The sequence below is a fragment of the Mustela lutreola genome, chromosome 2 (assembly GCF_030435805.1).
Source record: "Mustela lutreola isolate mMusLut2 chromosome 2, mMusLut2.pri, whole genome shotgun sequence".
Taxonomy (NCBI): domain Eukaryota; kingdom Metazoa; phylum Chordata; class Mammalia; order Carnivora; family Mustelidae; genus Mustela; species Mustela lutreola.
The window spans coordinates 11,059,384-11,131,472 of record NC_081291.1 but is presented as its reverse complement, the minus strand read 5'-3'; the positions used below and the strand labels follow the sequence as shown (position 1 = coordinate 11,131,472).

At 38.8% G+C, this 72,089-nt stretch overlaps 2 protein-coding genes and 1 non-coding gene across 3 annotated transcripts; 2 read left to right on the top strand and 1 right to left on the bottom strand.

The window, feature by feature from the left end:
* Positions 1 to 26,391: 26,391 nt before the first annotated feature.
* Positions 26,392 to 27,324, top strand: LOC131823664 (olfactory receptor-like protein OLF4). The gene has a single exon (XM_059160272.1). The coding sequence runs from the start codon at positions 26,392 to 26,394 to the stop codon at positions 27,322 to 27,324; it is 933 nt and encodes a 310-aa protein (XP_059016255.1).
* Positions 27,325 to 31,724: 4,400 nt separating this feature from the next.
* LOC131826139 (U6 spliceosomal RNA) lies at positions 31,725 to 31,830 on the top strand. The gene has a single exon (XR_009351435.1). It is a non-coding gene; the product is annotated as a U6 spliceosomal RNA (small nuclear RNA).
* A 24,889-nt stretch (positions 31,831 to 56,719) lies between these two features.
* LOC131825721 (olfactory receptor-like protein OLF4) lies at positions 56,720 to 59,072 on the bottom strand. Its single transcript, XM_059165124.1, has 2 exons — positions 59,023 to 59,072; positions 56,720 to 57,662 (listed from the first exon to the last, which is right to left on the bottom strand). The coding sequence occupies exons 1-2, from the start codon at positions 59,070 to 59,072 to the stop codon at positions 56,720 to 56,722; spliced, it is 993 nt and encodes a 330-aa protein (XP_059021107.1).
* Positions 59,073 to 72,089: the final 13,017 nt, after the last annotated feature.

Below are 72,089 nucleotides of genomic sequence, written 5' to 3'. Positions count from 1 at the left end.
ACAGAGAACAAACTGAGGGGTTTTAGAGAAAGGAGTGTGGTGGGATGGGCAGAGTGGATGAAGGAGACACGGAAGTACAGACTTCCGCTTATGGAAGGAATAACTCATGAGACTAAAAGGCACAGCATAAGGAAAGCAGTCAATGATACTGTAACAGTTCCGTACAGATGGTAGCTACACTTGGGGTGAACATAACATAGTGTATAAACTTGTCAAATCCCTCCCTTGTATATTCGAAGCTAATGTGACAATGTGTGTCAGCTATACTCAAATATACACAACAAGAACAAGAAAACACAGGAATTACTCTTTCCCATTAGAAAGGAATGTTCTGAATAACCTACCTGGGTATATAGTCAGAAAAAAAAAAAATCCCTATGTGTGTTTAAAGATGTGAATGTTTTTATCCCGGATAAAAAACCTGAATAACTGGATCTGCGGAACATATATGAAGAAAACTCTACCTCTGTAGCCAAAATATTTACCATCCATCAAATGTAAGGATCTGTCCATTTTCTTCAGAATCTGTCTGAAGTGTTCTAAATAGAAATCAGGGCGACGGTCCTGGGAGGGTCCTAGTTCGGATGGATGTGGTCAGGAGACATAGGTATATCTCTGAGTCATACACTGGAGAATGTCACTCCTAATGTTGCAGCAGCTCAGAGGCTCACAGGGTGGTCTTTTTCAAGTGCCTACAAGAGAGGTTAGATACATTGAAAAGATGTCCATTCCAGGGGAGATGGAGTCATTGGGAGAAACAGAATATGCAACTGGCTCCCAAGTGGAGACACAGGGACTGAAGTAGCAGAAAACTTTCCTGTATTTATCATCCCTTGGCTTAAGGAGAGCTGAATTGCTTAGAGAATTGAGTAACAGGAAGGGAGTTTATTTAATAAGGAGCTCTGACAATTCAGCCTGTGAATCCCCCTCTGGGGAGGGGCAACTCACCTGCTCCTCATCAGCTGCAGGCTAACAGCATCTTCTCCATGCCTCCCTGAGATGTCCACCCACAACAAAGAACAAGCACCTGACCCTGACTTCTTGTCCTTTCTATATCAATTGTCCTTGAAAGGAGGCCCATAGATACAAATCCATTGAGTAAGGGATTGGGGGAAGGCAGAGCAGTCCAGTAAGTACTCTGGGAAAATGGTATGGAGTGAAGTAAAGCTTTTATTAACCATGTCTTCTGGGGTAACTGTCAGGTTGATGAAATACTGAAATGGGATCAGTTCAGAATTTTGCAAATTTCGTGTCTGAAGAGGATTCCTGCTCCTCACTACATCTCAGTTTTCTTGTTTCTCTCCTCAGAGCATCGTTGCAAGGACCCTCTCCTCCTGCAGCAGGAATCCACCACCCCTTATGTCTGCTCACCTCTCTGGTTCTGCTTCAGTTCAACGTTAGCCTTTCCTCTTATTTGTGAAGCACATCCTGAGGCAGCCCTGCACAGTGAGAAGAGCCTTGACTTGGAGTCATAAAATGTGCAGGATTTGGAATCCTAAACTTAAAAAAAGTTATAAAAAGTTAAAAAAATAAAAGTTAAAAAAGTTATAAAAGTAAAATATAACATCAGTGTAATATGTTTATTTATTTACTTTTAAAAATGATGCTTAAACATATTCTACTCAAAGATAAAAGAAGGAATAATGGCAGGCTTTCCAATGACATAGAATAGAGAGTCACAAAATGAACATGCAAAATAATATAATCTGGTCATGTAAGCAATACAGATCATTGTGAAAGTCATAGATATTTGCTCTGAAAAACTAAAGGTAGGATTCATACACAGTGTTTGGAATAATGAAAACCAAAGTATGCAAATTGTTGCCTCCACACAGATGGCAGAAAACAGCCCTAATTATCGAGTCCTGTTTTTGCCTACATATGAAGTAAGTTTGTTTGAGGGAAGGTGTAGAGGGAAATAAAAGTGAGGAGATAAAAGGTGAAGTACTGAAAGTCAGTACTTGCCTAAACCAGTACTATTCAGTCATGAATGAGCAGGGGGATGCCTGGAATCTTGTCACAATGTCGATTCAGATTCAGCAAGTCTGAATGTGGCCAGGAACTCTGCATTCAAAGAAGCTCTGGGCCATGCTGCTTTCTCTGGTTCATGGACCATACTGAGCAGCTGAGCTACAATGAGCACAACCTCTTTGGAACCAAGACTACATATCCAGATAGTAATGGCAGCACAGGGAAGGATGGAAGCATTTCAAATACTCCAACTGAGGCAGTTACAACAGGATTCATAATACATTATGAATCCATTTTCTGAAAATTAAAGGCAATTACATTTCTGTGCTGTCAGTGTGATGGTCATTGAATGTTGATTTTTTCCTGGCTCCTTCCAGTTATTCCACCCACAAGGAATCAGGAAATCAAACCCATGCTTCAGCATTTCTCCTTCTGGAGTTTTCAGTGACATTGGAGGTTCAGGTCATGCTCTTTGGGCTGTTCCTGTTCATATACTTGGTCATGTTCACTGGGAACCTACTCATCATCCTGGCCATCTGCTCAGACTACCACCTCACACACCCATGTACTTCTTCCTCTCCAACTTGTCCTCTGCTGACATCTGTTTCACCTCTACCACTGTCCCTAAGATGCTGCTTACATTTTGCTCACAGCAAAGCCATAACATATGAAGGATGACTCAGCCAGACTTTTTTTTTTTTTTTTTTTGCATATGAGTTTGGATGCCTGGACAATTTGCTCCTGATCATGATGACTTATGACCATCATGTGGCCATCTGTCCCCTCCAGGTCATTATGAACCCCTAGCTCTGTGGGCTGCTGGTCTTACAGTACTGGTGTCACAGGCTCCCTGCTGAAGACCTTGAGCATTTTGAGGCTGTCCTTCTGCACAATCATGGAAATCTGACACTTTTTTTTTGATCTTCCTGAAATCCTGAAGCTTGCCTCTTCTGACACCCTCATCAGTAACATAGTGTTGTATTCTGCAACTGGTCTTCTGGCCATGATTCCTTTCCAAGGAATACTTTTTTTTTTTAACTATCAAATTATTTCTTCCATACCCAGTACTTCCTCAGCTGCAGGCAAATACAAAGCCATTTCTACATTGAGGTCCCACTTTTCAGTGTTCTCCTTGTTCTATGGCACTGGCCTTGGGGTGGATCTCAGTTCTACAGAAACTTTATCCATGAGAATGGGTCTGGTGATCTCGGTAATGTGCACCCCCATAGAGAACCCTTTCATCTACAGCATGAGGAACAGGAACATGAAGGGGGCCTTGAATAGGCTCCTTGATAGGATGTTTCCTCTCGGTATCAGAACTGTTATAGGACTCTCCTCAGTAACTGGACTTCCAGAGATCCTGGCTTTCTTCATCCAATATTTTTATTTTTTTTCTCCAGGTGTACACAGTGTAAAGCAGTTCTTGTCAAGGAAGGCAAGGGTCTTCCTTGTCTTCTCTATTTTTCTTCAGGTTATAACCTGGTTTCTGTTTTCACTTTATAACCAGTTATTTTCACTTGGTATGAATACAAGCTGTTATTTTCTCAGTAATCTTTGGTAATGGCTTGGATTTCTTAAAACAATAAATCAAATCTCGTGTATTTAATATATATACTGAGTGATGGATATGTGCCTGTTTTGGAAATGTCCTAAAAACTCATTTAAAGAGATGTTTTCTCCAAACATGTGAATCAACTAAAAAATTTGCTTCCCTCCTTCTATTTTTTCCTGATTTGATTCACTTTCCTTCGAGTGACATCAACTTTACTAAATTTCTCAACTGTTCACAATATAGATTCTTTGAATTTCAGAACCGTGTCTACCTATCTTTGAAAGTGCAGTGCCCAATAAAGTTCTCAGTATGGAGTTTATGTTCAGTGAGAATTTGTTGAGTGAAAAATGGATAGGTGGGTGGTTAAATACAGTGAGGACCAGAAAAAAATGCACATATTTAATGAAAGCTTTTGAACTAGAAAATAAATTTGTTGGGGTTATGTGTTTTTTTGTTTTGTTTTAAGATTTTATGTATTTATTTGAGAGAGAGACTGCACATGGTGGAGGAGAGGGAGAGGGAGGAGCAGACTACCTGCTAAGCAGGCACCTCCACATGTCCTTAGCTGAATGCAGAGGCTTAACTGACTGAGCCACTAGGATGCCCAAGAAATTTGGTTATTGATATGGATCTTGATAACAGAAAATAATAATAGCAGTCTTCCAGCACTGTTTAATGTGTTTATACACACTATCTCATGTAAGTTTTAAAAAAATACTCATGTGATTAGTATCATTCCCTGCTTATTATGGAGGGGGAGGTATAGCTTATGGTATGTAACTGACTCACTCAAGGTCAAGGCTGTAGTGAAAAAGCTCACACCTTCTGAGTTCTATGAAGGGCTGCCTGATTCTGAGGCTTTCTCAGGCATCAGGTTATGTTGCCTCCAGTCAAATCTTATTATAACAGTTTAATGCCTAAAATATAAACGCCCACTTTGAGAAGTCAGCACTCCAGCTAAGAAGTGTTCTGTCTCTGGGGGCCTGCAGCCTTAGAAATAAATCACAGCCTACAGTGAGACTGACTAAGGTTTCCTTAGTATTAAATTTTCACTTCATTAGATTGTTACAAAGTTTAGTACATTAGCATGTATTCTTCCCATGTTTTTGGTTTCCATACTCAGATCTTTTCACATAGTAGGTATTTTTATTCTAATTGCTTTAAAATATCTTTTTTCATGTCTACATTTTATTTTTTGTAATATCAAATCTGCTGTATATATTCTCTATACATTTACACTTCTTTTTAAATTTTCTTAGAATTTACATCATCTGTATTCTAGCCTGAGTAACTAGAAAAATACAGAAATAATGTCCTAGAATCCATTAATTATATTCTCAGTTCTTTATTTTTTCCATTATGTAGTTAGTCACCATACAGTATATCATTAGATTTTGATGTAGTGTCCCATGATTCATTGTTTGTGTATAACACCCAATTCTCCATGCAATCCTCATGCCCTCCTTAATATCTGTCACTAAGCTCATCTATCCCCCCACCCATCTCCCTTCCAAAACCCTCAGTTTGATTCCCAGAGTCCATAGTTTCTCATGGTTTATCTCCTCCTCTGATTTCTTCCCCTTCATTTTTCTCTTCCTTCTTTTAATGTTCTCCATGCTATTCTTTATGTTCCACCAGTAAGTAAAACCATATGATATTGACCTTCTCTGCTTGACTATTTAACTCAATATAATCTCCTCCACTCCCATCCATGTCTATTCAAAAGCTGGGTATTCAGGACACCTGTGTGGCTCAGTGGGTTAAAGCCTCTGCCTTCGGCTCAGGTCATGATCTCAGGGTCCTGGGATTGAGCCCCACATCAGGCTCTCTGCTCAGCAGGGAGCCTGCTTCCTCCTCTCTCTCTGCCTGCCTCTCTGCCTACTTGTAATCTCTGTCTGTCAAACAAATAAATAAAATATTTTAAAAAAAGCAATGGCCAAAATTAACAAGACAGAAAACAACATGTGTTGGAGGGGATGTGGAAAAAGGGGAACCCTCCTCCACTGTTGGTGGGAATGCAAGTTGGTGCAGCCACTTTGGAGAACAGGGTGGAGATTCCTCAAGAAATTAAAAATAGAACTTCCCTATGACCCTGCCATTGCACTACTGGGTATTTACCCCAAAGATACAGAAGGAGTGAAAAGAAGGGCCACCTGTACCCCAATGTTTATAGCAGCAATGACCACGGTCGCCAAACTGTGGAAAGAACCAAGATGCCCTTCAATGGGCGAATGGATAAGGAAGATATGGTCCATATACACTATGGAGTATTATGCCTTCATTAGAAATGATGAATACCCAATTTTTGTAACAACATGGATGGGACTAGAAGAGATTATGTATGCTGAGTGAATAAGTCAAGCAGAGAGAGTCAATTATCATATGGTTTCACTTATTTGTGGAGCATAACAGCATGGAGGACATGGGGAGTTAGAGAAGAGAAGGGAGTTGGGGGAAATTGGAAGGGGAGGTGAGTCCATGTGAGACTATGGACTCTAAAAAACAATCTGAGGGGTTTGAAGTGGCGGGAGGGGTGGGAGGTTGGGGTACCAGGTGGTGGGTATTATAGAGGGCATGGATTCCTTGGAGCCCTGGGTGTGGTGCAAAAATAATGAATACTGTTAGGCTGAAAATAAATAAAAAATAAATTTTTAAAAAAGCTGGGTATTCATACTTTCTGATGGCTGAGTAATATTCCATTGCATATATGGGTCACATCTTCTTTATCCATTCATCTGTCGAGGGTCATCTTGGCTCTTTCTACAGTTTGGTTGTTACAGACATTGCTGTTATGAACATTGTGGTGCATATGGCCCTTCTTTCACTGTATCTGTATCTTTGGGATAAATACCCAAGAGTGCAATTGCCAGGTAATAGGGTAGTTCTATTTTTAATTTTTTGAGGAAACCCCACACTGTTTTCCAAAGTGGCTACACCAATTTGCACTCCCACCAACAGTATAGGAGAGTTTGTCTTTCTCCACAGCCTCTCCAACACTTGTCCTTTCTTGCCTTATTAATTTTTGCCATTCTAACTGGTGTAAGGTGGTATCTCACTTAATTTGCATTTGAATTTCCCTGATGACTAATGATGATAAACATAGTTTCATGTTAGCCATTTAGACAAAGAAGCCATGTCTTCTTTGGAGAAGTGTTTGTTCATGTCTTCTGCCAATTTTTTGACTTGATTATTTTTGGGGTGTTGAGTTTGAGAAGTTCCTTCTAGATCTTGACTACCAGCCCTTTGTCTGTAGTGTCATTTGCAAATATCTTCTTCCATTCTGTCCATTGCCTCTTTGTTTTGTTGACTGTTTCCTTTGTTGTGCAGCAGCTTTTATCTGATGAAGTCCAAAAAGTTCATTTTGCTTTTGTTTTCCTTGCCTTTGGGGATGTGTCTTGAAAGAAGTTGCTGTTGTCAAGTTTAAAGAGGTTACTGTCTATGTTCTCCTCTAGATTTTTGATGTCTTCCTGTCTCACATTGAGGTCTCATCCATTTTGAGTTTATTTTTGTGTATAGTGTAAGGGAATGGTCTACCTTCATTCTTCTATATATACTAGTCCAATTTTCCCAGCAACATTAACTGAAGAGACTGTCTTTTTCCCATTAGGTATTTTATCCTACATTGTTGAAGATTATTTGACAATATAGCTGAGCGTCCATATCTGAGCTCTCTATTCTGATCATTGGTCTATGTGTCTGTTTTTGTGCCAGTAACATGCTATCTTGGTGATCACAGCTTTGTAATATAGCTTGAAATCAAGCAATGTGATGCCTCCCAGCTTTGTTTTTCTTTTTCAATAATTCCTGGGTTATTCAGGGTCTTTTCTGTTTCCATACAAATTCTGGAGTACACATGGAACTTTCTCCAGAATAGACCACATACTGGGTCACAAATCAGGTCTCAACTGATACTAAAAGATTGAGATTATTCCTTGTCTATTCTCATAACACAATGCTTTGAAACTGAAACTCAATCACAAGAAAAAGTTTGGAAGAAATTCAAGCACTTGGAAGATAAAGACTGTCTTGTTGAAAGCTATTTGGGTAAACCAGGAAATCAAAGAACTTAAAGAATTCATGGAAATAAATAAGAATAAAGACAAATCAGTCCAAAACCTATGGGATATGGCAAAGGTGGTCCTAAGGAAGAAATATATAGCTATCCAATCCTCATTTCAAAACAGTAGAAAAATCCTGAATACACAAACTGTCACTCTACCTTAAAGATCTGTAGTATCAACAACAAATTAAGACTACCCCACACACAAGAAGGGAAATAATTAAGATTAGAGGAAAGATCAATGAATTAGAAACCAGAAATATAGTAGAATACATCAATGCATTCCCCTGCATCCCTGTTCTTGTGGACATTCCCACAGATACTTCCCTGTCCAAAGTCTCTGCTGTGGCTGTACCAGCCCTTGGATTCTTATTGTGATTGCAGTACCCACCTCAGTGATGCCCATCAGAGAACTCTAACAAAACCAGGATTATTACTTATTACTGGGGGGGTAGAGTAAGAACAGTCTGAGGGGTGGTATAGAGATTCAGCGCACATGAGAGAAAACCCATAACTAAGGGTTCTGCCTTTATTGGGGCCCATGAGCAGAGTGGCTATGGGTTTGCAGGTTCAGTCTCTATTGACAAGTTTAAAACATAAGAGTGAAATTATGACATGGAGGGAAAACATTGTCACTCACATATCATATTGAGGTTATCCAGATCTTTCTGAAGAGTACTTACATCTAGTGTAGCCTGAGTGCTTCTCTGGTAATTGTGTCCTACACCTGACAATATGTTCATTCAGCATGGTTGTCCTTGAAATGCATACGTTAGAAATCAAAAGCTTCAAGTCAGGTGCTTTCCCTGAAAACATGCTACTGTGTTTTAAAATCATGTTCACTCATATGTGGAATATAAGAAGTAGCACAGAGGATCATAGGGAAAGGGAGGAAAAGCTGAATGGGAAGCAATCAGAGAGGGAGCCAAACCAAGAGAGACTCTTGACTCCAGGAAACAAACTGAAGGTTGTGGAAACTGGCAAGAGTAGGAGGATGGATGGGCATTAAGGAGGGCATGTGATATGAGGAGCACCGGGAGTTACACAAAATCAATGAATAATTGAATACTACACCAAAAACTAATGATGTACTCTATGATGGCTAATCATTTTTATTTATTATTATTATCATCTATTTATTATCATTTATATAATATATAATGTATTATATTTATATATTATTTTATTATTTCTTATATATGAGATATTTTATTATTTATCATTTTTATTATGTTCAGTTAGCGAATGTGTGTTTGTGTGTGTGTGTGTGTGTGTGTGTGTGGTGTGTGTGTGTGTGTGTGTGTGTTTGTGTATGGATTTCCTTGCTTTCCCATATGATCCTCTGTGCTATATTGCTTATGTTCTACATATGAGTGAAACCATATGATAATTATCTTTCTTGGCTTGACTTAATTTACTTAGCATAAGCCCCTCCAGTTCCATCAATGTTGACGCAAATGGTGGGGATTCATCATTTCTGATGGCTGAGTATTATTCCCTTGTGTATAGGTAACACATCTTCTTTATCAATTCATCTATTGAAGGGCACTGCTGCTCTTTCCACAGTTTGGTTATTATGGACATTGCTGCTATGAACATTGGAGAACATGTACACCTCCTTTTCACTATATCTGTATATTTGGGATAAATACCTAGTAGTGTTATTGCTGGGTCATAGGGTAGCTCTATTCTTTTTTATTTAATTTTTTTATTTCTATTCAGTGTAACAGTATTCACTGTTTTTTCACCACAACCAGTGCTTCATGCAATACGTGCCCTCTTCAATACCCAACAACTGGTTCCCCAAACCTCCCACCCCCGCCTCTTCAAAACCCTCAGATTGTTTTTCAGAGTCCATAGTCTCTCATGGTTCACATCCCCTTCCAATTTTCCTCAACTCCCTTCTCCTTTCCATCTCCCCTTGTCCTTCAGGCTATTTAATATACTCTGCTAATAAGTGAAACCATATGATAATTGAGTCTTTCTGCTTGACTTATTCACTCAGCATAATATCTTCCAGTCCTGTCATTGTCGCTACAAAAGTTGGGTATTCATCCTTTCTGATGAAAGCATAATACACCATAGTGTATACAGACCACATCTTCCTTATCCATTCATCCATTGAAGGGCATCTTGGTTCTTTCCACAGTTTGGCGACCGTGGCCATTGCTGCTATAAACATTGGGGTACAGATGGCCCTTCTTTTCACTCCATCTGTATCTTTGGGGTAAATACCCAGTAGTGCAATTGCCAGGTCATAGGGAAGCTCTATTTTTAATTTCTTTTTTTTTTTTTTTAATTTCGTTTCAGGGTAACAGTATTCATTGTTTTTGCAACACACCCAGTGCTCCATGCAATCCGTGCCCTCTCCAATACCCACCACCTGGTTCCCCACACCTCCCACTCCCTACCTCTTCAAAACCTCAGATTGTTTTTCAGAGTCCATAGTCTCTCATGGTTCAACTCCCCTTCCAATTTCCCTCAACTCCCTTCTTCTCTCCATCTCCCATTGTCATCCATGCTATTTGTTATGCTACACAAATAAGTGAAACTATATGATAATTGACTCTCTCTGCTTGACTTATTTCACTCAGCATAATCTCTTCCAGTCCCGTCCATGTTGCTACAAAAGTTAAGTATTCATTCTTTCTGATGGAGGCATAATACTCCACAGTGTAGATGGACCACATCTTCCTTATAAATTCGTACATTGAAGGGCATCTTGGTTCTTTCCACTGTTTGGTGACCATGACCATTGCTGCTATAAACATTGGGGTACACATGGCCCTTCTTTTCACTCCATCTGTATCTTTGGGGTAAATGCTCAGTAGTGCAATGGCAGGATCAAAGGGAAGCTCTATTTTTAATTTCTTGAGGAATCTCCACACTGTTCTCCAAAGTGGCTGCACCAACTTGCATTTCCACCAACAGTGGAAGAGGGTTCCCCTTCCTCCACATCCTCTCCAACACATGTTGTTTCCTGTCTTGCTAATTTTGGGCATTCTAACTGGTGTAAGGTGGTATCTCAATGTGGTTTTAATTTGAATCTCCCTGATGGCTAGGGATGATGAACATTTTTCCATGTGTCTGATAGCCATTTGTATGTCTTTATGGGAGAAGTGTCTGTCCATATCTTCTGCCCATTTTTTGATGTGATTGTCTGTTTTGTGTGTGTTGAGTTTCAGGAGTTCATTATAGATCCTGGATATCAACATTTTGTCTGTACTGCCATTTGCAAATATCTTTTCCCATTCCGTGGGTTGCCTCTTTGTTTTCTTGATTGTTTCCTTTGCTGTGCAGAAGCTTTTGATCATTCTTAAAGGGACTATCCACCAAGATGATCTGACAATTGATCCAAGCATTCTTAAGCAAGGTGGCCTTTAGCTTCCAGGTGTTTGAGTTCCATCCGTACTTTTCGTTGTGATTGAGCTCCAGCTTCAAAGCCTTGTGATCTGAGAATATGCGCGGAATAATCTCAGTCTTTTGGTATTGGTTTGGTCTTGATTGTGACCCAGTACGTGGTCTATTCCGTAGAAGGTTCCATGTGCACTTGAGAAGAATAAGTATTTTATTGTTTTAGGGTAGAATGTTCTGTATATATCTATGAGGTCCATCTGGTCCAATGTGTCATTCAATACCTTTGTTTCTTTATTGATTTTCTGCTTTGATGATCTGTCTATTTCTGAGACAGGCATGTTAAGATCTCTTACTATTAATGTATTCATATCAATATGACTCTTTATCTTGATTAACAGTTTTCTTATGTATTTGGCTGCTCCCATATTGGGGGCATAGGTATTTACACTTGTTAGATCATCTTGGTGGATTGTCCCTTTAAGAATGATGTAGTGTATATGTTCCACATCTTCCTTATCCATTCGTCCATTGAAGGGCATCTTGGTTCTTTCCACAGTTTGGCGACCGTGGCCATTGCTGCTATAAACATTGGGGTACAGATGACCCTTCTTTTCACTACATCTGTATCTTTGGGGTAAATACCCAGGAATGCAATGGCAGAGTCATAGGTAAGTTCTATTTTTAATTTCTTAAGGAATCTCCACACTACACTATGTAGTATTATGCCTCCATCAGAAAGGACGAATACCCAACTTTTGTAGCAACATGGACGGGACTGGAAGAGATTATGCTGAGTGAAATCAGTCAAGCAGAGAGAGTCAGTTATCATAAGGTTTCACTTATTTGTGGAGCATAACAAAAAGCATGGAGGACATGGGGAGTTAGAGAGAAGGGGGTTGGGGTAAATTGGAAGGGGAGGTGAATCATGAGAGACTATGGACTCTGAAAAACAATCTGAGGTTTTTGAAGTGGCAGGGGGGGTGGGCTGTTGGGGTACCAGGTGGTGGGTATTATAGAGGGCACAGATTGCATGGAGCACTGGGTGTGGTGAAAAAATAATGATACTGTTATGCTGAAAATAAATAAATAAATAAAAAGAAAATGAAAATAAAAAAGGAATAAACTAGGTTAAACTAAACTAAAATAAAACAATTAGAAATGCAAAAGAAAAATACAGGTGTATGAATCAAAAAGTTCTAGTTAGAAGGTTTTTTTTTTTTTTATTTTTTTAACTGGACATCTCACTGTGATGGTAAATAGGTTAAAAGACTATCCATATTTAAAAAAATGAACCAGAATAGTGATAACGAGTTAAAAATAAGACTTATCCTATGAAGTAGTGCTGGTTGTTCTCTTTTCTTTCTTTCCCCCACCCCTGTTGGTTTTCTGGGGGAGGGGCCTGCCACATGGGTTTTCAGTCAATGATGTTCCCTGAGATAAGTCCTCCTGCCCCCCTCAAGGAGGTGGGCTCTGAGGAAACTGGTTTTTTCAGGCTTTTGTTCTCTGGAGGTTTTTATGTTTGTTCACTTTTTTTTTTTTTTCTTTGCATTGACCACTTTTGATGCTTTTTGTAGGTTTAGAGGAAAGCAAACTGCACCCTGACCTCCCTCTGAGAGAGAAACCTCAGTCTGGCTGCAGAGTCCAAGTAAATTCCCCCTTGGCCACTGGCAGAGAAGGTTCCGATTCGAGATCCCTGGGGACACAGGGTCTTCTGTTTGTACCCAAGACCATGGCAGCAGAGGCTGTCTGGGCAGCTCCAGACTGTCAGAGATGTTCCAAGCAGCTATCACATACTGAGATTTTCCTGCTGGTCCGGGCTGGGAGTGCCTGGTCTTTCTGGGTCTAAGAGCACCGGGCTTGGGAGCACCTCTCTCAGGGGAGTGTGTGGGGTGCGCGTGCACCCGTCTCAGGCTCTGGTGGAATGGTGCGGGTCCAAGAGCATGGGAGAGGGTGCATCTCAGGCTCTGCAGCACCTGCCCTCAGGCTCTGGAGACTCCACCTTCAAGTGAAGCCCTCAGCCCCTCAAGGGAGCCAGACCCCACGTGATCTGGGGCACGCTGGCAGCTCAGGACCAAGACCTGGTTTCTCTGCTGCACTCTCTCTGGCTCAGCACCAGGGGAGACTGTCCTGGGACAGGGGACTTAAGCCCCTGTCCCTAGGCGCCCCAATTGCCGCAAATTCCCCCCCCCCCCCGCGATCCTTTGCTCTCTTTGAGTGCTTTCAACCAGACTCCAAGTTAATGCTGGTCCCCAGACGCAGGGCACTCCTGGATTGGGGTATTACTTTCCAATCGCTTGCCTCTGGTGGCTCCCTCCCCCTTTTGTTTCTCTTCTCTTCCAATATCAGTCCGAAGCTCTCACTCTGCTTTACCTGCCCACTGGCATCTTCTGCCCCTGTAGAGATCCAGACATGTATAATTCTGATCTCAGGCTGTTTTCATGGGTGATCGGAATTCTTTGGTAGGTAATCAGCTCACTTTAGGGTAGAGATTGAAAAGGGGCCTCCTCCTACTTCCCGCCATCTTGTCAAGCTGAATGGCTGTTTTTGAAATGTATGCTTCAGAAATCAAAAGCTTAATGTCAGGCACTCACTCTACAAACATGCATCTATGTTTCCTAACTGATGTCCTGGTTTTATTCTGTGATTCAGCTCAGGGTCCAGAAAACCTACCATAGCCCCCCCAAAACTGCTTTGCATTTATATTTCTCCCAGTGGAGTCTACAAAGAAAGATAAATTTGGATAAATTGATCTAATACTTTCCTGGGTCAGAGACAACCATAAATATGAGGAAGCAAAATTTCATTAAACTCATTTTCTCACTGTGCAAAATATTTCTTTTTCATGTTGTGAATGTATTTGTAGAAATATTGAGCACTTGTCTCCATAACTGAGGGTGTTACTTCCTTAAGATGAAATGTCAGTTAATTTCATATACATTTATTAACAAATTATCTTCTGTTCTTTACTTGAAATTTTCCAATGCTACCTGCTAATAAGCCCTATGTCCTAACATTTGTCACAAGTGCTAAGGGGCAGTGAAAAAAACAATACTAGCATCATGCACTTTGTGCCTCTTTCCTGTTCAGAAAGTTCTTTCACCTGCTTAATCAGAGGACGCTTCACAGGAGAGCTGGATGTCCTGCCGGTCATGTGGTTCAGGGTCACCAGTTTTCTGCACAAATGTGTACATCCTTCAAACTCTCCTAGTAACCCAGAATGGAGCCCACATACATGACCTGGTCATAAAATCACTGGAAGCAACCTTGAATTACAGAATGATCATGAGCAGTCTCTTCATTTGTCAGATCGTATGCCACAAATAGAAAGCAGCACATGTTCTAACTGCCTCAGATCTATTAACTTAGATTATTGTGTCAGTCAGCTCTTGTTGTGTAACAGGCTGTCCTTGACAAATGGGATATCAGAGTACCTTTATAGTCAAATGAAATTATATGCTATGGAACATTTATGATCTCTGCTGGGCCCTCATGTGTCTAGAGTCAGGTGTGAATTTCTATGCTGTGTTTCTAAGGCTCATTCACAGTGCTGTGTGTACCTGTAGTGCTCTTCTCTCTCATCCAATTCATAATCCCTTGTTACGAGCTTAATTTTCTATTTATAGATAAAGTTTAGTTTATCATGTGAATTAGATATCATTGTTCATACATCCATATTAACACTTGTCTTTCTTCCCCATTGAAGTGCTATCTCCCACTCCCCTTATGGGAGAGTCAGTTACCTGTGCTCTAGATCTTACCTGTATCCATGCAGCATTAGATTTATTCCACTGAATAAATCATTGGGTTGTAATTATCCATACTAGTCTGCATATATAAGGTGTACACTTTGGTGAACTAAAGGGTCTACGCAAAAATGAAGAGTATATAGTGAAGTGTCTATTTGTGTATAATTAAGACTGTCACATAAGTTTGAAATTTTTTTTTAGGTATTTTTTTTAATAGGCTCTACACTCAGTATAACACCCAATGTGGGACTTGAACTCACAGCACTAATATCACTACCTGAGCTAAGATCAAGAGTTAGACACTTAACTGACTGAGCCAGCCAGGTACCCTATTGCATGACTAGGTAATCTCTAAAAATTTAAGCCTCCTCAGCTTTGGTTTCCCAATTTCTAAAGGCAGTGTTGCATATTTAACATAACTTCATGTGGATATTGTGAGGATGAATAACATGTGTGGGATTTCCTTTTTTATCTCAAAGAAAACACTTCAGGGTAAAAGTTGTGTATTGTGTATGTGTTGTTTTTGTACATTTTCTTTCCCATAAGCTCACTCACATAGGTACATACACATTTATGATTTTGTCACTGATGTTGAAAGAAAACAAGAAGCTGGAAAGGGTACCATGAAGAGAAAGGACATTTGAATCAAGGTGAAATGAAAGGATGCAGAAATATAGACAAAGATGTAAATTACAATGGGCGACCTTCATTTTTATGTTGAGCTCCTTTCTTATGTCACTGCCTCAAAGGTATCAGAGTCAGACCACACTCACATTTATGCCACAAGGAATTCACTGAACCAGCTGATGGAGCAGAAGGTCTCCAAATCAAATTAAAATTTCCTTTCTACCTACTGTGGGTTTTATCTTAAAATGCCCATTCCTAAGAGAAGCTGAGAATAACTTGAAAAGATTACACTAATTTTTCCCAAATAATTTTATGACCATGTCCATATGAGATTCCTCCTACAGATGCATATTGTCCCCCTACTAGTTACTTAAAATAAACACATACATGTTCTTACAGTTCTAGAACTAGAAGATTAGAAGGAGTCTCAACTGGTAATAGTAGGATGTCTGCAGGGTTGAGTTCCCTCTAGAAGGTCAGGGGAGAATCTGTTTTTGTTCTAATTCCAGTCTCTCTTGCTGGCAGCCTGCATTCCTGGGCTCCTGTCTCTTCCTCCACCTTCAGAGCCAGCAGAGCAGCATTTTCCAAGTCTCTCTGACACCAACTCTTATGGCTCCCTTGTCAACATTTGGAGGACTGTTGTTACCACCTTTGTCCCATGTGGACAATCATAGTTAATCTCTTTATCTTAATGGAAGCTGATTAGCAACCCTGTTCAATCTGTTCCTGAATTTCCTTGTGCTCTAGAAAAATAACATTTTCGTAAGTACTGATTAGGATGTGGACATATTTAGGAGGCCCTTATTCAGTCTTCTAAAACACTTACACAACTAATGAATTGTTGAACATTACAATAAAAACTGCAATGCACTATATGTTGACCAACTTAACCTATTAATAAAAAATAAATTAATTAACCCATAAAAAAGTCTTTTTAATATTTTATTTAATTTCAATTAACATATAATGCATTATTGGTTTCAGTGGTAGAAGTCAGTGATTTATAAATATTACATAATACACAGTGCTTATTACATCACGTGCACTCCTTAATGCCCATCACCCAATCACCCCATCTCCCTACTCTTCTACCCTCCAGCAACCCCCAGCTTGTTTCCCAGCTTTAGTCTCTTACAATTTTCCCCCTCTATGATTTCACCTTGTTTAATTTTTCCTCCTTTCTTCTATGATTCTCTGTTTTGTTTCTTATATTCCACATATTAGTGAGATCATATGATTGTCTTAGTTCACTTAGCATGAGAGACTTTAGTTCCATCATTGGAAATGGCAAGATCCATATATATATATATATCTATCTCTATCTAGATATATCTAGATATATACCAAATCCTTATCCATTCATTTGCAATGGACATCCCAGCTCTTTCCACAGTTTGGCTATTGTGGACATTGCTGCTATAAACCATGGCATGCAGGTGCCCCTTTGAATCACTACATTTGTTTATTTGGGATATATACCCAGTAGTGAAATTGCTGGGTCAGAAGGTAGCTCCACTTTTAACTTCTTTTTTTTTTAAATTAAATTAATTTATTTATTTTCAGAAAAACAGTATTCATTATTTTTTCACCACACCCAGTGCTCCATGCAATCCGTGCCCTCAATAATACCCACCACCTGGTACCCCAACCTCCCACCCCCCACCACTTCAAACCCTCAGATTGTTTTTCAGAGTCCATAGTCTCTCATGATACTCCTCCCCTTCCAATTTACCCCAACTCCCTTCTCCTCTCTAACACCCCTTGTCCTCCATAATATTTGTCATGCTCCACAGATAAGTGAAACCATATGATAGTTGACTCTCTCTGCTTGACTTATTTCACTCAGCATAATCTCTTCCAGTCCGGTCCATGTTGCTACAAAAGTTGGGGATTCATCCTTTCTGATGGAGGCATGATACTCCATAGTGTATATGGACCACATCTTCCTTATCCATTCGTCTGTTGAAGGGCATCTTGGTTCTTTCCATAGTTTGACCACTGTGGCCATTGCTACTATAAACATTGGGGTACAGATGGCCCTTCTTGAGGAAACTTTATGCTGTTTTTCAGAGTGCCTGTACCAGATTGCATTCCCATCAACAGTGTAAGAGGATTCCCTTTGCTCTGCATCCTTGCCAACATAGGTTGTTTCCTGACTCGTTAATTTTAGCCGTTCAGACTGGTTTGACATGGTATCTCATTGTCGTTTTGATTTGTATTTCCCTGATGCCAGGTGATGTAGAGCACTTTTTCATGTGTCTGTTGGCCATTTGGATGTCTTCTTCTTCTTTTATTTTTTCTGATTCTTATATTACACTCTTTTTAAAAATTATGTTCAGTTATTCAGCATATAGTCCGTCATTAGGTCTGTTCATGTTTTCTGCACATTTCTTGACTGGATTATTTAGTCTTTGGGTGTTAAGTTTGATAAGTTCTTTATACATTTCGGATATCCTTAATCTTTTCAAAAGTGTGTTATTTCAGGAGTGCAACATAGTGATTTGACAAATTTATATATTACGTTCTGCTCACTATAAGTATAGATACCATCTATCCCATATAGAGCTGTCACAACATATTGACTGTAGTCTATATGTTGTGACTTTTATTCCTATGACTTATTCATTCCATAACTGGAAACCTGTATATCTCACTGTTGTGCTCCAGAAATTAATGAAAGCTTGCGTATCAAATCTACCAGAAGCTAAAATATAAATATATTTTAAAAAAGTGTATTATTTCGTGTCACTCAAGATCCTATATATAAAAGAAACATCAAATTTACATAGCCTATGGAATGAGTGAGCACCCTGTTCTTTCAAAATTACATACAGTGATAATTTTTGTTGTGAAAGACCTAAAACTACTTACACTGAACTCTAACACACAATCACAGCCTTGCTAATCAAAGGGTGGTCCACAGAACAGAATCCTAACATCAGCATCACCTGGGAGCTTGCTAGAAATGCAGAATATGGACCACACAGGACCACGATCAGATTCAGCATTTGTAATGGTATCCATGTGCATTCATGGATACCTTGTAGACAATTGGAAGTTGAAGACTTCTGGACCATCTTTTCTGGTCCAGAAAAGATTTTCTTACTTATTCCCTTTAACATTTGGGGCAGCATAATTCTATTTTTGGAGGCTTCTTTCTTATGGATGTAGGTGTTCAGAGCATTTGACATTACTAGGCATCCTCAGGAGAAAATTCATTCCTGGTTGATAACCACTGCCTCAGAGCTTGAGAACTAGAAGTATTCTGAGAGGATGACACTCAAGGGCCACCACATACTTCAACATGAAGTTGGGGAAGATCATTGGATGCCACCAAGCACCATTCCTGCATGTGGAATGGAGCTGAGAAATGTATTTGCTCGTGCTAAAATAAAATCAAACAATCCCTCTAAGATGCTCAGTACAGGTGATATCATATACAAAAGACCTAGGTATAGCACCCATAATTAACAAATGTTTTATAATGAGGGACTAAATGAGAGCTCTAAACGTGTGATAAAGTAAGAAATTCTATTTGCAATGACAGAAGTACTTTCTTCCTTTTTATTTATTTATTTATTTATTTATTTTTTAGTAGGCTCCCCACCCAGCTTGTAGCCCATTGTAGGGCTTGAATTCAGGACCCTGACATTAAAGGTTGGATGTTTAACCCATTGAGCCACCCAGTCATCCCCTGTAGTGACAAAACTGTCTTGATGTCAGTGTGTTTAGTGCCCAATGTTTATTTTCAAGTCTGAAACCAATGAAAAGCAAAAAGCTGAGCAAAAATCCAAATGGCTGTACTAATGCTTCCACAAAGCTCAATTTTAAAGTAACATTTTTCTTCTCTTCCACAAAGGTCATCTCCTCCCCTCTCAGCCTTTTCAGTACCAGACTGAAGATGTGACAAAGGAGGCTGGCAGCAAATAGGCAATTCCCATCAAAACCAGCTAGATCTTTCCTCCCAGCTGGGCTTGCATTTTTTTTCTTGTTGTTGTTGTTTGTTAGTTTAAAAATTTTATTTATTATTTGATAGAGAAAGACACAGTGAGAGAGGGAACACAAGCAGCGGAAGTGGGAGAGGGTGAAGCAGGCTTCCCACCGAGCAGGGAGCAATCAGAGGACCCTGGGATCATGACCAGAGCTGAAGGCAGATACTTAATGACTGAGCCACCCAAGCTCTCAATTGGGTGTGATTTTGTCCCCAGGTGGCCCATCGACTTGCATAGTTTTGAAGGGTCTAGCCTGCTTCAGCCTCCTCTGCCTGGCAAAGCAATAAAGTTAGTGCTCTTTATCCCAAACCCTGTCTTCCCACTACAGTTTGACTCTGAAACTAGTGGGTCAGTTTTTGACAAGTTGTCAGTTTCTCCACCTTAATGAAATAAATAACTAGTAAATAAATAAATAAATAAATAAATAAATGCTTTTTTGTCAGGAGATTGCAGGGCTGGGTTCCTACCACTTGAAAATGCTTTGAAGATAAAGAGACCTAAACCAGTCAGGTAACTTGAGCTTAGACTTAGAGAAAATTATAACTTTGAGCTGAGGTATGATGCCATGGAGAACTGGGTGTGAGACATAAACAGTGAATCTTGGAACACTGAACAAATAAAGTAAAGTTTTAAATAAATGATGCTAGGAGTTTCAACATCAGGAAGGAGGCAAGTTTAGAGAAAGAGTGAAATAAAAATGACTGGAATTTAAATAAAAAATGTAAAAATTAAAAACCGTGGATTTACTACTTCTAAACATGTCCCTGGGGAACAGAGATTCATTACAAAAATTTTGTGTGTGTGAAAAACAGTTTTCCACTTGGGAATCAGACTGGAATCACAAGAGGGAAATATGCTTAATGATCAGATGCAGGGAGCTGTAAATACCTCCTTGTCCCCAGTCCATCAGCCAATGCAACCTTTGGACAGGAAGGGCCATGGTTCTTGTCTGTTTGTTCAGAGTCCTCATTCTGGCTGGGGACCAATGCTTCACTTATCCCTGCTGTCTCAGCTGAAGACAGAGATTTAATCCCTATCATCTATTGTCCAGGGAGGAATTCAGACTTCCACAAGGAAACCTTCCTGCCAGACACCCCAGCCAGGTGAGTCCAACATTTAAATGGAACGTTAATTAGAAGGTCAGAGAGAATGGAAGCCAGAACATTGGCTCTTACAAAAACCTCTGGTTTTTGTAAGAGCCATCACCACCTGAGAGCCAATTCAACATAGCCTAGAGCAAGAGATCACCGAGCTTGCTTGGTTAAGTAATTAACTCAGTGCTAATGTCAATTTCACAGAGTGACTGCTACTCACACATTTGATGGCTTTTCATATTCTTTTTCATTAAGTTGCTATTATATCAATGCTAGAAAAAGTATGGTGAGATTGTTAAACTCAATGTGTGGTTCTAATTGGGTGTGATTTTGTCCCCTGGGAGTCACTGATTAGCTGGATCCAGCTTTGCCTGTCACAATGGAGAGGGGTATGTAGAGGCCAAGGGATGACCTAAACACCCCCCAGTGCCCAGGATATCCCCTATGCCAGGCAGGCTCTGGCCAGAATGTCCATGTGCAGAGACAAAGAAACCCTGGGGTAAAGAATAACAGTATTGAATCATACCTGCCTTCAGGTTCTGCCTTCAATCTTGTAACACTTAACTTTCCTACCAGAAAATTCAGAGTACCCTTGGCCACCAGTTTAAAAGTTCCAGCTACAATGTAACAACTCTGTAAGTTTGTTGGCCAAGCTGCTGGGTGATAGAAAATGTTTCTTGTTTTCTTAAACTATATTTCAGTTTCAGCAAACTTCAGATATTTAATGAACATTCTGATTGGCCTTTATTATCATGCCCATATATTGTTCTCTTTTTCTCTAAAACATTATCAGAATTTCAAATGATATCCTCAGATCATTGTTTCTCAAGTAGTGTTTGAGGCATATTTTGACCAGAAAAGTTTTAAACTTTATTTAAATATATCAACCCTTTTTCTTCTGAGTTTTTTGGCTTCTTTAAGTGGTGTTGCCCACCTGTACATTTTTTTAATTTTATTTATTTATTTGACAGATCACAAGTAGGCAGAGAGGCAGGCAGAGAGAGAGAGAGAGAGAAGCAGACTCCCTGCTGAGCAGAGAGCCCAATGCAGGACTCAATCCCAGGACCCTGAGATCATGACCTGAGCCGAAGGCAGCGGCTTAACCCACTGAGCCACCCAGGTGCCCCCCACCTGTACATTTTATATGTAGTTTTCTTTTTTCTATGATTCTATTTATTTGAGAGAGAGGGTGTGTGTGTTTGTGTGAGCAGGGGGAAGGGCAGGCAGAGGGAGAGAGAGAAGCAGACTTCAGGCTGAGCAGGCAGCCAGATGCAGGATTCCATCCTAGGACCCTAAGATCATTACTTGAGCTGAAGGCAAACACTTAGCTGACTTCCCCACCCAGGAACCCTATGTGTAGGTTTTTGTTTTGTTTTGTTTTGTTCTTTTATGTTCTAGTATACTGTATGGTTACACTTACACTGAGGTCAAAATCCCTCTGGTTTTTGTAAGATCCGAGGGAGGGGATCAATTTTATATTATTCCAGATATATATTCCTTTAAGCCAGCATTTATTTAGCAATTTGGACTTTCCCACCAAAATGAAATACAACCTTGCCATGTGGTAACTATCCTTACACACTGAGATCTAGTTCCTGACTCATTTAACAGAAAACAAAACAAAAAACCTGACCATTCTAGGAACATTACATATTATATTCATCTGTGTGTAGGCCTTTGACAATTTAATGATTAACCCATGTTGATATCATTAATGATTACTATTTCATATCCTATTTCATTTAGCTTTTAGCTTTCATATAATTTTGCCTACGACAGTCATTTTGAAGTTACTCATCTTAAACTGGTTTCATTATACCTTTATTTTTGTATTCTATAACATTTCATCTTCTTAGATTAAAAAAAAAAATTCTATTTATTTATTTGACAGACAGAGATCACAAGTAGACAGAGAGGCAGGTGGGAGGGGGGAGGGAAGCAGGATCCCCGTTGAGCAGAGAGCCCAATGGCGGGATCGATCCCAGGAACCTGAGATCATGACCTGAGCCAAAGGCAGAGGCTTAACCCACTGACCTACCCAGTCAGTCTTTAGATTTTGTTATGCTAAACAGATATAGTCACATAACTTGTGAGAAAAACAAAAATAAAGAAGGTAAAGTCCCTTTTCTTTTACATGTTGCAGTATAGCATTGGAGACAGAGTACAAAAATAAAAATGAATATATGGATGACACAATGCTCTCAAACATAACCATATGAATCAAGCTATTTGGTATAAAAAGATAGACTGTCATTAAGCAGCAGGATTTATAGAGCATGATCTGGCTGTAGCTTTGCACATTGGATGGAATCCAGAATGAGGATTTGAATGTGCCCATTGGGTTTGTCAAAGGAGAGATCAATACCCAAAACCCAATTACATCAAGGAAAGGATGCCACATAAGAAAGGGAGAAAGGGTATAACCTCATCCCCTATTAGATCACATAGAAATGAATTTGCCAGTTATAGAGAAGGTACATGAAAAATAAGTCTTCTATGCTTGATATTTCAAATGACCACCTTTTGTTGTGTTGTGTATACTTCCTCTGAGAAGTGTTGGTTTTCCCTTTGCTCATTTTTTGGGGAGATCTATCATATATGTAAGATTTCTGATTTTATAAATATATCACTACTTTTGTCTTTGGGATGAGTTTAATTTGTTCAAATACTATTATTGTTGGGCATCAGAGGATGTACTCAAGGGTGCAAAAGAGGAGGTCATTCTTCCTCACAGTCTCTCAGGGATAACCGGCTTATTCTTCTCTTTCATTCATTTTGTGCTTCCTTCTCTTTCATCATTTGTCATTCCACTTATGAAACAGATTCCTTTTTTTTTAATGTTGATGAAATATACAGAAAACTCCCATCCCAATATGGAGCCCCAAATCTATTTGTCTATGGGAGGAGTAGGAATTGACATTATTAGTAGCCATTTCTGCATTTGCAGGGGAAAGACCACTGGCCTGGCCTAGTTGGGTTGGATCCATTCCTGGCATAACTAGGATGGCAGGGGCTGAGAAAGACAGGGGAATAACACAACCCATGAGACCATGCTGTCCTGTGTGTATATGACTTGAGGAGTGTGAGCAGTCCCCACAAGAAGATGCCAGGACTCATAAATCTCACAGTGACACAACATGGGGACCAGAACTTGATCGAGAGAGGCCACTAAGGGGATTTGGTTCAATTTATGGAATATCTTTGCAACAGGATGAATACAGTGGGAGAGGCAGTGGGTACAAGGAAGTGCCTGTGCCTTGAGGGTTTAGATGCAGCACTGAGGCCACTTTCCTCCTCAGCATGTCTGACAGGGTATGTCCTCAAACTCCCTCCTGCTCATTGCCCTTGCAGCACCACCTTTGCTTCTCTTACTTGAACATTAGAAACAAGTACATTCATTTAAAGTAGAAACAAGAATATAATACAATGATAAAACATATAAAACATATAAGACAAGAAAACAAAGAGGCAACCCACGGAATGGGAGAAGATATTTGCAAATGGCAGTACAGACAAAAGGTTGATATCCAGGATCTATAATGAACTCCTCAAACTCAACACACACAAAACAGACAATCATATCAAAAAAATGGGCAGAAGATATGGACAGACACTTCTCCAATAAAGACATACAAATGGCTATAAGACACATGAAAAAATGTTCATCATCACTAGCCATCAGGGAGATTCAAATTAAAACTACTTTGAGATATCACCTTACACCAGTTAGAATGGCCAAAATTAGCAAGACAGGAAACAACATGTGTTGGAGAGGATATGGAGAAAGGGGAACCCTCTTCCACTGTTGGTGGGAATGCAAGTTGGTCCAGCCACTTTGGAGAACAGTGTGGAGATTCCTCAAGAAATTAAAAATAGAATTTCCCTATGACCCTGACATTGCACTCCTGTGTATTTACCCCAAAGATACAGATGTTGTGAAAAGAAGGGCCATCTGTATCCCAATGTTTATAGCAGCAATGGCCATGGTCGCCAAACTGTGGAAAGAACCAAGATGCCCTTCAACGGACAAATGGATAAGGAAGATGTAGTCCATATACACTATGGAGTATTATGCCTCCATCAGAAAGGATGAATACCCAAATTTTGTAGCAACATGAACAGGACTGGAAGAGATTATGCTGAGTGAAATCAGTCAAGCAGAGAGAGTCAATTATCATATGGTTTCATTTATTTGTGGAGCCTAACAAAAATAAGCATGGAGGACATTGTGAGTTAGAGAAAAGGGAGTTGGGGTAAATAGGAAGGGGAGGTGAATCATGAGAGGCTATGGACTCTGAAAAACAATCTGAGGGGTTTGAAGTGGCGGGAGAGTGGGAGGTCGGGGTACCAGGTGGTGGGTATTATAGAGGGCACGGATTGCATGGAGCACTGGATGTGGTGAAAAAAAATAATGATACTGTTATGCTGAAAATAAATAAATGAAGAAAAAATAAATTAAAAAAAATAAAAATACAACATATAAGACACTAACCAAAGCGCATTTGCACTGGTCATTCCTTCTGCCAAGCATACACTTCTACCCAACAATGAAAATAGAAGGTTCTATTCAATCTCAGATTTATCCGTTTATTTTTGTTTGTTTGTTTTGTTTCTGTTTTGTTCTGTTATATATATAACAAAACAAAACAAAAAAAAATATATATATATAATTTAATTTCTTTTCAGTGGAACAGAATTCATTGTCTATGCACCACACCCAGTGCTCCATGCAATACATGGAATTCATGCTCTCCATAATACCCACCACCAGGATCCCACAGCTTCCCACCCCCTGCCCCTTCAAAACCCTCAGATTGTTTTTTCAGAGTCCATAGTCTCTCATGGTTCATCTCCGCCTCCAATTTCCCTCAACTCCCTTCTCCTCTCCATCTCCCCATGTCCTCTGTGTTATTTGTTATGCTCCACAAATAAGTGAAACCATATGATAACTGACTCTCTCTACTTGACTTGTTTTATTTTTTATTCCTAGCACCACTCACCATCTGCAAAGGTATGGAATTCTCTTATTTGATTTACATTCTTTCATCATCTCTGAAGGGACTCTTGTTCTTAAATAGCCTATGCTCATTGCTTAGATAGTGCCTGAAATGCCAGCATCAGTCAATTTATACACCTGAAATATTTGAAGAATTTCTTAGGAAACTATAAAATACATGATTTCTTAGAAAAGAAGCTAATTAAAAAATATATACCAGATGTGGTAGAGGAGTTCCTCTAAAGGGGACCATATCCAAATACAACTTTTTAAAACTTTTTTCAGAGGATATATGTTTGGTTAGATCCAATAAGCATCTGACTCTTGATCTTAACTCGTTTTTTTTTTGTTGTTGTTGTTCTGTTTTGTTTTTTTGTTTGTTTGTTTGTGTGTTTTTTGTTTTGTTTTTAAGATTTTATTTATTTAGTTGAGAGAGAGAGAGAGTACGATCCAAGGGTGTGGATGAGAGAAGCAGATTCCCCGCTGAGCAGGGAGCCCAAAGCAGGGCTTGGTCCAGAACACTGGGAACAGGACCAGAACTGAAGGCAAAAGCTTAATTTACTGAGTCACCCAGGCACCCCCAGCTCAGCTTTTATCTGGGATCCTGAGTATAAGAACCACATTGGGCTCCATGCCCAGCATGGAACCTACTTAAAAACAACTACAACAACAACAACAACAACAAATAGGGGCACCTGGGTGGCTCAGTGGGTTATGCTCTGCCTTTGGCTCAGGTCATGATCTCAGGGTCCTGGGATTGTGCCCTGCATTGGGCTCTCTGCTCAGCAGGGAGCCTGCTTCCCCCTCTCTCTCTGCCTACTGTGATCTCTGTCTGTCAAATAAATAAATTAAAAAAAAACAATAAGCAATAAACAAAATAAAAAGTATGTTTGGACTGAAAAATATAAAATGTTGCATTTCAAATCTGTGAGTAGTGCAAGTTTGTGTGAATATCAGTCATATTATTTCCTCTTTTTCAGAACTCACATACACTACATGGAACCAGAAAATGATACACAAATTTCTGAATTTTTTCTCCTGGGATTTTCAGACAAACCAGAATTACAGCCTCTCATATTTGGGCTTTTCCTCTCCATGTACCTGATCACTGTGTTTGGAAACCTGCTTATCATCCTGGCCATTAGCACAGACCCTAACCTCCACACCCCCATGTACTTCTTCCTGGCCAACCTGTCCTTTGTAGACATCTGCTTCACCTCCACCACCATCCCCAAGATGCTGTGGAACATCCAGACTCAGAGTAAAGTCATAACCTACACAGGCTGTGTTACTCAGATTTATTTCCTTATACTTTTTGCTGTGTTGGATGTCTTTCTCCTGAGTGTGATGGCCTATGACCGCTTTGTGGCCATCTGTCACCCCCTGCACTACATGGTCATCATGAACCCTAAGCTCTGTGGACTGCTGGTTCTGATGTCCTGGGTCATGTGTATCCTGAATTCCTTGCTACAAAGTTTAATGATGTTACGGCTTTCCTTCTGTTCACACTTGCATATCCCCCACTTTTTTTGTGAACTCAATGAGATGGTCCAGCTTGCCTGTTCTGATACTTTTCTGAATAACTTGGTGATGTATTTTGCAGCTGTCCTTCTGGGTGGGGGTCCTTTTGCTGGGATCCTTTACTCTTATTCTAAGATAGTTTCCTCCATACGTAGAATCTCATCAGCTCAGGGCAAGTATAAAGCATTTTCCACTTGTGCATCTCACCTTTCTGTTGTCTGTTTATTTTATTGTACAATGCTTGGTGTGTACCTTAGCTCTGCTGCTACCCAGAGCTCCCATGCAAGTGCAGTGGCCTCAGTGATGTACACGGTGGTCACGCCCATGTTGAACCCCTTCATCTACAGTCTGAGGAACAGAGACATAAAGAGCGGTCTGAGAAGAATCATTGGGGTTCCAGTGATGTAAGGGCCAATTATTCTGGGGCTGAAGAAGTGCCCATGGTTGCATAATTCACAGCCTCAGAGCCCATAACTCTCATTCTTTGATAAAGTTTTGGAAATAGAATTGGATCCTACCATTTATTTCCTGGATTTTTCATTCGTTGGTATTCAATTATCTTCATAGATGTCAGGTACTCATTTTAAGGGTCTGAACTTTCTAATATAGAGACAATGCCCCTTTTCTCCATTTTACAAAGAATTCCAAAGTTTTCCACAGTCATGGATCATAAAAGCCTGGAAATTTATTATCTTGTATTGGACATGCTGGATTTCTTAAAAATAATTTCATTTCAGATGTCTTGTACCATGTCAAGTATATTTTCCCTAGCTCTTCTAAAATAATAATAATTTCTAAAATAATAATCATGAGTTGTACTCTTCATTTGGAAGGGCCACAAAGCACTTCACATAACTATACTGTGGAGGAAAATACAAAATCCTAGTTTTCACCTTGAGTCTGTACATCTTTTTACATCACTAACTTAACTCTTCTTGATAATGTGTACTGTAGCACTGTTCCCATTATGTCTCAGGCTCCTGACCGGGGTGCTCAGGCTGAACATCCCGGGCACTCCCCTGTGCCCCTGTGCTTGTGGACATTTCCACAGATGCTTCACTGACCAGATATTCTGCCATGTCTTCACCAGCCCTGGGTTCTTCTTGTGATTGCAAGACACACCTCAGCAACACCCATCAGAGAAGCCTACCTCTTACGTCCTGAAGGGCACAAAAAGTGACGAAAGGCTTTTGGAGAGCTCTCAAAGGGAGAGAGAAACATTGGGAGGGAGAGAGAGAATGAGCTCCCCTGAGAGATATGCCTTTATTAGTGTCTATGGTCAGAGTGGTTAGGTGTTTGTGTGATTACCCTTTTGTAGAATTTTATATTGGTAGACATTGGATACTGAAGAATCAGGGTCACTCATGTGTCAGTGTGGAGGTTACCCAGGGCTTCCTGAAGGGGTGGTTCATTGCTGGGGCCACCTGAGTTCCTCTCAGGTAGTTGTGTCCCACCTGACAATATGTTTATTCACCATGGTTGTCTTTGAAATCGATGCCTCAGAAATCTGATGCTTGATATCAAGCAGTTACACAACAGGCTCCTGTGTTACCTAATCAGTCTCCTGCTTTGACTCTGTGATTTGGCTTGTGTCCAGGGAGCCTGCCATAGTCCCTGGCAAGCACTCATTAACAAGCATATCCTCCCAGTGAAGTCTACATGGAAAGACAAATTTGAGTAAATAGATGAACCTGATATGTTCTTAGTGTCAGGGTGATTGTAAATATGAGGAAAGAAATGTTCAAAACCATCATTTTGTTACTATACAAAATGTTTCATTTTTTTCTTTCTTTCTTTTTTTAATTTTTTCACACCAAATTCATACTGTGCATCATTTATTGAAGCATGGAAGATTGATGTCCACACCTGAGGGGGTTTATTTATTCATTGGGGTGAAGAGTTGGTTAGTGTCTTATATATTTTATCACTGAATTATCTTCTTGTTTCTATTTTAACACTTCCACTGCTACATGCTAATATGACTCTCTCTATTGGAACAGGAAATGGCTCCCTTTTCCTACTATTTGCCACAGATTCTAAGGGATGGAGAATGAACAGTATCAACATCATTCATTTTGTAAACACTTCCTGCTCAGAAATATCTTCCCCTGCATTACCAGCTGACACTGCACAGGAGAGCTAGACATGCTGTGGGTCCTGTGGGTCAGGGTCACCAGTTCTTCCACACAAATTGCATATCCTTCAATGGATATGCTAGTGACATGGGAGGGAGCCCAAATATAGTCACTTGTTCATAAAGTCACCAGAAATATCTTGACTAACAGAATTATCATGGCTGCTCTCTTCATTTGTCAGATAATGAGCCACAAATAAAAAGCAGCACATGTTCTCTTTGCCTCATGTCTGTTTACTTGGATTGTTGTGTCAGTCATCTCTTGCTGTATAACAGGCTGTTCTTGTCAAATGGGATGCCATTATGATGTGGGTCCCCAATTGCAAAGGTTAAGACAGAATTCTTGAGCCATTTTATGATGCACAAATGTGCTTTTATTATAGCAAGGTCTGGACCCATGGACTTAAAGAGATGCATGGGACTGTGAGGATGACTGGTTATATACATTTGAGTTTATGGAGGAAGGAGTTAAAAATAATGTAAGTTACTAAAGAATTTGTGTACACTGAACATGAGGCTTACAAGACCCCAGAGGTCTGGTTATTGTCAAGATAAGCTTTCTTTTAGTATCTAATAAAACATTAATGCTAAGGCAGCCATGAATTCCTGTGGAATGTAAACCTCTGCATGTCTCAGGAATTCATCAAGGGCTGTAATTTGTAAGAAGATTGTCTTTTAGCTACATTTCTCTTGCCTTTGTCTCCTCATCAGTAATACCTTTACAATCCAGTAGGATTATATTCTGGGAAGCAATTCTGATCCCTGCTGGTCTCCTCATGGGTCTGGAATCAACTGTGAATCCCTAAATTGTATTTTCCCTTTTAAAAAAACATTATTTTTTATTATGTTATGTTAGTCACCAAACAGTTTGTCATTAGTTTTTTTTTTTTTTTTTTTGATGTAGGGTTCCAAGATTCATTGTTTATGTATAACACACAGTGCTCAATGCAATATGTGCCCTCCTTAATTCCCATCATCAGACCAACCTGTCTCTACATCCATCTCCCCCTAAAATGCTGTTTGTTTCTCAGAGCCCAGTCTCTCATTGTTCAGTTCTTCCTTTGATTCACCCCACTTCATTTTTCCCTTCCTTCTCTTAATGTCCTTCATGCTATTCCTTATGTTCCATAAGTATGTGAAACCATATGATAATTGACTTTCTCTGCTTGACTTATTTAACTCAGCATAATCTCCTCCAGTCCCATCCATGTTGATGCAAAAGTTGGGTATTCTTTCTGATGGCTGAGTAATATTCCATTGTATGGATGGACCACATCTTCTCTATCCATTCATCTGTTGAAGGTCATCTTGACTCTTTCCACAGTTTAGCCATTGTGAACATTGCTGCTTCCTTCCTATAGCCTTCCTTTTCACTACATCTGTATCTTTGGTCTAAATACCCAGTAGTGCAATTGCGAGTTGGGTAAGTCTATTTTTATTTTTTGGAGGAAACTTCACACTGTTTTCCAAAGTGGCTGCACCATCTTGCATTCTCACCAACACTGTAAGAGGGTTCCCCTTTCTCCACATCCTCTCCAACAGTTTTTGCTTCATGCTTTGTTAATTTTTGCCATTCTAACTGGTGTAAGGTGGTATCTAAATGTGGTTTTGATTTGAATTTCCCTGATGGCTAATGATGACCCTCAGCTCTATGGTCAAATCATCTTTGACAAAGATGGGAAAAAATTGGAAAAACTGGAAAAAAATCCAATGGAAAAAAGCCTCTTTCATAATGGTGCTGAGAAAATTGGACAGCTATATATAGATGAATGGAACTCAAACATTCTTTTACAGCATACACAAATATAACTCAAAATGGATGTGATACCTCAATGTGAGATAGGAATCCATCTAAATCCCTGAGGAGACCAGACAGTAACCACTTTGACATGAGCCACAGCAACTTCTTTCAAAGACAAATCTCCAAAGGCAAAGGAAACAAAAGCAAAAATCAACTTTTGGGGCTTCATCAAGATAAAAAGCTTCTGCACAGGAAACTAAACTGTCATCAAAATAAAGAGGCAACCCACGGAATGGGAGAAGACATTGCAAATCACACTACAGACAAAGGGTTGATACCCATGATCTCTAAAGAGCTTCCCAAACTCAACATCCAAAAAACAAATAATCATGTCAAAACAATGGGCAGAAGGCATGAGCAGACACGTCTTCAAAGAAGACATACAAATGGTTAACAGACACGTGAAACAATGTTCATCATCATTAGCCATCAGGGAAATTCAAATCAAAACCACACTGAGATACCATCTATTGTTTTGTCTTTATGTTGAAAGGAAACTTGAGGGAGAGTGGAGAGGATAGCTCTGAAAAAGATGAATGATTGAATCAACATAAAATAAAAGTATGCAAAATATTGGCCCAAGTTTTCAAATAACAATGGGTAACGTTAACTTTGATCATGAGTTCCTTTCCCATGTCACTGCCTCAAAGGCCTCAGAATCAGACCACACTCACATTTAAGCCAGGAGGAATTTGCCATACCAGCTGATGGAGAAGAATATCTCTAAATACAGTAAATATATTTTGTACTAAGTGTGGGTTCTTAAAATGCATTTGCCCTTGTGACACAGCCTGATCAAATGTATGGATGAACGGTCCCTTGGCATTACTATTATTGTTTGTTGTTGACATTGTTAACATACAATTGACATCAGTGCTTGCTTCAGCAGCACATATACTAAAACTGGAATGATACAGCGAAATTAGCATAGCCCCTGCGCAAGGATGACACACAAATTCGTGAAGCATTCCATATTTTTTCTTCTCAAGTGCACATGGAACTTTCTCCAGAATAGACACATACTGGGTCACAAATCAGGAATCATCCAATACCAAAAGACTGAGATTATTCCCTGCACATACTCAGATCACGAAGCTTTGAAACTGGAGCTCAATCCCAAGGAAAGTTCAGAAGGAACTCAAACACCGGGAAGGTAAAGACCACCTTGCTTAAGAATGCTTGGATCAACCAGGAGATCAAGGAAGAATTGAAACAATTCATGGAAACCAATGACAATGAGCACACTTCGATCCAAAGCCTATGGGATACAGCAAAGGCAGTCCTAGGGGGAAAATACATAGCCATCCAAGCCTGCTTCAAAAAAATTGAAAAATCCAGAACACAGCAGATGTTTCTACACCTTAAAGAAATGCAGAATCAACAACAAATCAAACCAACTCCACACATAAGAAGGGAAATAATCAAGATTAGAGCTGAGATGGATGAGGTAGAAACCAGAGATACAGTAGAATGTATCAATGAAACTAGAAGCTGGTTTTTTAAAAGAATCAATAAGATCGATAAACCATTGCTGACTCTCATCCAAAAGAAAAGAGAGAAAGCTCAAATACATAAAATTATTAATGAAAAGGGAGAGATCACAACGAACACCAGGAAGTAGAAACAATCATCAGAAGTTATTATCAACAGTTATATGCCAATAAGCTAAGAAACCTAGATAAAATGGATGCATTCCTGGAAAACTATAAACTCCCAAAATTGAACCAGGAAGAAATTGACAACCTTAATAGAACAATATCTAGTAACGAGATTAAAGCGGTGATCAAAAACCTTCCAAAAAACAAGAGCCCAGGATCTGATGGATTACCTGGGAAATTCTACCAAACTTTCAAAGAAGAAATAACACCTATTCTCCTGAAGCAGCTTCAAAATATTGAAGCAGAAGAAAAACTTCCAGACTCTTTCTATGAAGCCAGCCTAACCCTGATCCCAAAACCAGGCAAAGACCCTACCAAAAAGGAGAATTTCAGACCAATATCACTGATGAATATGGATGCTGAGATTCTCAACAAGATGCTAGCCAACAGGATCCAAAAGCACATTAAAAAGGTTATCCACCATGATCAGGTGGGATTCATCCCTGGGCTACAAGGATGGTTCAACATTCTCAAATCAATCAATGTGATACAACAAATTAATATGAGAAGAGAGAAGAACCACATGGTCCTCTCAATTGATGCAGAAAAAGCATTTGACAAAATCCAGCATCCATTCCTGATTAAAACGCTTCAAAGTGTAGGGATAGAGGAAACATTCCTGAACTTCATCAAAGCTATCTATGAAAGACCCACAGCAAATATCATCCTCAATGGGAAAAAAGCTTGCAGCCTTCCTGCTGAGATCAGGAACACGACAAGGATGCCCACTCTCACCACTCTTGTTCAACACAGTAATAGAAGTCCTAGCAACAGCAATCAGACAACAAAGAGAAATAAAAGGTATCAAAATTGGCAATGAAGAAGTCAAACTCTCTCTCTTTGCAGATGACATGATTCTTTATATGGAAAACCCAAAAGACTCCACCCCCAAACTACTAGAACTCATACAGCAATTCAGCAACATGGCAGGATACAAAGCCAATGTGCAGAAATCAGTGGTTTTCTTATACACTAACAATGAAAATACAGAAAGGGAAATTAGAGAATCTATTCCATTTACTATAGCACCAAGAACCATAAGATACCTGGGAATAAACCTAACCAAAGAGGTAAAGGATCTGTACTCGAGGAACTACAGAACACTCATGAAAGAAATTAAAGAAGACGCAAAAAGATGGAAGATCATCCCATGCTCTTGGATAGGAAGAATAAACATTGTTAAAATGTCTATACTGCCTAGAGCAATCTATACTTTTAATGCTATTCCGATCAAAATTCCACCGGTATTCTTTAAGGAGTTGGAGCAAATAATCCTAAAATTTTTATGGAATCAGAAGAGACCCTGAATCGCTAAGGAATTGTTGAAAAACAAAAATAAAATGGAAGGCATCACATTACCTGATTTCAAACCTTACTACAAAGCTGTGATCACCAGGACAGCATGGTAGTAGCATATAAACAGACACATAGACCAGTGGAACAGAGTAGAGAGCCCAGATTTGGGCTCTCAACTCTATGGTCAAATAATCTTCGACAAAACAGGAAAAAATACACAGTGAACAAAGAACAGTCTCTTCAACAAATGGTGCTGGGAAAACTGGGCAGCTATATGTAGAAGAATGAAACTCGACCATTCTCTTACACCGTACACAAAGATAAACTCAAAATGGATAGAAGACCTCAATGTGAGACAGGAATCCATCAAAATCCTAGAGGAGAACATAGGCAGTAATTCTTCGATGTCAGCCACAGCAACTTTTTTCAAGATATGTCTCCAAAGGCAAAGGAAACAAAAGCGAAGATGAACATTTAGGACTTCATCAAAATAAAAAGCTTCTTCACAGCCAAGGAAACAGCCAAGAAAACAAACAGGCAACCCACGGAATGGGAGAAAATATTTGCAAATGAGAGTACAGACAAAAGGTTGATATCCAGGATCTATAATGAACTCCTCAAACTCAACACACACAAAACAGACAAGCATATCAAAAAATGGACAGAAGATATGGACAGACACTTCTCCAATGAAGACATACAAATGGCTATCAGACACATGAAAAAATATTCATCATCATTAGCCATCAGGGAGATTCAAATTAAAACCACTTTGAGATATCACCTTATACCAGTTAGAATGGCCAAAATTAGCAAGACAGGAAACAACATGTGTTGGAGGGGTTGTGGAGAAAGGGGAGCCCTCTTACACTGTTGGTGGGAATGCAAGTTGGTGCAGCCTTTTTGGAGAACAGTGTGGAGATTCCTCAAGAAATTAAAAATAGAACTTCCCTATGACCCTACCATTGCACTCCTGGGTATTTACCCCAAAGATACAGATGTTGTGAAAAGAAGGGCCATCTGTACCCCAATGTTTATAGCAGCAATGGCCACGGCCACGGTCGCCAAACTGTGGAAAGAACCAAGATGCCCTTCAATGGACGAATGGATAAGAAAGATGTGGTCCATATACACTATGGAGTATTATGCCTCTATCAGAAAGGACAAATACCCAACTTTTGTAGCAACATGGACGGGACTGGAAGAGATTTTGCTGAGTGAAATCAGTCAGAGTCAGTTATCATACGGTTTCACTTATTTTTGGAGCATAACAAATAGCATGAAAGACATGGGGAGTTGAGAGAGGAGAAGGGAGTTGGGGGAAATTGGAAGGGGAGGTGAATCATGAGAGACTATGAACTCTGAAAAACAGTCTGAGGGTTTTGAAGGGGCGGGGGGTGGGAGGTCAGGGTACCAAGTGGTGGGTATTTTAGAGGGCACGGATTGCATGGAGCACTGGGTGTGGTTAAAAAATAATGAATACTGTTATGCTGAAAATAAAAAATAAAGAAAAGACATAAGAAAAGCTAAAAAATCATATAATTGACATCATATTAAGTAATTTCAGGTGTACAGTGCAATGACATTGTTGATGTTGCAGAGTGATCAGAACAATTCAGTTATCATCCATCTCAATATACAGTTACAAACTCTCTCTCTTGGTGATAATTGTCAAGACCCTCTCTCTCAGCTACTTTCAAGACTACAATATTTTTTTTTAGCTGAATCGTCATGCTGGACATGCCATCCCCATGACTTACTCATCTTATAACTGGAAATTTGCACCTTTTCACACTTTCACCGACTCCCCAGCCCCCTAGCTCAGGGTACTACCAATCTGTTCAGCATATCCACAAGCTTGGTTTGGTTTTGTTCTTGTTTTTAAGATTCCTTAAGTGGGATCATATAGTATTTATATTCCTCTGTCTGACTTATTTCGCTGAGTATAATGCCCTCAAGGTCCATCCATGCTGTCACAAATGGCAACACTTCATTCACTTTTATGCTAATATATCTGTATCTATATATATATATATACACACACACACATACATACATGTTGATGGAGGTAAAACATGTATGTATATATATGTATGTATACACACATATAAATTCTCACCAACCTCCCTCCAGCAACACTCTTGTTTCCTACAGTAAAGAGTCTCTACGGTTTTTCTCCCTCTTCAACTTCCCATTGATTTTTCCCTCCTTTCCCCTTCGATCCTCCGTGTTGTAGCTTATATTCCACATTTGAGTGAAACCATATGATAACTATGGTTTCTTTCTCTAATTGACTACTTTCATTTAGCATAATGCCTTCCAGTTCCATCCACCTGGATGTAAATGGCAAAAATTCATCTTTTCTCCACTTGATTTATTTCACTCAGCATAATTTCTTCCAGTCGCGTCCATGTTGCTACAAAAGTTTGGTATTCATCCTTTCTGATGGAGGCATAATACTCCATACTGTATATGGACCACATTTTCCTTATCCATTCGTCCATTGAAGGGCATCTTGGTTCTTTCCACAATTATCATATGGTTTCACTTATTTGTGGAGCATAACAAATAGCATAGAGGACATGGGGAGTTAGAGAGGAGAAGGGAGCTGGAGGAAATTGGAAGGGGAGGTGAATCATGAGAGACTATGGACTCTGAAAAACAATCTGAGGGTTTTGAAGTGGAGGGGGGTGGGAGGTTGGGATACCAGGTGGTGGGTATTATAGAGGGCACAGATTGCATCGAGCACTGGGTGTGGTGAAAAAATAATGAATACTGTTATGCTGAAAATAAATAAATTTAATTAAAAAATTCATCTTTTCTGATGGCTGTGTAATATTCCATTGTATAACTGTGGTATATAATATATATATATAATCTTTATCCATTCATCTTTCAGTAAACATCTTGGTTCTTTCCACAGTTTGGCTACTGTGGACTTTAGTTCTATGAACATTGATGGGAAGGTGCCCCTTTGGATCATTGCATTTGTATCTTTGGGGTAAATACCCAGTAGTGGAGTTGCTGGGTTGTAGTGTAACTCTATTGTAAACTTTTTAAAGAAGCTCCATATTGTTTTCCAGAGTGGCTTTACCAACTTGCATTCCCACCAACAGCATAAGAGGGTTCCCTTTTCTCTGCATCCTCTCCAAAGTTTGTTGTTTCCTGTCTTGTGAGGTTTTGTTTTCTCAGATAAATGCTCAGAAATGGAACTCCTGGATCATATGGTAGTTCTATTTTTAATGTTTCAAGGAACAACCACACTGTTTTCCACAGTGGTTGCCCCAATTTACATTCCCACCAACAGTGCACAGTGTTCCTTTTTATCCACATCCTCACCAACAATTATTGTTTCTTGTCTTTTTATATTGAACATTCCAAGAGGCATGAGGTGATGTTTCACTCTGGTTCTGATTTGCATTTCCTTGGGAAGTTGTGATGTTGAGAATCTTTTCATGAACCTATTTACCATCTGTCTTTATTGGGAAAAAAAATGTCTCTTCAGACCTTCTGCCCATTATTTAATCAGTTTGTTTGTTTGCTGTTATTGAATTATATGAGTTTATATATATATAAACTCATATAATATTTTTGCCTATGGTTAAATATAATGGTCTGGTTTTATTCTGTTGTACATGGCTGTCCAGTTTGCTCAACACCATTTATTGAAGAGACTGTCTGTCAATGTTCATCTTGTCTGTCCTGTATCCTTTGTCATAAATGAACCAACCACATAACTGTGGGTTTATTTCTGGGATCTCTACTATTTTCAATTGATCTGTTTTGTTTTGTTTTGTTTTTCTTTTCATTTAATGCCAATATCATGTTGTATTGGTTACCATAGCTTTGAATGTAACTTGAAGTCAGGGAGCATGATGTATCCAGTTTTTGTCTTCTTTTTATTGATTGCTTAGAGTATTCAGGGTCTTTGTGATTCCATAAAAGTTGTGGGATTATTTGTTCTATTCTTGTAAAATATGTCATTGGAATTTTGACAGGGATTACACTGAATCCACAGATTGCTTTGGGTAGTATGAATATTTTAACAGTATTAATTCTTCCAATCAACAAACATAGAGTATCTTTCTATTTCTTTGTGTCATTTTCAATTTCTTTCAGCAATGTCTTTCTGTTTTCAGTATATGGGTGTTTGGTATTCTTTTTTCCCCTCCTTTAATTTAAATTCAATTAGCCAATATATAGTACATCATTAGTTGTTTTTTTTTTAATTTTTAATTTTTTAAATTTCTTTTCAGTGTTCCAGAATTCATTGTTTATGCACCCCACCAAGTGCTCCATGCAAAATGTGACCTCCATGATACCCACCACCAGGCTCACACAACTTCCCAACCCCCACTCCTCCAAAACCCTCAGGTTAATTTTCAGAGTCCACAACTTCTCATGGTCTACCTCCCCCTCCAATTTCCCCCAACTTCCTTTTCTTCTCCATCTCCCCATGTCCTCCATGTTATTCCTTATGCTCCACAAATAAGTGAAACCATATGATAATTGACTCTCTCTGCTTGACTTATTTCACTCAGCATAATCTCATCAACTTCCATCCATGTTGATACAAAAGTCAGGTATTCATCCTTTCTGATGGAGGCATAATACTCCATAGTATATATGGGTCACATCTTCCTTATCCATTCATCTGTTGAAGGGCATCTTGGCTCTTTCCTCAGTTTGGCGACCATGGACATTGCTGCTATAAATATTGGGGTACAGATGGCCCTTCTTTTCACTCCATCTGTATCTTTGGGGTAAATACCCAATGGTGCAATTGCAGGGTCATAGGGAAGCTTTATTTTTAATTTCTGAAGGAATCTCCACAGTATTCTCCAAGTGGCTGCACCAACTTGCATTCCCGCCAGCAGTGTAAGAGGGTTCCCCTTTCTCCATATCCTCTCCAACACACGTTGTTTCCTGTCTTGTTAATTTTGGCCATTCTAGGACTTGAATCTCCCTGATGGCTAGCGATGATGAATATTTTTTTCATGTGTCAGTTAGCCATTTGTATGTCTTCATTGGAGAATTGTCTGTTCATGCCTTCTGCCCATTTTTTGACATGATTTTCTGTTTTGTGTGTGTTGAGTTTGAGGAGTTCTTTATAGATCCTGGATATCAGCCTGTTGTCCATATTGCCTTTTAGGAATATCTTCTCCCATTCCGTGGGTTGCCTCTGTGTTTTGTTGACTGTTTATTTTGCTGTACAGAAGATTTTGATCTTGGTGAAGTCCCCCAAATTCATTTTTGCTTTTGTTTCCTTTGCCTTTGGAGGCGTGTCTTGAAAGAAGTTGTGGTCGATGTCAAAGAGGTTACTACCTATGTTCTTCTCTAGCATTCTGATGGATTCCTGCCTCAAATTGAGGTCTTTTATCCATTTCAAGGTTATCTTTCTGTACGTATAGGAGAATGGTCGAGTTTCATTCTTCTGCACATAGCTGTCCAATTTTCCCAGCACCATTTATTGAAGACACTGTCTTTTTTCCACTGTATGTTTTTTGATGTAATGTTCAGTGATTCATTAGCTGCATATAACACCTAGTGCTTATCACATCACATGCCTTCCTTAATGCCTTTTGCCCAGTTACCTCATCTCCCCACCCACCTCCATTTCAGCAACCCTGAGTTTGTCTCCTGGAGTCAAGGGTCTCTCATGGTTTGTCTTCCTCTCTAATTTCTTCCTATTTAGTTTTCTCTCCCTTCCCCTGCAGTCTTCCGTGCTATTCCTTATGTTTCACATATGAGTGAAGTCATATGATAATTGTCTTTCTGTGACTGACTTATTTCACTTAACATAATCTCCTCCAGTTCCATCCACTTGTATGTAAAGGTAGGATTCATGCTTTCTGATGGCTGAATAATATTCCAGTATACATATGAACCACATCTTCTTTATATGTTCATCTGTTGAAGGACATTTATGCTCCTTCCTCAGTTTTGCTATTGTGGGCATTGCTGCTATAAACATTGGGTTGCATGTGCCCCCTCTTTTCACTACATCTGTATCTCTGGCGTATATGCTCAGTAGTGCAATTACTGGCTCATAGGATAGCCATATTATTTAAATTTATTCTTAGATATTTTAATCATGTTGATGCAGTTGCAAATGGGATTGTTTTCTTAATTTCTCTTTCTGAAAGTTTGTGATTAATGTATACAAATGCAACCAATTTTTTGTATATCGACATTATATTCTGCTGAATTCATTGAGTAGCTCTCACAGATTTTCTTTTTTAAACATGTTCTTGCAATACAATGATATACACGAAACTAAACATATTTAAAGTAAGTAAAATATACTTATTTCTAATATTTTATTGGACCGTTGTTACATGTGATATATGTGCATATTTGAAGTGTACAACTTCAGGAATTGAAAGAGTCATTGAAAACTCATGAGGACACACTAAATGGTTCCATTTCCATAACCCAGAAAGCTCTAACTACTTCATTATGAATTGTTAGAGTGTAGTCTCTCTAGCCTTCATTTTTTTTTTTTTCTGAACAGAATGTGGAAACATAAACATAACTTCAAGGGATGTTGTGAAGAAAGATGAAATATGCAGAAATACTTTGTTGGGTCCAAAGAATGTTCAAGATTAAGGGTTGTGTGTATGTAAATGTTTGTGTATTTATGTGCATATTTATTTCAAGACAACACACTCACATGCATATATGTATACACATAAGACTCAGACCATCATTATAACTCATTGTACATGCATAAGACTCAGATCATCATTATAACTCATTATAACATATGTATTGTGTTGAAAGGAAGCTTGAGAGAAACTTGGAGGGTAAAGAAATGAAAAGTATGATCATTGCATTCACATGAAATTCTAGGAATGTAAAAATTTAGACAGATGTAAGTAGAGCAGGTGACCTTAATGTTCACAATGAATCACTTTTCCTATCTTAATGCCCAGAAGCCTCAAAGACAGAACCACGTTGACATCCGTGCAAGGAGAACTTCTCTATACCAGTTAAATGGGCTGAATATCTTCAAACGGACTTTAGATCTTTCTCCTTCTTAAGGTATGGTTTCAACACAAAATGCTTTTAACCAAAGAAGCTTAGTGACTGAATTGAGAGGCTAAATTAAGTTATACCCAAGAAAATTTTATTGGAGGAATGTCTTTGTCACTTTTCTATTGCTTCTATCATCAATTAGTACACTGAGGGTTTAAAAGAAACAAATTTATGCTCTTATCATCCTGGAGGTCAAAGCCAAAAATGAATCTTTGGGGGCTAAAATCAAGATGTTTCTGCAGGACACAGAGACCTTGAATTCCTGTCTAGTTATGTGATTCTGGGTCACGATTTTTTCTGTACAAAAATGCATGCCTTTCCAAACTCTACTTGATACATAAACAGGATCCTCATTAGAGTCAATTTTTTGGTTTATGAATTATTTATTTATTTATTTATTTATTTACAAGAGAGATGAGCAGGGAAATGGGGCAGAGAGATAAGGAGTAAATCTTGAACTGACTTCCAGGAGAGCATGGAGCCTAAAGCAGAGCTTCATACCATGACCCTGAGATCATGACCTAAGTTGAAACCAAGAGTTGGACACTCAACCAGCTGAGGCACCCTGGTTCTCCTAGAATCTCTTTTCAGCAAGTTTCCAAAATAAATTTCAAAAGCAGAATGATCGAGAATCTTACTGCATAAGAAGTCATACTAAAAGCGAATGGCGTGGTATAATGTCTTTAGTATCATGTGTACTTGTATGGTTATGAGTTGTTCTAACCTCTGTTGATCTCCTCAAGAGTCTTGAGACAGCTGTGTGTCAGCTGAAGGGGATCTGCTACTCTCACCAGGGTGTTCTAATATAATTAGGACTTGGCTAGCCAGCTGTGGCTAATCCAGGGTGGCTTTGGCTTGAACAACTAGGCTCTGCTCCAGATGTCCTCACTTTCTCTGGCAGCCCATCTGGTTTAATTCACTTTTAGGAGGCAGATTTCGAAGACAGAGCAGCAGAAAAGTACCAGACTCTCAGGTCCATACCTTTCCCATCATATTCTGCTCGTCACAGAACATAAAATATCCTAATACAGCCCAGAAGGCCAGAAGGTACTGTGCACATTTTCAAGGATATGGTTACAGAACAAGATGGGGATGTGGGACCATCTCTGCAAACAGTTGACACTAGTGCAAATTTCAATTCAGAAGGTTTCATTTCCATTTCCAGTACCATGCTGTCTTGGTGATCACAGCTTTGTAATAAAGTTTTAAATCAGGTAACGTGATGCTCCCAGCTTTATTTTTGTTTTTCAACATTTCCTTAGTGATTCGGGGTCTCTTCTGATTCCATACAAATTTTTGGATTATTTGCTCCAGCTCTTTGAAGAATACCGGTGGAATTTTGATCAGAATGGCATTACCATTTCCACTTCATCAGTGAAATTATCTCAGAGCTAAAAGTGAGTCTGAATTATGTGTCTGTGGGGAAGTTATGGAAATTCTACTCCACAAGGTCAGGCTTTCCTCCAAATGTAAATATATTTTCCCCACCACTTTCCTGTATTATCATTCCTCATCTAAGAAAAGAACAAAGAAAAAAAAAAACAGATTTTCTTTCCAGATGACTCAAAGAGATCTAACTCTGTGATTGATGGAGCTAAGAACTGTTGTGTCACTGATACTATCTTCATCACATCCTTATATAGATACTGTTTTCCTATTGATTGACCTTCCCAGTGACATATTCATAATGGTTTTCATCCTGGTACTGTTCTTTTTTTTTTTTTTCCTTATGGGAGAGTTCCACTGGAATGAGAAGACATTTGAAATTCAAATAGAATACAGAGACATGGGAATATTTATCTTCATTTATCCAGTTTTGTTGAAATATGGTTTACATATAAAATTGTGACTGGAGATTTAATACACATTGTGAAATGATTACCATAATAGGTTAGTGAATACATCCATAACTTTACATAGTTACTATTTTTTTTTGTTATTGTAATAACATTTACTATGTATTCTGTTAGCAACATGCAAGTCTACAACACAATATAGATAACCTTAATGACCATGTTGTACCTTATGTTCAGAGCTCATTAGTCTTATAACCAAAGGTTTGTAGGCTTACATCAGCATCATCCCATTGCCCTAAACTCCAGCCACAGAAAAACCGTCAAACTACTTTCTCTTTCTAAGTGTTCATATTTTTGTATTTCACATATAAGTTATATCATACACTAATTGTCCTTCCCCAATTATTTCACTTAGCATATACCTCCAGGATTGATCCATGTTTTATTTATTTTTTTAAAGATTTTATTTTTTAATTTATTTGACAGAGAGGAAGATCACAAGTAGGTAGAGAGTCAGGCAGAGAGAGTGGGGGAAGGAAGCTCTCCACTGAGCAGAGAACCCAATGCGGGGCTTGATCCCAGAACCCTGAAATCATCTCCTGAGCTGAAGGCAGAAGATTAACCCACTGAGCCACTCAGGCACCACTGATCCACGTTTTAGCGAAGTAAAGGATGTCTCCTTTTTTTTTTTTTTTTTTAATTTGCTGAATTTCATTGTATGCTATGCCAACATTATTAATTCATCTTATAATAATTCCTGGGTTTTTTTTCTTGGCTATTGTAAATAATGTTGCATGAATGTAAGTGTACAGATATCTGAAATATTTACAAATATGTGGGAATTAAACCATGCAATCATGAATGGCTGGTGGGTGAAAGAAGAAATCAAAAAGGAAATTTAAAAGTCTTGAATCAAATGACAGTAGAAACACTGCCTATCAAAACTTATGGTATTAAGGAAGGCACGTGTTGCAATGTGCATTGGGTGTTATATGCGACTAATGAATAATGGAACATTACATCAAAAACTAATGAAGGGGGAGGAGTCAAGATGGCAGAGAAGTAGCAGGCTGAGACTACTTCAGCTAGCCAGAGATCAGCTAGATGGCTTATCTAAAGATTGCAAACACCTGAAAATCCATCGGCAGATCGAAGAGAAGAAGAACAGCAACTCTGGAAAGAGAAAAACAACCACTTTCTGAAAGGTAGGACTGGCGGAGAAGTGAATCCAAAGCAATGGGAAGATAGACCCCGGGGGGAGGGGCTGCCTCCCGGCAAGCGGCGGAGCAACGGAGCACAAAATCAGGACTTTTAAAAGTCTGTTCCGCTGAGGGACATCGCTCCAGAGGCTAAACCGGGGTGAAGCCCACGCGGGGTCAGCGTGGCCTCAGGTCCCGCAGGGTCACAGAAGGATTGGGGGTGTCTGAGTGTCACAGAGCTTGTGGGTATTGGAACAGAAAAGCCGGCTACAGAGACAGAGCCGACAGTGAGCTCACAGCTCAGTGAGCTTGAACCGGTCGCAGGCTCGGTGAGCTCAGAGCTCGGCCAGAGGTCAGGCAGACAGGAGTAACTGGCGCTGTTCTCTGAGGGCACACTGAGGAGTGGGGCCCTGGGCTCTTGGCTCCTCCGGGCCAGAGACCAGGAGGCCGCCATTTGTATTCCTGTCCTCCGGAACTCTACTGAAAGTGCTCAGGGAACAAAAGCTCCTGAAAGCAAACCTGAGCAGATTACTCACCCCAGCCCCTGCTAAGGGCAGTGCAATTCCACCTGGGGCAAAGACACTGGAGAATCACTACAACAGGCCCCTCCCCCAGAAGATCAACAAGGAATCCAGCCAAGACCAAGTTCACCTACCAAGGAGTGCAGTTTCAATACCAAGGAGAGCAGCAGAATTCCAGGAGAAAGCAAAGCACGGAACTCATGGCTTTTTCCCTGTGATTTTTTTTAGTCTCGCAGTTCATTTAATTTTTTTCTTTTTCTTTTTTTTTTTTTTTTTCTCGCCTTCTGGTAAAAATTTTTTTTTAACTTTTACCTTTTTCTTTTTTAACGTTTTTTAACCAGTTTATCTAATATATATATATTTTTTCTTTTTTATATTTTTTGTATTTGTTTTCTTTTATTTTAATTCTTTTCTTTTTTTTCTTTTTTCTTTTTTTTCTTTCTTCCCTTTTGAACCTCTTTTTTTTTTTTTAATTTTTTATTTTTTATAAACATATATTTTTATCCCCAGGGATACAGGTCTGTGAATCACCAGGTTTACACACTTCACAGCACTCACCAAATCACATACCCTCCCCAATGAACCTCTTTTTATCCCCTTTCTCACCCCTCACGATTGGGGAACTCTTCTAATTTGGTTAAAGCATATTTTCCTGGGGTTGTTGCCACCCTTTTAGTATTTTACTTGCCCCTTTATATACTCTTATCTGGACAAAATGACAAGACGGAAAAATTCAACACAAAAAAAAGAACAAGAGGCAGTACCAAAGGCTAGGGACCTAATCAATACAGACATTGGTAATATGTCAGATCTAGAGTTCAGAATGACAATTCTCAAGGTTCTAGCCGGGCTCGATAAAGGCATGGAAGATATTAGAGAAACCCTCTCGAGAGATATAAAAGCCCTTTCTGGAGAAATAAAAGAACTAAAATCTAACCAAGTTGAAATCAAAAAAGCTATTAATGAGGTGCAGTCAAAAATGGAGGCTCTAACTGCTAGGATAAATGAGGCAGAAGAAAGAATTAGTGATATAGAAGACCAAATGACAGAGAATAAAGAAGCTGAGCAAAAGAGGGACAAACAGCTACTGGACCACGAGGGGAGAATTCGAGAGATAAGTGACACCATAAGACGATGAAACAACATTAGAATAATTGGGATTCCAGAAGAAGAAGAAAGAGAGAGGGGAGCAGAAGGTATACTGGAGAGAATTATTGGGGAGAATTTCCCCAATATGGCAAAGGGAACGAGCATCAAAATTCAGGAGGTTAAGAGAATGCCCCTCAAAATCAATAAGAATAGGCCCACACCCCGTCACCTAATAGTAAAATTTACAAGTCTCAGTGACAAAGAGAAAATCCTGAAAGCTGCCCGGGAAAAGAAGTCTGTAACATACAATGGTAAAAATATTAGATTGGCAACTGACTTATGCACAGAGACCTGGCAGCCAGAAAGAGCTGGCATGATATTTTCAGAGCAATAACGAGAAAAACATGCAGCCCAGAATACTATATCCAGCTAGGCTATCATTGAAAATAGAAGGAGAGATTAAAAGCTTCCAGGACAAACAAAAACTGAAAGAATTTGCAAACACCAAACCAGCTCTACAGGAAATATTGAAAGGGGTCCTCTAAGCAAAGAGAGAGCTTAGAAGTGGTAGATCAGAAAGGAACAGAGACCATATACAGTAACAGTCACCTTACAGGCAATACAATGGCACTAAATTCATATCTCTCAATAGTTACCCTGAATGTTAATGGGCTAAATGCCCCTGTCAAAAGACACAGGGTATCAGAATGAATAAAAAAAACAAAACCGATCTATATGTTGCCTCCAAGAAACTCATTTTAAGCCCAAAGACACCTCCAGATTTAAAGTGAGGGGGTGGAAAAGAATTTACCATGCTAATGGACATCAGAAGAAAGCAGGAGTGGCAAACCTTATATCAGATCAATTAGATTTTAAGCCAAATACTATAATAAGAGATGAGGAAGGACACTATATCATACTCAAAGGGTCTGTCCAATAAGAGATCTAGCAATTTTAAATATCTATGCCCCCAACGAGGGAGCAGCCAACTATATAAACCAATTAATAACAAAATCAAAGAAACACATCAACAATAATACAATAATAGTAGGGGACTTTAACACTCCCCTCACTGAAATGGACAGATCATCCAAGCAAAATATCAGCAAGGAAATAAAGGCCTTAAACAATACACTGGACCAGATGGACATCACAGATATACTCAGAACATTTCATCCCAAAGCAACAGAATACACATTCTTCTCTAGTGCACATGGAACATTCTCCAGAATAGATCACATCCTCGGTCCTAAATCAGGACTCAACCGGTATCAAAAGATTGGGATCATTCTCTGCATATTTTCAGACCACAATGCTCTAAAGCTAGAACTCAACGACAAAAGGAAGTTTGGAAAGAACCCAAATACATGGAGACTAAACAGCATCCTTCTAAAGAATGAATGGGTCAACCGGGAAATTAAAGAAGAATTGAAAAAAATCATGGAAACAAATGATAATGAAAATACAATGGTTCAAAACCTGTGGGACACAACAAAGGCAGTCCTGAGAGGAAAATATATAGCGGTACAAGCCTTTCTCAAGAAACAAGAAAGGTCTCAGGTGCACAACCTAACCCTACACCTAAAGGAGCTGGAGAAAGAACAAGAAAGAAACCCTAAGCCCAGCAGGAGAAGAGAAATCATAAAGATCAGAGCAGAAATCAATGACATACAAACCAAAAAAAACAATAGAACAAATCAACCAAACTAGGAGCTGATTCTTTGAAAGAATTAATAAAATTGATAAACCCCTGGCCCGACTTATCAAAAAGAAAAGACAAAGGACCCAAATAAATAAAATCATGAATGAAAGAAGAGACATCACAACTAACACCAAAGAAATACAAACTATTATAAGAACATACTATGAGCAACTCTACGCCAATAAATTTGACAATCTGGAAGAAATGGAGGCATTCCTAGAAACATATAAACTACCACAACTGAACCAGGAAGAAATAGAAAGCCTGAACAGACCCATAACCAGTAAGGAGATTGAAACAGTCATTAAAAATCTCCACGCAAACAAAAGCCCAGGGCCAGATGGCTTCCCGGGGGAATTCTACCAAACATTTAAAGAAGAAATAATTCCTATTCTCCTGAAACTGTTCCAAAAAATAGAAATGGAAGGAAAACTTCCAATCTCATTTTATGAGGCCAGCATCACCTTGATCCCAAAACCAGACAAGGATCCCATCAAAAAAGAGAGCTATAGACCAATATCCTTGATGAGCACAGATGCGAAAATACTCAACAAAATACTAACCAATCATTTCAACAGTACATTAAAAGGATTATTCACCACGACCAAGTGGGATTTATTCCAGGGCTGCAAGGTTGGTTCAACATCTTCAAATCAGTCAATGTGATATAACACATCAATAAAAGAAAGAACAAGAACCATATGATACTCTCAATAGATGCTGAAAAAGCATTTGACAAAGTACAGCATCCCTTCCTGATCTAAACTCTTCAAAGTGTAGGGATAGAGGGCACATACCTCAATATCATCAAAGCCATCTATGAAAAACCCACCGCAAATATCATTCTCAATGGAGAAAAACTGAAAGCTTTTCCGCTAAGGTCAGGAACATGGCAGGGATGTCCACTATCGCCACTGCTATTCAACATAGTACTAGAGGTCCTAGCCTCAGCAATCAGACAACAAAAGGAAATTAAAGGCATCCAAATCGGCAAAGAAGAAGTCAAATTATCACTCTTCGCAGATGATATGATACTATATGTGGAAAACCCAAAAGCCTCCACTCCAAAACTGCTAGAACTTATACAGGAATTCAGTAAAGTGTCAGGTTATAAAATCAATGCACAGAAATCAGTTGTATTTCTCTACACCAACAGCAAGACAGAAGAAAGAGAAATTAAGGAGTCAATCCCATGTACAATTGCACCAAAACCATAAGATACCTAGGAATAAACCTAACCAAAGAGGCACAGAATCTATACTCAGAAAACTATAAAGTAGTCATGAAAGAAATTGAGGAAGACACAAAGAAATGGAAAAATGTTCCATGCTCCTGGATTGGAAGAATAAATATTGTGAAAATGTCTATGCTACCTAAAGCAATCTACACATTTAATGCAATTCCTATCAAAGTACCATCCATCTTTTTCAAAGAAATGGAACAAATAATTCTAAAATTTATATTGAACCAGAAAAGACCTGGAATAGCCAAAGGGATATTGAAAAAGAAAACCAAAGTTGGTGGCATCACAATTCCGGACTTCAAGCTCTATTACAAAGCTGTCATCATCAAGACAGCATGGTACTTGCACAAAAACAGACACATAGATCAATGGAAAAGAATAGAGAGCCCAGAAATAGACCCTCAACTCTATGGTCAACTCATCTTCGACAAAACAGGAAAGAATGTCCAATGGAAAAAGACAGCCTCTTCAATAAATGGTGCTGGGAAAACTGGGCAGCTACATGCAGAAAAATGAAATTGGACCATTCCCTTACACCACACACAAAAATAGACTCAAAATGGATGAAGGACCTCAATGTGCGAAAGGAATCCATCAAAATTCTTGAGGAGAACACAGTCAGCAAGCCCTTCGACCTCAGCCGCAGCAACATCTTCCTAGGAACAACACCAAAGGCAAGGGAAGCAAGGGCAAAAATGAACTATTGGGATTTCATCAAGATCAAAAGCTTTTGCACAGCAAAGGAAACAGTTAACAAAATCAAAAGACAACTGACAGAATGGAAGAAGATATTTGCAAACGACATATCAGATAAAGGACTAGTGTCCAGAATCTATAATAAACTTAGCAAACTCAACACCCAAAGAACAAATAATCCAATCAAGAAATGGGCAGAGGACATGAACAGACATTTCTGCAAAGAAGACATCCAGATGGCCAACAGACACATGAAAAAGTGCTCCATATCACTCTGCATCAGGGAAATACAATTCAAAACCACAATGAGATATCACCTCACACCAGTCAGAATGACTAAAATCAACAAGTCAGGAAATGACAGATGGTGGCGAGGATGCGGAGAAAGGGGAACCCTCCTCCACTGTTGGTGGGAATGCAAGCTGGTGAAGCCACTCTCGAAAACAGCATGGAGGTTCCTCAAAATGTTGAAAATAGAACTGCCCTATGACCCAGCAATTGCACTATTGGTTGTTTACCCTGAAGATACAAATGTAGTGATCCAAAGGGGCACATGCACCCGAATGTTTATAGCAGCAATGTCCACAATAGCCATACTATGGAAACAACCTAGATGTCCATCAACAGATGAATGGATCAAGAAAATGTGGTATATATACACAATGGAATACTATGCAGCCATCAAAAGAAATGAAATCTTGCCATTTGCGACAACATGGATGGAACTAGAGCGTATCATGCTTAGCGAAATAAGTCAAGCAGAGAAAGACAACTATCATATGATCTCCCTGATATGAGGAAGTGGTGATGCAACATGGGGGCTTAAGTGGGTAGTAGAAGAATCAATGAAACAAGATGGGATTGCGAGGGAGGCAAACCATAAGTGACTCTTAATCTCACAAAACAAACTGAGGGTTGCTGGGGGGAGGGGGTTTGGGAGAAGTGGGTGGGATTATGGACATTGGTGAGGGTATGTGCTTTGGTGAGTACTGTGAAGTGTGTAAACCTGGTGATTCACAGACCTGTACCCCTGGGGATAAAAATATATGTTTATAAAAAATAAATAATTAAAACTTAAAAAAAAACTAATGAAGTACTATATGGTGACTAACATTAATAATAATAATGATAGTAATAATAATAAACTTGTGGGGTGCTGCAAAAGCAGCTCTAAGAGGGAAGTTTATAACAGTAAATGCCTACATTTAGATAAATTAAAGAGATTGAGTAAATAACCTCGTTTTATGATTCAAAGACCTAGAAAAAGAACAAACTATGCCCCAAGCTACAGTGGAAAAGTAAAATATCAGAGCGTACATATGTTATATAGAGACCAGAAAATGAATGGGAAAGATTAACAATGGTAGGAGTCAACTTCTTGAAAAGCTAATCAAAACTGGCATACCCTTAAGTGGACTAAAAGAAATAGTGGGGGGGAAATGCAAATAATTAAAGTCAGGAGGTCACATGATGTGATGAGCACTGGGTATCATATGGAACTGATGAATTATTGAAATCTATACCTAAAACTATTGATATGTTGGCTAATTGAATTTAAATTTTAAAAAAAAAGTACTTGATAAACTCAAAATGGATAAAAGACCTCAGTGTGAGATAGGAATCCATCAGAATCCTAGAGGAGAACATAGGCAGTAATCTCTTTGATATCAGCTACAGCAACTTCTTTCAAGGTATGTCTCCAAAGACAAAGGAAACAAAAGCGAAGATGAACTTTTGGGACTTCATCAAAATCAAAAGCTTCTGCACAGCCAAGGAAACAGTCAAGAAAATAAAGAGGCAACCCACAGAATGGGAGAAGATATTTGCAAATGAGAGTACAGATAAAAGGTTGATATCCAGGATCTATAATGAACTCCTCAAACTCAACACACAGAAATACGACAAGCATATCAAAAAATGGGCAGAAGATATGGACAGACACTTCTCCAATGAAGACATACAAATGGCTATCAGACACATGAAAAAAATGTTTATCATCACTAGCCGTCAGGGAGATTCAAATTAAAACTGCATTGAGATATCACCTTACACCAGTTAGAATGGCCAAAATTAACAAGACAGGAAACAACATGTGTTGGAGGGGATGTGGAGAAAGGGGAACCCTCTTCCACTGTTGGTGGGAATGCAAGTTGGTGCAGCCACTTTGGAGAACAGTGTGGAGATTCCTCAAGAAATTAAAAATAGAACTTCCCTATGACCCTGTCATTGCACTCCTGGGTATTTACCCCAAAGATACAGATGGAGTGAAAAGAAGGGCCATCTGTACCCCTATGTTTATAGCAGCAATGGCCACGGTTGCCAAACTGTGGAAAGAACGAAGATGCCCTTCAATGGATGAATGGATAAGGAAGATGTGGTTCATATACACTATGCAGTATTATGCCTCCATCAGAAAGGACGAATACCCAACTTCTGTAGCAACATGGACGGGACTGGAAGAGATTATGCTGAGTGAAATCAGTCAAGCAGAGAGAGTCAATTATCATATGGTTTTACTTATTTGTGGAGCATAACAAATAGCATGGAGGACATGGGATGTTGAGAGAGGAGAAGGGAGTTGCGGGAAATTGGAAGAGGAGGTGAACCATGAGAGATTATGGACTCTGAAGAACAATCTGAGGGTTTTGAAGCAGCAGAGGGTGGGAGGTCGGGATACCAGGTGGTGGTTATTATAGGGAGCATGGATTGCATGGAGCACTGGGTGTGGCTCAAAAATAATGAATACTGTTGTGATGAAAATAAAAAATAAATTTAAAAAGTACTTCTATCTTTATGAAAGAAAATGTTAGCTGAAAAAAAAAAAAAAAGAATCAGTAGTGGGACACCTGGGTGGCTTGGTGGGTTAAGCATTCATATGGTTTCACTTATTTGTGATAGATAAGGAATAGCATGGAGGACATTAAGAGAAAGATGGTGAAAATGAAGGCAGGGAAAGCAGAGGGGCAGATGAATCATGAGAGATTATGGTCCCTGGGAAACAAACTGATAGTTTTAGAGGGGAGGGTGGGGAAATGGATAAGCCCAGTGATGGGTATTAAAGAGCGCACATATTGCATGGAGCATTGGGTGTTACATGCAAACAATGAATCTTGGAACACTACATCAAAAACTAATGATATGCTGTATGGTGACTAACATAACAAAACATTTTAAAAAAGCATCTGACCCTTGGTTTAACTCAGGTCATGATCTCGGGTCCCCACCTCAGGGCCCATGCTTAGCAAAGAGTAAGTTTATCTCTCTCCCACTACTAGCCAACCCCTCTCTCCATGCCTCTTTCTCACTCTTTCTCAGATAATTAATTAATTAATTAATTAAAAAATCTTTTAATTAAAGAAAATCAGGAAACATGTTACCTTACAACAAATACCATAGAAATGCAAAGAATCATGGGAGACCGCTATGAACAATTTCCCTCCAACAAATTAGAAGACCTAGAAGACCTAGTAGATATGGATATTTTCCTAGAAAGGCATAAGTCACCAGGACTAAATCAGGAATAAATAAGAAATATGAACAAACCAATAATGAGTAAGGCTATTTACTCAGTAATCAAAAATCTCCCAGCAAAGAAAAACCCAGTACTAAAGCTCTTCAGAGGTGAATTCTATTAATCACTTAAGAAGAATATATAGACCATAAAATTAAATTAAGAAGACTATATAGACCAGAAAACCAGCAGAAAGATTAACAAAGATGAGTCAATAATTTGAAAAGCTAAGCAAAATTGACAAGCCTTTAGTTAGACACCCCCCAAAAAGGAGGGGAGTGAAAAAGATCTAAATGAATCAAATCAGCAGCAAAAGAGGATACCATACAGTGCGTATCATAGAAATACAAGGAATCATAGGAGGCCACTATGGGCAATTTCACCCCAAAATACTGGACAACCTAGAAGTGGATAAATGCTAGAAACACACAAACTACCATGTCTAAATTCAGAAGAAATAGGAAATGGGAACAAACCAATAATGACTAGGCCTATTAAATCAATAACCCAGTATTTCCCAGCAAGGAAAAGCCCAGAATGAGAGAGGTTCACAAGTGAAATCTACTAATCATTTAAAGAAGAGTGAATAACAATCCTTCTCTAACCCTTCCAGAAACTTAGAGAGGAGGGCACATTCTCAACTTCATTTTACAAAACCAGAATTAACCTGAAACCAAAGCCAGAAATAGTCAGTACAAGAATAGAAAACTGTAGACTTTTCTGATGGAGGCATAATACTCCATAGTGTATATGGACCACATCTTCCTTATCCATTTGTCTTTTGAAGGGCATCTTGGTTCTTTCCATAGGAGCGTAACAAATAGCATGGAGGACAAGGGGAGATGGAGAGGAGAAAAGAGTTGAGGGAAATTGGAAGGGGATGTGAACCATGAGAAACTATGAACTCTGAAAAACAACCTGAGGGTTTTGAAGGCACGGGGGAGTGGGAGGTTGGGGGAACCAGGTGGTGGGTATTGGAGAGGGTACGAATTGTATGGAGCACTGGGTGTGGTGCAAAAATAATACTGTTATGCTGAAAAACTAAAAAAAAATTAAAAATTTTTAAAAAAGGAAACTGTAGACTAATATATTTGATGAGCATAGACACTGTTTGTTTGTTTTAAATATTAGCAAACTGATTTAAACAGCACACGAAATGACTATATGCCATCATCAAATGAAATTTATCCTTTTGATACAAGAATGGTTCAACACAAGCAAATCAATAAAAGTTACATACCACATTAATAGAATGAAATATAACAATCATATGATCATCTCAATAGATGCAGAAAAAGCTTTTGACAAAATGCAACATATTTTCATGATTAAAAAAAAAAAAAAACCTTCAACAAACTGGGTCTAAGAATACATCTCAACATTAAATAAGACCATATAAGACAAACTCACAGTAGCACCATACTCAATGGTGAAAGGTTAGAAAATTTTCCTTTGTGATCTGGAGCAAGACAAGGGTGTCCACTGTCACCATTCCTACCCAATATAACACTGCAGGTCCTAGCTAGAGCAATCAGGCAAGTTAAAGAAATTACGGGCATCCAAATCAGAAAGAAGTAAAATTATTTATTTATTTATTTACTTACTCATTTATTTATTTACAGATGATATGAACTAAATATAGAAAATCCTGCAGACTCAACCCTTAAGAACACACTCATTACTGATGACCACCCTGTCATGTGCAGAATTGTTGAATTACTCTATTGTACTGTACTATATTGTTCTGTATGGTGATTTTATGCCCTGCACCAATAAGACTTTATTGAATTGAAAATCACACTTGTGGTAGACCTTTATCAGAGATGGCTCCAATTCATTGCTTAACTCTGTATCCATGTGCTTTGTAATGTCACTGTGAAGCTCCTCCCACTGAGAGATGGAATCTATTTCTCCACCTTTGAATCTGGACTGAAATTAATGTTTCATTTGCTTTGAGTAATAGTGTATGCTGAAAATGACAGTGTACCTCAAGGGGTCTTTGTGTGTTTCTGCCCCTCTCTAGTAACCTTGCCTTGTACCTCATGTATACAAGTCCTGGCTAGTCTGCTGTAGGAAGAGAAAATATGTGGATCAGAGCCCAGGTGTACAAACAATGGCCAACCTAGACCAGCCTACCATCAGCAATCCCCAACAGTGAGAATACAGCCAAGATTAGAAGAGCACTTTTAACTGAACCACAGCTTGCAGAAGCCTCATGAGGAGACCAGCAGAGACCAAAATATTTCCCCAACATAGCCCCCATGCAATTTTAAAAGAAGCATTATAAGTGACTCTTAATCTCACAAAACAAACTGAGGGTTGCTGGGGGGAGGGGGTTTGGGAGAAGGGGGTGGGATTATGGACATTTGGGAGGGTATGTGCTTTGGTGAGTGCTGTGAAGTGTGTAAACCTGGTGAGTCACAGACCTGTACCCCTGGGGATAAAAATATATGTTTATAAAAAATAAAAAATTTAAAAAAAGAAGCATTATATCAAATCTTTTACATTTGGCATGGCTTGTCATGCAGCAATCACTGACTGATACAATAATCAATGTAAACAGACCTGAAGATATAAGGAATAATCTACTCCTTCTTATTTTTTATACTTATTCTGATATTTGGAAGGAGTATTCATAATGTCAAGGTTATTCACTTTTATTTCAAATAAGTGTGCTAAAAAGTGACTATCATTGAGATTTCCTTCTGGGTAACTGGTAGAGGTTGGAAATACCTGTGTGTTTTTCCAGGAAAAACTTGTGGGTCCCTCAGTCACAAATTTCATTTCCCAGAGCATTACTGGAGAGGAATACAAGGTCTTTTCTGAGTCATCCTTTAATCACAGGATTGAAGAGAGTTTAGATCATAAAAAAGGTAAAGAAATTAATGACAGAGTGAACAAACCAATTGTTCATTCACTCACCCTATAAGTTTTATGACAACATTTTTAAAGGAGGAGAATTTATGTTTAGGACAATGTACGAAGTAATATTTGTAGGCAAGACATGAAATTTTCAATTAGAAACAGCAAAATCATCCAATTAAATAATACAGAATCTGCCATTAAATTCTTTACTCCAATTAATAGAGACCTTTAAAGATGGACACCAAATACCCCATGCTTCAATGTGTAGGTGTTCATCATCAAAAACACATTTCCTACAATAAAATATGGTGTGATAGAAAATTTTACTTCATCGTATTTCAGGTCTTCTTTTATATCAAACCCATGTTAATTTGTTTATGCAAATTTGTTTTTCTATAGATTACCCTGGGAGGCTGTTTTTCATGAGCAACTTTTGCCTTACTATTCTGTGCCAGGGATATTGTGGATGCTGAACTGACAAGGGAACAGGATCTTAATGAGGATCACAAAGCTCCATGACTAGCTAGAAACCAAATTCATAGGTTAAATTCTCTATTATCAAGAAGTGCATTTAAGGAGTGCCTCAGTGGCTCAGTCAGTTAAACATCTGCCTTAGGCTCTGGTCATGATTCCACATTTCTGGGATCAAGACCTGCCTGGAGGTGTCTGTTCAATGGGGGTCCTGCTTTTTTTCTCCACTCCCTTGTTACTATTCTCTTTCTCTCTCGAATAAATAAAATAATTATTTGTTTGTTTGTTTGTTTGTTTGCTTTTGGAGCTTCTGAGAATACTGGGCTTTGTTTACAAGCATGTGTTCCTTCTAATGTCCTCCATGTTATTTATGTTCCACAGATAAATCTTTTTAAAAAAGAGCATTTAAGGCAGACACAGTAAAAAATTGTGATCTCAGAATTTCCTCTACAATAAAATCATAAAAATTGCCTCAGTTGCCAATGTAGTTCATTTCATAAAACTAGTACAGTTCATCACTATATGAGGCAAATGGGAATCTCCAAAATGTTTCTGATTCAAGATTGGGACTAACTTTGGAAGCTAAGAAGACAAAAGGAAAATTTTTGAGTATTAGAAGGAACAGAAAGTTCAACAAAAGGACTTATTTAAATTTATAAAGATGATTTTAGACAAATTGAAACTCCAAGATATAAATAGAAGAATTAAAATCTCCTTTCATTATCTGATTAAAGAATCACTATTAAGTCTACAATCACAGGTAGTTGGTAAAAAATGGGCCTTTTATGGCTTCCCTCTGAAAAATACATTAATAGCCTCCTTTATGTCTTTGTTCCTCAGGCTATAGACGAAGGGGTTCAGCATGGGTGTGACCACAGTGTACATCACTGAGGCTACTGCACCTGAGTGGGAGTTCTGAGTAGCAGCAGAGCTAAGGTACACTCCTAAACTTGTGCAATAAAATAACAAAACAACTGAGAGGTGTGATGCACAGGTGGAAAATGCTTTATACTTGCCCTGAACTGATGAGATTCTACATACAGAGGAAACTATCTTTGCATAAGAGTAAGTGATTCCAGCCAGGGGAGCACCACCCAGAAGCAATGCTGCAAAGTACATCACCATGTTATTAAGAAAGGTATCAGAACACGCAAGTTGGATCATTTGACGCAGTTCACAGAAAAAGTGAGGGATTTCCAAGACTGTACAGAAGGACAGCTGCAGCACCATTAAGGTTTGTAACAATGAATGCAGGGCACTCATGATCCAGGACACCAGAAGCAGTAGTGAACAGAGCCCAGGGTTCATGGTGGCAGTGTAGTGCAGGGGGTGACAGATGGCCACAAAGCGATCATAAGCCATCACAGTCAGGAGGAAGTTGTCCAAACCTGCAAAAAGTATGAAAAAGAACATCTGCATGATGCAGCTTTCGTAAGTTATGGCTTTTCTCTGTGTTTGTATATTTACCAGCATCTTAGGGATGGTGGTGGAGGTGAAACAGATGTCTACAAAGGACAGGTTGGCAAGGAAGAAATACATGGGGGTGTGGAGGTGGGAGTCTGAACTGATGGCCAGGATGATGAGCAGGTTCCCAAGTATGGTGACCAGGTACATGCACAGAAACAGCCCAAAGATGAATGGTTGTAATTCTGGTTCTTCCAGAAATCCCAAAAGAAGAAACTCTGAAATTTGTGTATCATTCTCTAGTTCCATGTAGTCAACAGGACTGCAAAATAAGAGAAAACAAAATGACATAATCATGCATCATTAACCTGGGAGATACATTAATGTGTATACTCAGCATCAAGATACTAATGTTTATATTTATGTATGGAAGACAATAAAAACACTAAAAACTAGGAATAGAAGGAAACTATCTCAGCATAAAGCTATTTATGAATAATCCACAGCAAGCATGATACTCCATGGGGATACAGTGAACATTTTCCTCTTTGATCTGGAACAAGGCATGGATGCCTGATTTCACAGCTTCTACTCAACATAACACTAGAAGTTCTAGCCAGAGCAACTGTGTGGGTTATCTGGGTGATGGGTACTAAGGAGGGCATGTATTGCAATGAACACTGAGTGTTATATGGAAACAATGAATCATGAAACACCACATCAACAACTAATGAAGTACTATATGGCAACCAAAATACCATTTAAAAAGAAACAATAAATAGAAATAAATGTCATCCAAACTGGAAAGAAAGAATAAATTTAGGTATGCAGATGATGTGATCTTCTATGTGGAGAATCCTAAAGATGCCACAGGAACACGGATAGAAATGATAAAAAATTAATTCAGCCAAGTAACTGGGTACAAAACCAACCCTCAAAAAATCAGTTGTGGGTGCCTGGGTGGCTCAGTGGGTTCAGTCTCTGCCTTTGGCTCGGGTCATGATCTCAGAGTCCTGGGATCAAGTTCTACATCAGGCTCTCTGCTCATCAGGGAGTCTGCTTCCCTCTCTCTCTCTCTCTGCCTGCCTCTCTGCCTTCTTGTGATCTCTCTCTGTCAAATAAACAAATAAAATCTTTTAAAAAAATATGTTGCATTTCTACATACCAACAGTAAACAACTGAGAAGGAAATAAAATAATTACTTTTATGTGACATCCAAATGAATAAGACTATCACCTCACACTAGTTAGAATGGCTAGTATAAAAAAGAGAAGAAATAATAAGTATTGGTAAAGATGTGGAGAAAAGGGATCTCTCATGCATTGTTGGTGGGAATGAAAAATGGTATAGCCACTGCGGAAACAGTATGGAGGTTCCTCAAAAAATTAAAAGAAGAAATACCACATGATCAAGTAATTCTGCTACTGGGTATTTACCCAGTGAAGACAAACACACTAATTCAAAATTAAATATGTACCTACTGCTTTTGTAGGATTGTTTACAATAGCCAAGATATTGAAGCAGACCTGGCTTCTGCTGATAGATGAATGGAAAAGAATATGTGGTATCCAGATATAGATAGATATAGGAATACATATACACAATGGAATATTACTCAATCATAACAAAGAATGAGATCTAGCCACTGGCAACAACATGGGTGGATCTAGAGGGTGCTATACTAAGTAAAATAAGTCAGATAAAGAAAATATATGACCTCACTTATATGCATAACCTAAATACAGAACAAGCGAACAAACATACAGACACTTAAATACAGAGAACAAACTGGTGTTTGCCAGAGGGCAGGTGGAGGGTAGATAAAGTGTATCAATGACTACAAATGAGATCTTACTATTTGCAAATTCATGGGATAAACCTAGAGGGTGTAATGCTAAGTAAAAGAAATCAGTCAGAGAAACACAAATATATGATTTTACTTATATTAGGAATTTAAGAAACAAAACAGATGAACAAAGAAAAAAAGAGATGAACAAAACAGTAGACTCTTCAATATAGAGAATAAACTGGTGGTTGCCAGAGGAGAGGTGAACAGGTAATAGGTGAAATAGATGAAGGGGATTAAAATACACTTATCATGATGAACACTGATAAAGTTTAAGATTTATTGAATCACTGTATCGTACACCCGAGATTAATATAACACCATATACAGAAATTGAAAATAGATTTAAAAAAGTACAAAAATTCCTCCAGAAATCCTTAAAATGACCAATAATGACCCTAATTAATTAATTAATTAATTAGGTGTGTGTGTGTGTGTGTACTTACAAATTAACTTACAGAAGTTAAAACATTTTCATTGCCAAAATATATCCATAGAATTGAATAGAGAAACAGTAATCTATAAAATTGTTTGAAATGCTGACAACTGTAGAAAATAGGCATATAATATATGGGCATATAATAATAATGAGCAAACCAAAGTGGTAACCAAATATATGAATTTGTTCAAACTCACTAATTATTTATGAAAACAATAAGAAATCCCTTCCATACCCATCAGTCTGTCAAAAGACTTAAAGAGCTGTCACATCATTTGGGATTGGAACTTTTAAACAGGTAGCAAAGTGGTACTCTTTTTCATAGAAGAATATGATGCATTATAACATTTTGGGGAAATAATATGAAAACAGCTGTTAAGTAATAAGAGTATAGGCATGCATTATTCACCTCAGGGTTTCTCAATCTCAGCACTATTGACATTCTGGCTCAGATCATTCTCTGTGGTGCAGTTTGTCCTGAACATTGTAGGATGTCTAGAACATCCTTGGCCTGTCATGACACCTCTCCAATCTGACAGCCTAAAATGCTTCTGGGCATCACTTAATGTTCTTGGAGGACAAAATTGCCCCCAGTGGAGAACAAGCATTTTAACTCAATCTCAAAATATTTTTGTATAATTGAAATAGAAATTTAATGAGAAAGAATATATAAATCAATCAATCCTCAAAAGTGTAGATGCCAGAGCCACACCTTGAAATACTATGGGATCACTGAAATAATGAATTAATATTATACTTGTTGATGGAGGCAAGTCTGTAAGGTACTACTGGGGGAGATAATCTGTTAAAAAAAAAAAAAAAAGAAAAGAAACTGCGCCATAGTTAAAGACCATTTACAATGTGTGTAAGATTCCATTCACGAATTTGTATGAAAGTGTATGAATTAGGGCACCTGGCTGGGTCTGTTGGTTAAACATCTACCTCTGGCTCAAGTCCTAGGTTCAAGGTCCTGGGATCCAATCCAGCATCAGATTCCTAAGCAGGGAAACTGCTTCTCCCTCTCCCTCTGACTCTTCTCTCTGCTTATGCTCTCTTGCACACTCTCTGTCTCAATCAAATAAATAAATAAAATATTTAAGAAAAATATGTTTGAGGGCACCTGGATGGCTCAGTGGGTTAAGCTTCTGCCTTCAGCTCAGGTCATGATCCTAGGGTCCTGGGATTGAGCCCCACATCAGGCTCTCTGCTCAGGAGGGAGCCTGTTCCCCCACGCCTACCTGCTTCTCTGCTTACTTGTGATCTCTGTCTGTCAAATAAATAAATAAAATGTTTAAAAAAAGAAAAATATGTATGAATATTTTCATGAGCATAATATAGAAAAATACTATTTTTTGAAAAAAAGAGAGAGCAAAGAAGCTAAGTGGATGAGGGACAGAGGGAGAGACAGAGAGAAACCCAAGCAGGTTCCATAATCAGCCCAAAACATGACTCAGGGCTCCATCTCATGACCCAGAGATCATGACCTGAGCTGAAACCAAGAGTCAGACAGTCAACTGACTGAGCTACCCAGGCACCCCTAGAAATGAAGGTTTTAAAAGAAACTAAGAGCTTAGGAGTGTACTAAGTAGTGTACTTAGGAGTGTACTTAAGAGTGTACTAAGAACTGTAGGAGTGAGAATAAGTTAGACATGGAGCTATCTCAAAACAGCCTGAAACACAATAACAATCTAAAACTAATTTTCTAGATAAGCGTAAAATAGTATTAAGGTAAAGACATCAACATGGATCACTACTTCAAGATTAAGGTGCTAAAGACTTGGAAACAAGGGCACATGCCTGGCTTAGTACTCTCTCAGTAGAGAGTACAGCTTTTGTTCTTTGGCTTGTGAGTTTAACCCCCACATTTGGGCATGCAGGTTAGTTTTTTAAAAACATAAAAACTTAGAAATAAAATAATTTAACCAAAAAAGTGGGTATGAAGCATTTTCTAAACTGATGCTTTCATCTCCTATAGATATATATTAACTCATATTTATTTAGGAAAAAAGGTGAATGTTAGTTAAATGATAAAAAATATACTTTTCCAATGATGGCTGCCAGTGAGGGTACTTTGAAAAATAGATCTAATCACAAAGGGCCAAAAGGTAGAATAGGGAATAACAGAAACGTGAAGATACGTTGTTGAGAATATGTATAAATGATAATTTATTAATTCAAACGATGCAGAAAACCTTTCTACACTTATATATGGAATAGGGGAGAGGATAATATGGCCAAATGTTAGGTTTGAGCACACAATATATTAACTTTACTAATACCCTCGAATACATTTACACATATATAAAGAAACTGAAGGTCAAATAACAAAGCTGATGGAAAAACTCTAATTCTTATGTGTAGAAAAATGGAATAAAAAAGAAGAATATATACACTCCAAACCCACCAAACAAAAGCACAGAACTGGCACAGACAATTTGTAATACAGAAAGCAAACATCTGAGAAAACCACAAATATCCTCACCAGTAGGAAAATAATTGCAATGTAGTTATTTTTTTATATTCCCTTTCACTTATTACATTTTTTTAATTGCTTAGAATGCCAAGCATGAAAAAGGACACTCTGAAATGTATGTCTAATGATCCATTCTTCTGAATCTTTCTCATCAATATGGGAACACACTCAAATTTTCCCTGGCTTAAGAGAATAAAAGGGATGCTCTCACTTGATTGCATATCCCTTGTAGCTAATAACTCTATCTCTATTCCCCTTAATTGCAAAGATTCTTAGATTTGTGTTCTACTCTTATTGGGACCACTTTATGCACTCATCACAATTCTTCCATCACCACTAGTTAATCCTCAATAACCTCCCATTAATGGCTGATTTCAATGTTTTCTTTTTAAGATCACAAATAAATATATTCATTAATTATTCAAGCAAGCCAAAAACCATACTGATGTCCCATTGATGGGCAGGGCTGGATTGGCTCTCAGGTGGCTTTAGGTAAATGTTTTCACCTTTCTATTCTCTCTGACCCTTCCCTGCAGTACCTGCTGGATATTCAGACTCACCCGTATTGGGGTCTCTGTGTGAAAGTCTGAATTATTCCCTTAATGATGGAGATTTAAGCTCTGCTCTCAAACAATACAGCAGGAGTCTCCTACCCAGACTTAGGACTCCAAAAGAAATAACTGTACCAATCATTCCAAAGTTGCACATGATGAGGAACAATAGCAGGAGATATTTACAGCTCCCTACCTGCCCTTAAACATATTTCCCTCCTCTTACTCCAACCCCTGGGCACATCATCCCCATTGGACATTGCTCTAGAGAGAGGCACTTTTTTCCTGTAGTTACCTATTCTCAAGAAATCAGCTTATGACTCAGGTGAATCCAATTATTACTCTTCCCTGAATTCACCTGCATCCCACAGAGCTAACCTCCTAGTACCTTATCAGAACCCTGAGTTAAATATTTCCCCAAAGTTAAGAGTGAAGAATTTTTCTTTACTAGGCTCCTTGGGTTTCCCGAATATTGACTCATGGTGGGACACAGCACTGATATCTCCAGTAGATTGCTATTCTGCCCTTCAATAATGTGAAGAAATGTATTCTTTTGACATAAACCCTTGAGAACTGTGGTCCTTGGCCCCCATGTCACTTTTGCCCAATTAGTTAAGAATTCAATATTTTAAGATAAATTAAGAGCTATTGTTTTGTCTAAATTTACAAAATATTTTAATAATAAAAAATATATAGGTATAGAGTTTCAGGTTCACAAGATGAACACAAGATGAAAAGAGTTCTAGGGATGGACGGTGGTAACAGCTGCACAACAATGTGAATGTAGTTCATCCCACTGAACTGTGCACTTAAAAATGGTTAAGGGACACCTGGGTGGCTGGCTCAGTTGGTCCAGCCTCTGACTCGAAATCTTAGCTCAGGTCTTGATCTGTGTCTTGAGTTCAAGCCCCATGTTGACTGGACATGTCCCCACTGGACATGGGACTGCTTAATAAAGTAAATAAAAATAAAAATAAATGGTTAAGAGGTGGGTGAAAGAAGTCATTGGATTTGAGGAGCATACTTGCCCTGATGAGCACAGTGACATGTATGGAAGTATTGAATCATTACATTGTACACCTGAAACTACTATTATGCTGTATGTTAACTAAATGGAATTTAAGTAACAACTTAAAAAGAAAAGTATAATTATTAAGTACTAGGAAGTCTGTAGAATTTTTGAATCATTATATTGTACCCTGAAATTAATAAAGCACTGTATGTTAATTTTGCTTTAATTTTAAAATCTTTAAAGAAAACCAAAAAAAATAAAAAATAAAAAATAAAATCTTTAAAGAAAAAAACAAAAGGAGGAATGGCAAGATGGCAGAGAAGTAGGAGACCCTAAAGTGAGGGGCTACCAGAACATTCTGAACATCCATGAAATCAGCCTGAGATGTAAGATTATACACTTCTGGAACTCTATGGGGCAGACATTAGTGGAGAGGCAAAGCAGAGTGGGAATGATCAGACTGATATCGGAAGATAACTAGAAGAGGGAGGGAGCCAACAGAAGTGACCCATTGGAAAGCAATACCCCAATACAAAAGTACCCTGTGGTTGGGGACCAATATTAACTTGGAGTCTGGTTAAAAGTGCTCAAAAAGTGCAAAAGATCTTAAGGGGCAACTGGTGGAATCAGGCAGTCATGGGCATGGGCCTAAGTCTACAGACCCAGGACAGCCACCCCCAGCGACCACATGTGCCGGAGTGTGGAAGAGCCTCCAGTCCATGGTGCCTGAGCCCCTGGCCTTCAGCTGCTTGTACCACGACTTAGCTGGCTGCACTCCCCCCCATCATGAGGGAATCTGGTGGGCGCTTTCTAGAACCACACCTTTTTGTACTCGGTGTGGGCTGCCTGACCAGGGCCTGACCTCACCCTGCACCCCCGCCTGAGAGAGCTTGGAGTAAGCACAAGTTGGCACTCTCTAGGACTGTGGGCCTCTGCCACCAGTGGGGAGGGTCTGAATGTTCTCAGCCCGTGCCTGGGAGAATACAATGTGATCTCTGGTCATAAGAGATCTGCCTTGGCAGCAGCAGCCTTCTGTGACCTGCATGACAGTGGGGTCTGAGTGTATCTGCATGGGCCTGGACCACAGATGATAGTCCCGGCAAAGGCAACCACCAGAAGTGGGCTCCTTGGAGCAATATCACTCGCAGTTTTAGTAGCATGGGGGTTCAGAGACAAGTGGGTGCCTCGGGCGACCCCTGAGACAGTGGTTGGGGGTGGGGTATGCACCACCTGTGGGAGGTTGCATTGGGAGTTTGCAGAGGGGGAGTCTGTGTGCTCTGGATTATCCAGAGGGAAGCAGACTGAGACTTCTCTCTGAGGTAGATTTCAGGTGCAGTTTGCTTTCCACCAAATCTCCAAAAAGCTGCAAAAAAGGCCACCAAAGAATGAAAACCCCCAGAGAACAAAAGCCTGAAAAACTGGTTTCCACAGAGCCCAACCCCTTGAAAGGGGGCAGGATGACTCAATCCAAGCAACACTGACTGAAAAACAATGTGCAGGCCCCTCCCACAAAAGGCAAGCCAAAAGAACAAGAGGATAACCATCAAAGTGTCCCCATAAAAATATAAAACCCCAACATCAGGGGAAAACAAATATTAATCATCCAGTATTGCCCTAAAACTTGCATATTACATAGATAAAACTTTTTTTAATTCGTTCTCATGATTTTTGTTCTTTTAATTTTTTTAACCTTCTTACCATTACAACTAGCAGTTTAATACAAGATATTCCATAATAACATTTTAACTTGAAATTTTTCATACATATACCTGTGTTTACCTTTTTCTTTTCTTTTCTTACTTTCTTTCTTTATTTTCAGCATAACAGTATTCATTATTTTTGCACCACACCCAGTGCTCTATGCAATCTGTGCTCTCTATAATACCCACCACCTGGTACCCCAACCTCCCACCCCACCACCCCCACCCCCCTGCCACTTCAAACCCCTCAGATTGTTTTTCAGAGACCATAGTCTCTCATGGTTCTTTTCTTTTTTAATATACATATAGATACAAGCTTCAAGGTAATCCTTTTTCCCTAACCAATACTACCCCTATTTATAAACCAGTTTTAATCTCCCTTTATCTCTTAAAAGTTGAGTTAAGAAGAACTTAAGCAATTAGAACTTAAACTAATTGTTTACATTCTCCTTTGATTTCCTGAGTGATCAAAACATTCTTAAGCAGGGTGGTCTTTAGCTTCCAAGTGCTTGAATTCCTTCAAAACTTTTTCTTGTGGTTGAGTTCCAGTTTCAAAGCATTGTAGTCTAAGAATATGCAGGGAATAATCTCAATCTTTTCGAATCGGTTGAGTCCTGATTTGTGACCCAGTATGTGGTCTGTTCTGGAGAAATTTCCATGTGCACTCGAGAAGAATGAGTATTCTGCTGTTTTAGCTTGGAATGTTTTTTATATATCTATGAGGTCCATCTGGTCCTTTGAATGTGTTATTCAAAGCTCTTGTTTCGTTATTGATTTTCTGCTTGGATGATCTGTCTATTACTGAGAGTGGTGTGTTCAGATCCCTCCTATTAATGTATTCATATCAATATGACTCTTTATTTTGATTAACAGCTAGTTTATAAAGTTGGTTGCTCTCATATTGGGGGCACAAATATTTACAATTGTTAGATCTTCTTGGTGGATATACCCATTAAGAATGATGTAGTGTTCTTTATCTCTGACTACAGTCTTTAGTTTAAAGTCTAATTTATCATATATAAGAATCACTACCCCAGCCTCCTCTTGAGGCCCGTTGGCATGAAAGATGCTTCTCCATTCCTTCACTTTCAGTCTGGATGTATCTTTGGATTCCAAATGTGTCTCTTGTAGACAGCATATGGGCAGGTCCTGCTGTTTTATCCAATCTGCAACCCTGTGCCATTTTATGGTAGCATTTAGGCCATTCACATTTTTTATTGAAAGATACATTTTTATTGACATCATGTTTCTTGTGAAGTCCTTGTTTCTATAGATTGTCTCCATAAATTTCTGTCTCATATCACTCTTGGGTGCTTTCTTCTTTTATAGAACCCTCCTTAATATTTTGGTAGTGCTGGCTTGGTGATCACATACTCTTTTAAACCTTGCCAGTCTTGGAAGCTTTTATCTCATTTTGGATGTCAGCCTTGCTGGATAAAGTATTCTTGGCTGCATGTTCTTCTCATTTTGTGCCCTGAAATGTCTTTCCAGCCCTTTCTGGATTACCAGGTTTCTGTGAACCAGTCTGACGTTACTCTGATATACATTCCCCTATACATAAGGAATCTCTTTACCCAGCTGCCCTCAAAAGCTCTTGTCTAAAATTATGATTTGTGAATTTCACAGCTAAGTGTCTTGAGGTATTTCTAGATTTATTGATCTCGGTGGGTGTTCTTTCTGCCTCTAGGACACGAATGCTTGTTCCATTCCTCATATTGGGATAATTTTTTTAAAGATTTTATTTATTTATTTGACAGAGAGAAATCACAAGTAGACGGAGAGGCAGGCAGAGAGAGAGGGAAGCAGGCTCCCTGCTGAGCAGAGAGCCCGATGCAGGACTCGATCCCGGGACCCTGAGATCATGACCTGAGCCGAAGGCAGCAGCTTAACCCACTGAGCCACCCAGGCGCCCCTGGGATAATTTTTATCCAGAATTTGTTCAACTATATATTCTAGTCTTCTCTCTTTCTCCACCCCATCAGGGATCCCAATAATTCTGACATTAGAACCTTTCATGGCACCATTTATTTCCCTAATTCTGTTTTCATGGCTTCTAAGCTGTTTGTTTCAGGCCTCCTTCTGATTTTTTTTCTCTATCAGTTTGTCCTCTAGATCATTAATGCTTTCTTCTGCCTCAGTTATACTAGCCATTGGAGTATTTAGATTAGATTGGATTTCACTGATAGTATTTTTAGCTTCTGCTAGGTTGGGTCTCACTTCCACTCTTAGAGTTTCTATGTTGTCACTAATAGTTTTCTCCAACCTAGCCATTGCCTGGATAACTGTTACACTGAATTCCCTTTACAACATACTGTTTTTGTCCATATCCCATAGTTCTGATGGAGAGAGCACAGTCTCTGAATTTTTCCTCTGTTGGGTGTTCTTCCTCCTAGTTATTTTGTTGAGAGGTGGTTGAGGGAATCTATAGCTGAATATATAAACCACGATATAGGTAAAGTGCCCCCTGGAATGTTTTGGAGCAATCAGAAATCACCACCAAAAAGAAAGAAAAAAGAAAAAAAAAGATATATATATAGAGAGAGATAAGACCCAGACAGAATGAGCCCCAAAAGTGAGATTTATAAGGTATATAAACAAAAACGGACAAATAGGCCCACAAAAGTAAATTACAAAAAAGAGAACCCAGCCAAAATGAACCCTAAGAATAAGATTTATATACAAAAACAAAATATACAAATATATACAAATATATACAAAAACAAATACACGGAAATACTAACAGAAGAAAATGATAAAAGGGTGGTTATAAACCCTCAATGTGGGTGAGGAAGGTTATTTTAGTTTTTCCTGGGTATATCTTGATATCTTTGTTAAAGGACTCAACTTTTACAAGATAAAGAGAAATTAAAACTGGTTTATAAATAGGGGTAGTATTGATTAGGGAAAAATGATTACCTTGAAGCTTGCATCTATATGTGTATTAAAAAAGAAAAGAAAAAGGAAAACACAGGTATATGTATGAAAAATTTCAAGTTAAAATGCTATTATGGAATATCTTATATTAAACCTCTAGTTGTAATGGTAAGAAGGTTAAAAAATTAAAAGAACAAGAATCATGAGAATGAATTAAAAAAAGTTTTATCTATGAAATATGCAATTTTAGGGCAATACGGGCAGATTAATATATTGTTTTCTCCTGATGTTGGGGTTTTACATTTTTATGGGGACCCTTTTGTGGTTGCCCTCTTGTTCTTTTGGCTTGCCTTCTGTGGGAGGGGCCTGCACATTGTTTTTCAGACAGTGTCGCTTGGGTTGAGTCATCAGCCCAATTTATGAATTGGAAAAAAACCATTAAAAAAGTTTAATCTATGATATGTTCAAATGTCTATACTGCCTAGAGCAATCTATCCTTTTAATGCCATTCCGATCAAAATTCCACTGGCATTTTTCAAGGAGCTGGAGCAAACAATCCTAAAATTTGTATGGAATCAGAAGAAATGCCAGATTGCTAAGGAAATGTTGAAAAAACAAAACAAAAGTGGGAGCATCATATTGTCTGATTTCAAACTTTGCTACAAAGCTGGGATAACCAAGGCAGCATGGTACTGGCATAAAAACAGACACATAGACCAGTGGAACAGAGTAGATAGTCAAGATATGGACCCTCAACTCTCTGGTCATATAATCTTTGACAAAGCAGGAAAAAATGTACAGTGTAAAAAAGACAGTCTCTTCAATATATGATGCTGGGAAAATTGGACAGCCATGTATAAGAGAATGAAGCTTGACCATTCCCTTACACCATATACAAAGATTAAACTCAAAATGGATACAAGATCTCAGCATGAGGCAGAACTCTCTCAAAATCCTAGAGAAGAACATAAGCAGTAACCTCTTCAACTTTGGCCACAGCAACTTCTTTCAAGATATGTCTCCAAAGGTAAAGGAAACATAAGCAAATACAAACTTTGCATCAAGATCAAAAGTTTCTGCACAGTAAAGGAAACAGTCAATAAAACAAGAGACAACTTATGGAATGGGAGGAGATATTCATAAATGACAGATGGACAAATGGCTGATATCCAAGATCTATAAAGAACTATTCAAACTTAACACTCAAAAAACAGATAATCACATCAAAAAGTTGGGCAGAAAGGGTACACTCTCATCGGGAATGCAAGCTGGTATAGCCACTTTGGGAAACAGTGTGTAAATTTTTTAAGAAATTAAAAATAGAGTTTCCCTATGACCCTGCAATTGCACTACTGGGTATTTACCCCAAAAATACAGATGGAGTGAAAAGAAGAGCCATCTGTACCCCTAATGTTCATAGCAGCAGTGGCCACAGTCAACAAACTGGAAAGAACCAAAATGCCCTTCAACAGATGAATGGATAAAGAAGATATGGTCTACATACACAATGGAATATAATGCCTCCATCAGAAAGGATGAATACCCAACTTTTGTATCAACATGGACAGGACTGGAGGATATTATGCTGAGTTAAATAAGTCCAGCAGAGAGAGTCAATTATCATATGGTTTCATGTACTTCTGGAGCATAAGGAATAACATGGAGGACATTGAGGAAGGAGATGAGAAGATGTTGGGGCAACTGGAGAGGGAGATGAACCATGAGAGACTGTGGGCTCTGAGAAGCAAACTGAGGGTTTTTGAAGGGAGGAAATTGGGCATTGGGTGAGGCTGGTGGTGGGTATTATGGAGGGCATGTGGTGCATGGAGCACTGGGTGTGATGCATAAAAAATAAATTTTGGAACACTGAAAACATAAAATAAAGTAAAAAAAATAAAATAGAAAAAAAGCAAAAAGACAAAAGACAAAAAGAGGAAAAAGAAGAAGAAGAGGAAGAAGAAGAATTAGAAGAAAGAAGGTGAAAAAGAAGAATGAGAAGAAGGAGGAGGAGGAGGAGGAGGTGGAGGAGGAGGAGGAGGAGGAGAATGCTCAGACCCCAGTACACAAAGCAAAGAACTTGCACAGATGATTTTTGATAGAGTAAATAAATTGCTAATAAACCCAAAAATATGTTCTGCTTCCAGTTAATTAAATAAGTGAAAAATAAATCCATTTAGCATACACTGGTTTGTGTTTTAAATTAGGTATTCATAAATGAATACCTAATGTAAGTGAGGAGGCTTTGAAATATATATCTCAAGAACAGCATCTGCAAGGTAGTGGCTTCCTCCACTGGGCTTGATCTTTTTTTTTTTTTGAATTTATTTTTTATTTTCAGCATAACAGGATTCATTATTTTTGCACCACACCCAATGCTCCATGCAATCCGTGCCCTCTATAATATCCACTACCTGGTACCCCGACCTCCCACCCCCCATGCCTTCAAAACCTTCAGATTGTTTTTCAGAGTCCATAGTCTTTCATGGTTCACATCCCCTTCCAATTTCCCCAAACTCCCTTCTCCTTTCTCCTCATGTCCTCCATGCTATTAGTTATGCTCCACAAATAAGTGAAATCACATGATAATTGACTCTCTCTGCTTGACTTATTTCACTCAGCATAATCTCTTCCTGTCCCATCCATGTTGCTACAGAAGTTGGGTATTCGTCCTTTCTGATGGAGGCATAATACTCCATAGTGTTTATGGACCACATCTTCCTTATCCATTCGTCTGTTGAAGGGCATCTTGGTTCTTTCCACAGTTTGGCGACCGTGGTCATTGCTGCTATAAACATTGGGGTACATATGGCCCTTCTTTTCACTACATCTGTATCTTTGGGGTAAATACTCAGGAGTGCAATTGTAGGGTCATAGCGAAGTTTTATTTTTAATTTCTTGAGGAATCTCCACACTGTTCTCCAAAGAGGCTGCACCAACTTGCATTCCCACCAACAGTGTAAGAGGGTTCCCCTTTCTCCACATCCCCTCCAACACATGTTGTTTCCTGTCTTGCTAATTTTGGCCATTCTAACTTGTGTAAGGTGATATCTCAATGTAGTTTTAATTTGAATTTCCCTAATGGCTAGTGATGATGAACTTTTTACATGTGTCTGATCGCCATTTGTATGTCTTCATTGGAGAAGTGTCTGATCTTTTTAATTAATACAGAATATGGTTCAATATACCCCATCTGAAAAATATTTTTTATTTTTATTTTTTTAAACTTTTATTTATGAGAGAGAGAGAGAGAGAATGCGAGCAAGAAGGAGGAGTATAGGTAAAGGTAAAAATAAAATCCTGAATAAACCCCTCACTGAGCAGAGACCTGGTACAGGACTCAATCCCTGGATCCTGAGATCGTGATCTGAACCGAAACCAGGAGTCAGATGCTTACTGACTGAGCCACTCAGGGCCCCAGTAAAAATATTTCGTAAATGTCCTCAGTGCTCTGAACCTACCTCCATCTCTAATAGTCTATCTTTATATTCTCCCCTACTGCAAATCTCCTTGGATGTGTTCACATTTTTCCTAAAGAGAGTACCTCCCATTCCTTCTTTAATCTCATCCAGCTGGGCTTTTATTCCTACCACTTAGTGATCTACTATAATCCATGTATTACCAAGTTCACAAACATTTCTTTTTTTAACATATTAAATAAATCGACTAGAAATGAATGGGTTTACCATGCCAACAAACACAATGATCACTTGACTCCTGGCTATGCTGGTTAGGCTCTCAGGTGACCTCAGGTAAAATCTCTCTGCTTCCATTCTCTCTAAGAATGGTATTTCAGGTATTTCTTGAAATACCTGCGAGCTCTGAGACTCACTAGGATGTGATCTTTGTGAGGAAGG

Excerpts from the sequence above, each read along its gene's own strand:
- LOC131825721 (XM_059165124.1), bottom strand. The coding sequence starts at position 59,072 with ATGCATATAAGTGAGGTCATATATTTTCTTTATCTGACTTATTTTACT. Across the intron at positions 57,663-59,022 it reads TATCTGACTTATTTTACTTA|TCCTGTTGACTACATGGAAC; the intron begins GTATAGCACCCT and ends CTTATTTTGCAG.
- LOC131823664 (XM_059160272.1), top strand. The coding sequence starts at position 26,392 with ATGGAACCAGAAAATGATACACAAATTTCTGAATTTTTTCTCCTGGGA.